Genomic DNA, 72,089 nt, shown 5'->3' with positions numbered 1-72,089 from the left:
CACATTTTTCAGTAACTGGACTTTTATATGTATTAGCGCACACCTGGAAAGTGAACATTGCCTTGTAACCTTTGACCATAAATATGGAAAACTGTTTTTCTCAAAACTGAAATAAAGAGGATTACTTATAGTGTTGGGTTTAAGTAGACTTCTTGTAATGTGGTTGCGGATTACTTATCCGCGCAAATGGTGTAACATTATATTATCATAATAAATTTAGTTTTCTATCAAAAAAAAAATAAATAAAGAGGAATACTTCAAGTCATACCAAATACATGGAAGCAACTAAAAAGATCTCAAACTATTTCAAAAAGCAAAAGAATTAGAAATCAAATTTTGATTCATTAAAATCACACTTAATATTTACTTATGTTCTCTCAGTTTATTTACTTATGTTCTCTAAGTTGTCCTTTCCTCTCATTATGTTTTAAAAATTTTGCATCATATCACAGCTGAAAAGCCTTCAACAGTTTTATACCGTATTTATTTCTGCTCAAAATGATATAAATGGAATTCTACATATTGAAGTCCAAAATTCTATTAAGCCCTTTTAGTTCATTTAAAAGCTTAAATTCATGTTAATTGTTGAATCAAAAAGGGGTCAGAACTCAATTTTTCATTTGATAGAATCTCACTTTGAATCTTCAATATTGAAATCAATTTGTAATTTGATTGAAGTGGTTTACTCCACCATTAATATCCCAAGTCCTCTTACGAGCATGAAGTGGTGACAATTATATAAAATCAAGAAGAAAAAATCATTTATGGCGACAACACTTATGACCAGACTTTTCACTTTTTTCTGTTGTTTTTCCCATCTTCCTATTATTCAAAATTTAATAGAGTAAGCTGCTACAATTTTAGCAACAATGGAACATAAAATAAGGTTGAAAATAACCACCAGAAGATAAAACCAAGCCCATAACCCAATGAAATACAAAAGAGCCATATCATGTCTGGTAAGCACACAACCACAAATATGCAATGGAGTATCAACTTTAAAAGGCACAACAATAAAGTTGCTGCAATAAGTACCCGGCAAAACACAAGGGCAACAAGCTCCGCCACCTTGAACTGTGAGCTTGTCATAATCCCACATTTTTCACCCCTAATTGAGTCACTCAAAATAATAATAATAAATAAAATACAAACAAGAACAGAGAAGTAGCATTTCATAAACCCACCAAAAATTAAGCACGTTGTAATTCTAACTCGGGTGAATTGGTGCTGGAAGTACTCATTTGATCAAGCTCCTTGCTCATCACATCCACAAGTTCTAGTAAAATAGAACCGTCATCCACACCTCTAGCAAATAAGAGAATCCTACTAATGAAGGACAAATTAGAAGTACTACAGACATTTAACTTTAAATTAAAACCATCAACTTAGTACCACTCAAGACACCTTTAGACTTCGATCATGAGTAGCAAACCAGTACCGAAACACGAAATGATTTACTGCTTGATGAATTTCCAGGGATTTGCCACCTAAATTTGGTCCATCCTTTAACAAATATGTATTGATGCACTCCACAAGCTTGCGAGGAATTTTTCCCTCATCCCTAACATGCAAAAAGAACAAAATTATAAAGTTGACGATTATTGCAATAGAATAACTATAAGAAATCTGTGTAAGGTGGAACCAAAATACAAAAATATCGATGCGTTACCTTACATGAGAAAAAATATCTCAGAATATTAATCACAATGAAGAGGCGGATATGAAATTCCCTAAAATTAATTAGGGAAAAGCCAATTATAAGTATTTCCAATAATTCTCGCAAAGATTCGAAGTTCACAACACATGTAGAGAATGAGACTCCCTGCTTGAATAATTCAAAATCAAATAAAAGAAAGTAAATTATCTTTATGTTTATCGACTGGCCCATTTCAGGGGGAAAATAAATTAATAAAACAAGGTAATGACAAACATAAAAAACTATCATCATGTACCCGTCAAACTTTACAAAATAATACAAAGAAAAGGAAAAAAAGTTTCCTTCATTTTTAAATAGATACACAAAAGGAATGGCAATGAGCTCTACATATTGTTCAATGCCTATTAAACAATAGGACTCAATGCCATCCTAAGATAAGAAATATGAATCGGAAATGTTTCAGCAAAACAAACGAACTGTGTGAAACTATACAAGTATGAATTCTACTTATTGCTGGATCCTATTAAACAAAATCATTGAAAATTATGTAAAAAGATGATTTCATATACAAGAAACTCAAACTCGTTACCCTCCAAGAAACTGAACAGACACGCCAGTAAAAGTCTATCTTCTTGATTACTTCTCGAGCTTTGTCCTTGTCGGATGATAGCTTGGAGACGATCTCTTGAATGTCTCTGGAAGTGAGTTTCAAGGCCATTTTTAGCGTATCCAATAGGGTTTCTTTAGAGAGAAAAGGCGGGAGAATCAGGAGATGGATCGGGGAGGAAGAACTCTGTTACGGGGTATTTGATAACTCAACAATGGGAGCGGAGGGGAGCGGGGCCAATTCAGATATGGAAACCGACAAAACGCGTTTTTTTATTTTTCAGCCGTTAACATTGCAATCTCACATTTGGTAACTTTCAGACGCTCCTCTCGGGATATATTTAAAATATAAATTTTAGGTAATAATTTATAAACATAGTTTGCACCGTTTTTAATTTATTTTACTAAAATAATTTTGTACAATGTTTTATATTTGAAATAACTTGATAAACTTATTAATTACATATATAGACACATACAATGTAATATCTCAAAATGCAAAAAAATTTATTACTATTTTTAATAAAAACTATTTAGTAAAATATTGTAAAAATGAGATGTTTGTAAAAATAGTGCAATCCGTAAAAATTTATAGCGGATTCTAAATCCATGACAGCCTGTCACGGATTCTCAATTTGACTTGTGTTTAGTCTTGAGTTCGAGTTTTGAGGTTTTTTAAAAAGTAATATTAATTAAAAAAACTATTTAGTAAAATATTGTAAAAATTAGATATTTGCAAAAATATTGCAATCCATAGAAATTTATAGTGGATTTTAAATTTTTTTAAAAAATGAAGAAAAAGAGTCTGTCACGGATTCTAGGGAATCCGTCACTCTTCCTCTTTAAATTGCGCGCATTTTCTCCGTTTCATCTGCCCAAAATGCTTCCTTTCTCCGGTTCATTCTCGCAAAATGTTTCTTTCCTCCGATTCATTTGCGTAAAATCCTTCTTTTCTCCTTCAGCCTTGTATTAATATTATTTGTTGATTTTGTCATTCATTTCATTCGAAGAGGTGTGAAGAGGTAATGTTTAATTTCGTCGATAATATTATAATTATATATTAAGAAATAATATTTTGTTTTGTGTAAATTTCTATTAATGTTTTTCATTTATTTCAGATATTAATATCGTCCGTTGATTTTATTACAAATTCCATATAACCGTGTTTGAGAAGTTAATTTAATCGATTTATTAATATTTTATTTGTATTATTTATATTGTATTTATAATTTTATTCAATAGCATTATACGAATAAGTATAATTTTGTTAAACAGTATATTTTTAATATTAATCACATATAGATATAATAATGGGGATATAAAAAAATAATGAATATAATTATGTGCTTTTTGAAAATATTTCAAGGTTATTATTTTTGCGTAGTCGGAACACAACCGGAAACAAGAATTTCTTAACAGCCTTCAAGTATTTTCCGCAAAGAAGTCGAGGAAATGCAAAGAAGTCGGAGGAATTGCATAAAGAAGTCGGAAGAATTGCTCACAATTTAAATGATGGTAGTCACGGATTCCTAGAACCCATGAATGCGTGTCACGGATTCAGAATCAATGACAGTCTGTCACGGATTCTACGCCTTTGTTTCCTTTATTTTTTAAAAAAAAAATTAAGAATCCTGTAAATTTTCTACGGATTGCATTATTTTTACAAGACTCACACCTTTGCAATATTTTGCTAAATAGTTTTAAAATTAATATTATTTTTTTAAAAAAAGCCCTTGAGTTTTGTAAGATACGAGGATGGATCATGTGCTTTTTACTTTTTTTCTTTAAAATAACTTTTTGTTGTTTATTTCGACAATATATATTAATTCACAAAAACTTACGTGAAATGGTCTTATAGGTCAATTGTGTGAGCTTGATCTACAACTCGATCCATTTCATTTAAAAAATTTAATTTTTATAATGAAAGTATTGTATTCCACTTTAGTATGAATCGGGTTAATACGTCTCATGGAAAATTATATGTGATATCTTCTCAAGTGATACATACTGTTAATTTTTCTCCTTAACTCGTAAATCACGTGCAATGGAGGATAGCTTGGCTTGTTGTTTAATTGTCTTGAGAATGGGAAAGCCAAAGTAAATTTCATAAAAGTTGGGTTTTTAAAAAATGGTAGAAAATGGATGGTTGTTATCCAAGTAAGTGCTTAATTATCTAAAATAAATTGATGTACATTATGTTATATATGTTACTTGTGGAATTTTATTATGAATACCCGTTACAATTCCATCCAAAGAAAAAAGTGTATTCAAATTGAGGATAATATAAGAATGTCTCCAATCAACTATGTCACGTGAAAGATTGAACGGATTTGCTATGTTATCGATTGAGAAAAAATATTTGAACATGTAGAGCATGAAAATTTTATCAATATTTGTGCGGCCAAAAACTGTAGTTCATATAATATTTAAGTGATTATTTAAACAAAATTGTAAAATTTATTTCATTATATTACACAAGTTTTGAATGTGTTCTATATTATTTGATTGTTTGATCTTTTAATTATATTCTCTTTTACACATGTATTGTTGTACAAAAAAGCGTATTAATAAAAAAAATCACATTTTATCGTCTTATGAGTCCATTTTTTCAATTTGTATCAAACCTATAAAATATCATATATGACCAACTCAAAATTAGTTCCTTGCTCAAGGGTGGCAGTCACCAGGAGATGTCAGCAACATGATTTGGCTTCATGGTTACAATGACGAACTTTTGACTTGGAGTTTGTTACATAACATTTTGAATTTCAGTGTCATATAAACAATGATTTGCAGAATAGTCTAATTTTATAAATAGTTGTGAGAATCAACATAACATGCTTTATAAACAATGATTTGCAGAATAGTCTAATTTTATAAATAGTTGTGATAATCAACATAACATGCCTACATAACTATGGATAAGGTAGAATGAAAAGCATCAAATGTCCATCCCCGACTTGCCACCATCGTTTAAAAATATGACGGTTGAAATGACTCGTGCTACTAAAATACTGCTAGGGAAAAAAATTCAAGCTAATTTTGAAAATGCTCATACACATGTATGCGAATGAAAACAGTCCACCATGCGTATTAAAAAATTATTCGATTATTGAATAAAAATAATTGCAGTTAAATAAATATTAAATATCATCATATTCCTATACTACTGTTTGAGAAGAACTCAAACGCAGCAATCAAAGCCTATCGTATCATCAACGTATAAAAAGATATAAAAGGCATAAAAAAAACAATGTTCATCCCATAAACATATAGTGCGGAAATATGCAAAGTCCTCGGGCCATCGTGCGCACTCCCAGCTCCGCCTACTCTGTGTTCAGCACCTCTAGTCTCAAACTCATCGTGCTCACCTGCATCATTCACACCTAGTGAGTCTAAAGACTCAACACACATGAATCGTTATAACAAGTACATATACATAACATGCAACAGTGAAAAGTACTGTAATTAAATACATTTTATCTATATACATATAAAAGTGTGGATAAATGACATTGTTTTCCAATTGTGCAATGACAAAATTAACCTTTTATACACACTTCAATAATAGAATGTAACTCTTATATTAATTTTTATCAAATAACACATCTTTATACTACATTTAAATATTTTATCTTTTTACTTTTCTCTCTACATTTTTTCCAATGATTTTATTATAATTTTGTAATCTATATCTATATCTATATCTATATATCTATAAAAGTGTGTATAATTGAAAATGATACGAATCTGACCGGGTGTTACGTGCTAATGGTTAAAAGGAGATTTAATATGCATTGTTGCCTCGGACTTTCAAGCTTGATTGTGATTAAAGATGATGAATCAAGCATATTCAAGCAAGTGGTGGAGTTCAACAAAGAATATAACGAAGGACCTATAACGAGGGGACGTAGCAAGAAGTTTAAAGAAGCACTTCAAGGATTCATGGTGAGCTACCAAGGAAGTTCAACAAATGGGGTGTCTAAATTAGAGGAGCTTGGGGAACATGGACTGAATAATGGAAGTGTTTGGAATGTCATTCAAGTTATAAAAGACCATGAGGACAGCAGCACGCGCGCCAGAAGCGGCGCAGCCGCGCGCGCGCATGTGCGCATGAACCGGCGCGGCCGCGAGCCCCACGCGCGCCACCGTGCGTGATTCGGCGCTGCCGCGCGCACCAGGCTAGGGAATGCAGTATATAGCACGCCACCGCGCGAGATCATGCGCAGCCGCGCGCCCTGCCGTGTAGAAATTGTTCACAACTTTTTTTATGACTTTTTACACTACTTTTTATGGTTTTTGTTGATTATTTAAGCCTTGTAATAGACCATGAACGAGATAATTCAGACAAATATCAAATATCTTGAGGATTTCTCTCAAATTTGCAAGGCATTTTGCTTTGTTCTTCACAAAATCAAACTTATCAAAGATTGCATCTTTATGGCGTTTGTCAATTGTTTTCGAACGGATTGTCAAAACGAGTTCTTTGAAGGTTCGTATGAAATTCGATTGTTATTATCGTTGATATTTGTTGCTAAGTGTTAATCGCTTAGAGGTGAATATCACAAATCGTTGCTTGTTTCAAAAGATCGGGACAACCTAATCGATCCTTGTTCGTTATTGAATTGAGGGCGCGATTCTAATTAATCGTGTTTGCTTCTTATTCGTACGAGGATTCGTATCATTTGGTATCAGAGCTTTTGGTTCTCTTTGATTCAAATAAGTTATCGTTGCTATTTTCAGATCTATTTAAAATTTCGTTCTGTTCTCAGATCTGTTATCCTTTCGTTGCTATTTTCAGATCTGTCTAAAATTTTGTTTTGTTCTCAGATCTGTGTTATCCTTTCGATTTTATTTTCAGATCTTTCTAAAATTTTATTCTTTTTTCAGATCTGTGTTATACTTTCGTTTCTGTTTTCAAATCTGTGTTATCCTTTGTATTGTTGTAAGATCTGCGTTATTCTAGCGTTCTTTGTTTTGCGCAGTCCAAGTGAGACAGTTGCGAGTGTCCACGAGTTGAATCTTGTTGGTTTGATATACGTGTACAAAGCTTGAGCACATCTTAGAGAGAACTATCAAATTCGAGTGAAAACACCTGAGTGCGAGCGTTATTTCTTTGGATTGACCGGTGAGTATTTTGTAGTGACGAAAAAAAGAGAGAAAAAAAAGGGAGAGTCGAGTGAATTTTCATTGGAGTGACCAGTGAGGATTCGTGGTGTGAAGAGGTAATGTTTAATTTCGTTGATAATATTATAATTATATATTAAGAAATAATATTTTGTTTTGTGTAAATTTCTATTAATGTTTTTCATTTATTTCAGATATTAATATCGTGCGTTGATTTTATTACAAATTCCATATAACCGTGTTTGAGAAGTTAATTTAATCGATTTATTAATATTTTATTTGTATTATTTATATTGTATTTATAATTTTATTCAATAGCATTATACGAATAAGTATAATTTTGTTAAACAGTATATTTTTAATATTAATCACATATAGATATAATAATGGGGATATAAAAAAATAATGAATATAATTATGTGCTATTTGAAAATATTTCAAGGTTATTATTTTTGCGTAGTCGGAACACAACCGGAAACAAGAATTTCTTAACAGCCTTCAAGTATTTTCCGCAAAGAAGTCGAGGAAATGCAAAGAAGTCGGAGGAATTGCATAAAGAAGTCGGAAGAATTGCTCACAATTTAAATGATGGTAGTCACGGATTCCTAGAACCCGTGAATGCGTGTCACGGATTCAGAATCAATGACAGTCTGTCACGGATTCTACGCCTTTGTTTCCTTTATTTTTTTAAAAAAAATTAAGAATCCTGTAAATTTTCTACGGATTGCATTATTTTTACAAGACTCACACATTTGCAATATTTTAAATTATTTTAATAAAATACTCTCGGGATAAATTTAAAATATAAGTTTTAGGTAATAATTTATAACATGGTTTGCACAGTTTTTAATTTATTTTAATAAAATAATTTTGTATAATGTTTTATATTTGAAATAACTTGATAAACTTATTAATTATATAGACACATACAATTTAATATCTCAAAATGCAAATTTTTATTTTTGAATTTTACATATTTTTAAAAGTGACAATTATATAAATTTATTAAATTAACAAAACAAGAAAAAAAAACATGTCTCATTTAATTTGAGTTAGGCTTGCGTTTGTTTTAAAGTTTTATTACTATTTTATTTAAAAAACTCGATCTTCTTTCTTTCACTTTTTACTAAGTCGACGTGGGAATTGGAGAGCAAGATGCGAGATTCATATCCGCATTTGTTTGGTTCTCTTCCATCTGTCCCATTGTATTCAATGTATACTGATCTGTTTACTGATTTTAGTTTTGATATGTACTATAACTGGTGACATATATATGTTTGCCAATGTTATGTATATAGAGATGTTTGAGATTTCGAGGACGAAATCTTTTAAGTGGGGGAGAAATGTAAGGACCGTGTATCGTATTATCGTAAATCCCATGTTGATTATCGATAATTATGAAATTGTCATGTGATTATGTATATGATGTATATCATGACAATGAAAGTGAGAAAATAAGTATTGAATATGAATGGACGTTGTAAGAGCTCGAGTGGAGAAGCCGGACGCCAAAACAATACAAAATTAATATTTTGGACAGAACATGTGGCGCCCGAGCAGTAGAAAATGACCGCCCGAGCGCCAGTGTAGAATATGTTATTACTCGGGCAGAACTTTCCGCGCCCGAGCAGTAGTTTTTGACCGCCCGAGCGCGGTGCAATTGAGGCTCGGACAGAACATTCCGCGCCCAGCGGTAGTTTGTGACTGCCCGAGCGCGGTGTAAGTAAACTCGGGGACAAAATGTCTCGCGCTCGGGCGCAAGAATTCTACCGCCCGAGCGCGAGAGCGGTGAGGATAAGATTAAGATTTCTGTTCATTTCCTTCTTCCTTTTCATCCGTAGCTTCGAGAGGAAAGTTAGAGAATTCGATTTCTTTCGTCCGAATCGACTTCGAAATGTTACCCAAACGCAAAACAAATTATATATTCGGAATCTTCGCGTCGAGAGCTTTCTTTTGAGGTAAATTTATTCTAGTTTCAGCAGCTCTAAATATCAAAGTGCTGGAATAGCATGTATTTGAAGTCGAGATTCTTATATGTAGTAGAATAACCGACAATAAACTCATATTCGAAGTCGGAATTGAATTATGTTATGAATTGGATTTGATATGAATTTTTAAAGTTTCAAAATATATTTGAGACTTATATTGTCGATTTTGAATGATGTTATTGACTGAAATGAGTATATTATTTATGTAGATAAATTATTATACTGATATCTTCAAGCTACATCGACTGGAACGAAGAATTGAGGTATGTTGCGACCAAGTAACATACGACATGTATCTGTATAATATGATATATGTTTGATTGATTTGATTGAGAATATGTGTCTATATGCCTTATTTGATGACTTGATGTGGCATACATGACATTGTGATTGGAATATCGATGTATAAAATAAATATTTTGTTAACACACATCGTTTGATGCTACATCGATACATGACATGCACGTTGAGCTATGATCCTTGGATACCCTGATATGATTTGATTTGATTCTGGGGTTTGTGAACACAATGCTATGTTTGGTATTATATGACCCTTAAAGCATAGTCATTTGTGGCCCCGATGATTGATTGAGATTTGGGATTTGATGGCGCTTTGTCGACGCTATCATACGAGTATCCCTGATTGAGGCCGGTGTGCCAGCTCGAGCATTTATTTGATAGCGATTCGATTGATTCTGACATGTGCTCAGTGGATGGGCATTTGACTTGATACCTCCACGACATACATGCATTGCATATCATATATCATTGTTTAGATACTTGTGGTATATGTGATGGTTGTTCCATACGGAGCTTTGCTCGCCCCCAAGGGGGGCTGTTGTTGTCTTTGTGTGTGGACAATGGCAGGTACTCGAGGATACCAGGAGGCCGGAGAGGGTACTTCTGGAGGGAGTCACAGTTTGGGCTGAGGTTTTATGTTTTGTTCCCAGTATATATATATGTATCTATATACCGGGGCATGTCCCGAGGATATGAGTTGTTTGTATATGATTAGATTTGATTATGTGTGGGCTAGTTTTATGATGTGAGATGAAATACTATTTTTAGTATTCAAATTATAGAAGAAATATTTTGGGCTCATTGTAAAGAAAATTTAAACTCGTTTTCCGCTGTAATTAATTAACCCTAATCAGATTGTGTTGTAATAACGATTAGGAGCTTAGGGCCGCACACAGAGTGGTATCAGAGCATAGCTGGGAATGCTCGATTGAGTCCTGTGTACACGTGAATAGGCACAAATGAATTGTGCATATGTGTTTGATTTATTTGTATTACTTGCTCCTACTTGATTTAGTTTGAGTAAGTTATTGATTAGATTGATTATATGAGATGATGAGATTATGAAATTGATATTGATTTGTGATATTTATCCTCTGATTTGTAGATGGATCACACAAATGAAACTGCGAGTTGCAGTACTGAGAGGATAGTTGGGCAATTTGAAGGATTGTCCATGGATATAGTGATGGCTCGATTCCAGGATCTGAAACCACCGAGGATCTTTGGCACTGAGAGTGCAGAAAGAGCAGAGGCTTGGTTAAAGGATATCGAGAATTTGTTTAATATTGTTGAATATTCCAAGGCTCGGAGACTGAAACTTGCTCTTTATCAGTTGAAAGACCGAGCAAAATCTTGGTGGGAAGCCGCTGAGATTGGATTGAAAGAAGCCGGGATTGAAGTCACATGGGATGTCTTCAAGGCCCAATTTTTGGAGTAGTATTCCCCTCCTTCCTATTATACTGCCCAAGAGAATGAATTCAATAGTCTGCAGCAGGGAACGATGACTGTTGCAGAGTATGCTTCGAAGTTTTCTACTCTGTTGAAGTATGCACCTCACGTAGCTGGGAATGCAAAAGCAAAATATAACAGGTTTGTAAATGGATTGCATCCTGCTTTATATACTTTTGTTGTTTTTGGATTGCCTACCAGCTACGCAGAGGCGGTTGAACGAGCCAAGGCAGCCGAGGCTAGACTCAGGCAAGGAGGTCCACAGTATATTCCTCCTCCACCAGTGTCAGCTCAGCAGCCTACATTGCGCCCGAGAGGTAAAAAGTTCAAAAAGACTGGTACTGTTTCTTCGTCTTCTTCGAGTTCGAGTGGATCCCAGAGAGGGAGTCCTGTGATTGCTCCTTATTGTAGTCATTGTGGGGGTAAACATACTATCGAGCAATGTCGAGGTATGTTTGGCACTTGTTATCAGTGTGGGCAGGAAAGCCATTTCTCTCGAGTATGTCCGAACAGGGGTACGACTTCTTCCCAAACCCAGCCAGGATTTAGAGGTGGCCCTAGTATGATGAGACCTGCTGTTCATGTTCTCTCTTTTCAGCAGTCGAGTGTCCCACGATATCGAGGACCAGGTGGTCGGACTGCTCAAGTTCCTCCTCAAGTAAGAGTGTATGCTATGACGGAGGATCAGGCGAAGGAAGCTCCTGGTGGTGTGATTGCAGGTATTTGCATGCTTTGCGATTATCCTGCACGTGTTTTATTTGATACAGGAGCATCTCATTCATTCATATCTCATGCATTTGTTGCATCTCACGGTATTGAGTGTACCCCATTGTATGATACATTATCGATAGCCACGCCAGCAGGAAAGATTATTTTGTCTGAGCAAATTGTGCATAATTGTGTATTGATATATGAGGATAATGTGATATTCTTGAATTTGATTGTCCTCCCAATGCACGACTTTGATTGTATTGTTGGCATGGATATCTTGACGACAAATCGAGCTACTGTTGATTGTTTTCATGGAGTGGTTCGATTTCGACCGATTGATGGACCCAAGTGGAATTTTTATGGCAAGGGTTCTCAAGCCAAAATTCCATTGGTATCCTCTTTGGAAATGTCTCGACTTTTGACTAGCGGAGATGAAGGTTATCTTATCTACGCTATTGATGTCTCTAAAAAGGAGTCTTCTTTATCTGAAATTTCTGTTGTGAAAGAGTTTCCAGATGTATTTCCCGATGAGATTCCTGATTTTCCTTCTCATCGAGAAATTGAGTTTAGTATTGATCTTGTGCCGGGGACTGCTCCCATATCTAAAGCTCCCTATCGCATGGCACCATTGGAATTGAAAGAATTGAAAGAACAATTACATGATCTTCTCGATAAGGGATATATTCGACCGAGTGTATCACCTTGGGGAGCTCCAGTTTTATTTGTTCGAAAGAAAGATGGTACTATGCGAATGTGTATCGACTATAGACAACTGAATCGGGCTACTGTGAAAAACAAGTACCCACTTCCTCGTATTGATGACTTATTTGATCAGCTTCAGGGTACTTCTGTATACTCTAAGATTGATCTTCGTTCTGGATATCATCAAGTACGAGTTCGAGATGAAGATGTGCTCAAAACTGCTTGTCGTACGAGGTATGGCCACTATGAGTTTTTGGTTATGCTTTTTGGTCTCACGAATGCTCCTGCTGTCTTTATGGATTTAATGAATCGCGTCTTTCGAGATTATCTTGACCGATTCGTTATTGTATTTATTGATGATATTCTTGTATATTCGAAATCAAAAAAGGAGCATACTGAACATCTGAGACTGGTGCTTCAAACTCTTCGTACTAGTCATTTATATGCTAAATTGTCCAAATGTGAATTCTGGATGGACAAAGTGATATTTTTGGGCCACGTCATTTCGAGACATGGCATATCTGTTGATCCTGCGAAGGTCGAAGCTGTATTGAATTGGCCAAGACCTACGAATGTTCCTGAGATCCGTAGCTTCATTGGTTTAGCTGGATATTATCGTCGTTTTATTGAAGGATTTTCGAAAATAGCTAAACATATTACTCAACTGACACAGAAGAATCAACGATTCATTTGGTCATATGAATGTGAAGCTAGTTTTCTTGAATTGAAGACGAGATTGACCACAGCACCTGTGCTTACTATTCCCTCAGGTACCGGAGGATTTATAGTGTGTACAGATGCGTCTGGTAAAGATTTGGGCTGTGTTATGATGCAACACGGCAAAGTGGTTGCTTATGCGTCTCGTCAATTGAAATCTCATGAAACACGTTATCATGTTCATGATCTTGAATTGGCCGCCATTGTGTTTGTTTTGAAGATCTGGCGCCATTATTTGCATGGAGAAAAGTTTGTTATTTATTCAGATCATAAGAGACTGAAATATCTCTTTTCTCAATCTGATTTGAATATGAGGCAACGCAGGTGGATGGATCTCCTGAAGGATTTTGATTGTGAGATTCAATATCACCCTGGATCGGAGAATGTTACGGCGGATGCCCTTAGTCGGAAAGTTCATGATTCTGTTTTAGCTTCTGTTTGTGTCGCCAAAGTACATGAGGATATATGTACTTCTGGTTGGACTTTTCACTCAAATTGGAATTCTGTCACTGTCTCAGCATTGCAAATTGAGCCGAACTTGATATCGAAAATACGAAAGGCCCAACAAAGCGATGCTCAGATCCAAAAGTCGAAAGAACTTGTATCTGCAGGACATCAGTCTGGATTCCAGATTTTTTCTGATGGTTCTTTACGACTTAATGGTCGGCTGGTAGTCCCTAATGATTCTGATTTGAAATCTGCCCTTCTTCGAGAAGCACATTGTAGCAAATACAGTATTCACCCTGGAGGTCGAAAGATGTATTTGACATTGAGACCTCAATTCTGGTGGAAACGTATGAAGAAGGACATTGCTGAGTTTATTTCGAAATGTCTTGTCTGCCAGCAAGTGAAAGCCGAGAGAATGAAACCTGGAGGATTGCTCCATAGTCTCGAAATCCCGAAATGGAATTGGGAACATATTGCTATGGATTTTGTGACTCATTTACCTCGTTCGCCCAAGGGCTGTGATGCTATTTGGGTTATTATTGATCGGCTTTCGAAATCTGCACATTTCATTCCGTATCAGCGGATTTATCCTTATAAAAGAATGACCCGTTTATACATCGAGAATATTGTGAGACTGGACGGTGTGCCAGTCTTGATTGTATCTGATCGTGATCCCATATGTGCTTCTAAATTCTGGGGTAGTTTCCAATAAGCGATGGGTACGCGTTTGGCTATGAGCACTGCTTATCATCCTCAAACCGATGGCTAGACTGAGCGTACAATTCAAACATTGGAAGATATGTTGCGTGCGATTGTGATGGATTTCAGAATGGGATGGCAAGATGCCTTACCACTGGTTGAATTTTCTTATAATAATAGCTTTCAAACGAGTATTGGTATGGCACCGTTTGAAGCTCTATACGGGAGACGATGTAGATCATCGTTATTCTGGGATGAAATTGGTGAGAGACAAATGACTGGACCTGAAATGATACAGGAAATGAATGATAAGGTTCAGTTAATTCAACAGCGGATGAAAGCTGCTCAGGATCGTCAAACGAGTTATGCGAACAAACGAAGACGAAACTTGGAATTCCAGACAGGTGACAAAGTGTTTTTGAAAATATCTCCCTCTAGAGGCACTGTTCGATTCGGCATGCGAGGGAAATTATCTCCTCGATATGTTGGTCCATATGAGATCCTTGATCGTGTTGGTGATCTTGCTTATCGATTGGCATTGCCACCAGCTCTATTTTTCATTCACGATGTATTTCATGTTTCTATGCTGAGGAAATATGAACCAGATCCATCACATGTACTTGCACCTGATGAGGTTGAACTTGATCCTTCTCTTTCCTATGTTGAACAGCATGTTCGCATTATGGATCGAAAGGAAAAGATATTGCGAAATAAATCGATTCCGCTAGTTCGAGTGCAATGGACACGGCATGGTGTGGAAGAGTCGACGTGGGAATTGGAGAGCAAGATGCGAGATTCATATCCGCATTTGTTTGGTTCTCTTCCATCTGTTCCATTGTATTCAATGTATACTGATCTGTTTACTGATTTTAGTTTTGATATGTACTATAACTGGTGACATATATATGTTTGCCAATGTTATGTATATAGAGATGTTTGAGATTTCGAGGACGAAATCTTTTAAGTGGGGGAGAAATATAAGGACCGTGTATCGTATTATCGTAAATCACATGTTGATTATCGATAATTATGAAATTGTCCTGTGATTATGTATATGATGTATATCATGACAATGAAAGTGAGAAAATAAGTATTGAATATGAATGGACGTTGTAAGAGCTCGAGTGGAGAAGCCGGACGCCAAAACAATACAAAATTAATATTTTGGACAGAACATGTGGCGCCTGAGCGGTAGAAAATGACCGCTCGGGCGCCAGTGTAGAATATGTTATTACTCGGGCAGAACTTTCCGCGCCCGAGCGGTAGTTTTTGACCGCCCGAGCGCGGTGCAATTGAGGCTCGAACAGAACATTCTGCGCCCGAGCGGTAGTTTGTGACCGCCCGAGCGCGGTGTAAGTAAACTCGGGGACAGAATGTCTCGCGCTCGGGCGCGAGAATTCTACCGCCCGAGCGCGAGAGCGGTGAGGATAAGATTAAGATTTCTGTTCATTTCCTTCTTCCTTTTCATCCGTAGCTTCGAGAGGAAAGTTAGAGAATTCGATTTCTTTCGTCCTAATCGACTTCGAAACGTTACCCAAACGCGAAACAAATTATATATTCGGAATCTTCGCGTCGAGAGCTTTCTTTTGAGGTAAATTTCTTCTAGTTTCAGCAGTTCTAAATATCAAAGTGCTGGAATAGCATGTATTTGAAGTCGAGATTCTTATATGTAGTAGAATAACCGACAATAAACTCATATTCGAAGTCGAAATTGAATTATGTTATGAATTGGATTTGATATGAATTTTTAAAGTTTCAAAATATATTTGAGACTTATATTGTCGATTTTGAATGATGTTATTGACTGAAATGAGTATATTATTGATGTAGATAAATTATTATACTGATATCTTCAAGCTACATCGACTGGAACGAAGAATTGAGGTATGTTGCGACCAAGTAACATACGACATGTATCTGTATAATATGATATATGTTTGATTGATTTGATTGAGAATATGTGTCTATATGCCTTATTTGATGACTTGATGTGGCATACATGACATTGTGATTGGAATATCGATGTATAAAATAAATATTTTGTTAACACACATCGTTTGATGCTACATCGATACATGACATGCACGTTGAGCTATGATCCTTGGATACCCTGATATGATTTGATTTGATTCTGGGGTTTGTGAACACAATGCTATGTTTGGTATTATATGACCCTTAAAGCATAGTCATTTGTGGCCCCGATGATTGATTGAGATTTGGGATTTGATGGCGCTTTGTCGACGCTATCATACGAGTATCCCTGATTGAGGCCGGTGTGCCAGCTCGAGCATTTATTTGATAGCGATTCGATTGATTCTGACATGTGCTCAGTGGATGGGCATTTGACTTGATACCTCCACGACATACATGCATTGCATATCATATATCATTGTTTAGATACTTGTGGTATATGTGATGGTTGTTCCATACGGAGCTTTGCTCACCCCCAAGGGGGGGCTGTTGTTGTCTTTGTGTGTGGACAATGGCAGGTACTCGAGGATACCAGGAGGCCGGAGAGGGTACTTCTGGAGGGAGTCACAGTTTGGGCTGAGGTTTTATGTTTTGTTCCCAGTATATATATATGTATCTATATACCGGGGCATGTCCCGAGGATATGAGTTGTTTGTATATGATTAGATTTGATTATGTGTGGGCTAGTTTTATGATGTGAGATGAAATACTATTTTTAGTATTCAAATTATAGAAGAAATATTTTGGGCTCATTGTAAAGAAAATTTAAACTCGTTTTCCGCTGTAATTAATTAACCCTAATCAGATTGTGTTGTAATAACGATTAGGAGCTAAGGGCTCCACACTGAAACTGTGGCGCTGCAGCGCCTGATTAGCGCCTAGGCGCCCGGCATCAGCGCTGCAGCGCTCCCAGCCCCGAAGATCAGGTGTTGCGGTGCTAGCCCTGCGGATAAAAAATCCTAAACAACATTTGAAGCCAACCTCTACCCCATGTTCAACTAGCCCAAACCAGGCTCGAACCAACCCTTCCTAGCCCACCTTAAGACCCTCCTGGATCGACCTAGATGTGGTCCCTAGACCCCTTGCACGTTGCCCTCAACCCTTCGCACAACCAAGGCGTCCCAAGGCCTAAATCGAGGAAACCCGATCGCACCATCACCAAACCGACTCACGGTCTGATCCTAACATATAAACACCATAATTCAGATGTATTTGAGTCTCCTACCTCCCCATCCAGGCAGCCCCTTCAACCAAGAGACAAAAACGTGAGAATCAATTCATACAAATCAGTTTCCTCTACAAACATGCATTCAAAACTCACATAAAACAATAGAAGGATAATAAAACATGCACAATCAATCAAAAACTCGTGTTATGGTGTGAAAGACGAGAAAATGGAGGTATCGGGCGTGCCTTTGCGATTAAACGCTCGAAAAACAATGAAAGCGAGGTGAGAGACGGACACCGGAGAGACGTGGCAACGTTTCTTAAGAAAATTCTTGAGGAATCCGATCACTCCTACTGCTGAAACTCGTGGAGGATACTGGGAAAATGGGGAGGGGTGGTCGAGAGAGGTGAGGGTGGGATAGGGTTTTTGGGGTAGGTTTAATTAAAATATTAGTTGCTAATGAGCCTGTAATTAAAATAATTAGGAGGAGTAGAAGTTTATGCTCAAAATATTTTAAAATAGGCCTATTAAACCCATTAACACACTCGTAAAATATTATGTTCTAAAAAACAATGTTTATGTAATACAAGATTAAATTAAAAAAATAATATAGTAGTTAAAAATATTTATACAATTATTAATATTATATTTAAATGATCAATCAAACCTGATACCCCACGTAGCCGACCCGATCATAATCTGACCCGAGCACTTATATCCCATATCATTTTCTTAAATGATATAAATAATGGGCGTATTATTGATACAATTAGGGCCTGGGCTCGGGCCAGAATTTTGCATGAACTCCAAACTGTCATCTACTTGGTCGTAAGGCTTATCGAGATGATCAGGGCAGACCACTCGAGCAACATGATAAATTTTATAGAGTAAAGTCCTAAATAATTATGGTGGTGAATACATAGTACTGATTTAAATATCAGATAAGTTGTAACAAAAATACTTATGATGCCCTCTAGTTTATGTTAGTTTGTGCAAATCTGAAGCTGACCGTTGTCCGACTGGTGCTGAACCAGTTTGAAGTACCGGGTTCACCAGACATAACCTGGTGCATATTTTTATATATATCTAAACATTTTGAATAATTTACATAGAAATTTTGAATCCCATCAATACAAATTGTATGTTAAAGAGAAAAAAATACAAATGTAATGTACACGGTAAAAATATATTTCAAGACAATTTAGTTTTATGTTAGAAAAAATCGTTCTTTGTATATAAACAACATGCTCGAGTTAAATATAATACAATACTTGAAGTGTGACAATATACAAATATAAGTGAATGTGCTTAATTCGATCTCAAAACAACTGCAAATAATAGCTTCAAAGTGTAATGTAACATGAAATTACACATTATCTATCATATTATAATATGATAATTCGATTTTTATTATAATTACAATGTTGTGATTTGTTTCGATTTAACTTAGTATCAAATTTACGCTGATATCTTATTAAGAGATGTGTATGTCAGTTGTCACTATAATGCTAGTGTAACATCTACTGCTTAAAATAAATGCTTAAATTTTAATATTTTTAAAAAGCTCTTTTTCGGAAATACTCAAACACATACATGCAATAAAAGCAGTCAATAAGGCATTTTAAAAAGTCTCACAACCACTGAATAAAAATAAATGCAGTTAATTAAATCTTAAAATGAAATCAATCTTCTAGTCTACTGTTTTAAAATAACTCAACTTTTGTCAAAATCATCAACGTAAAAAGAGTTGCAAAAACATTTGAAATATTGTTTACACCCACGACTCATGATCATAATATGCGGAAAATGCAAGGGCCTCGGGTTAACGTGCTCACACCCAGCTCCTCCTATTCAGTCTTCAGTGCCTCCAATCTTCACATCATCATGCTCACCTGAATCAATCACACGTAATGAGTCTAAAGACTCAACACACCTGAACCGCAATAGCAAGTACATATACATAACATACAACCGTGAAAAATACTGTAATTAAAATACATTTCATGATCTCAAAAGAGAAAGCATAAACATGACATGACAAAGCATAAACGTGTCCATATCGCATCATATCAACATATACGTGTTAAATTTTCTTTATTTGAATTCCGTTCATTAGTTGTACTTTCATATCAGCTATAATCGATAGATCCATCTACGTATAACAACGGTACCCGGCGGCGGGGACATCATCGACAATATTATCTATCCACTGAGTCTTGGCTTTACATGTTCGTGTTCGTTCCGTCACAACCAACTCCCTTCTTTCAAACATATGTCACCGTATTCATCACTTATCAAAATCATGCATATACGTACATTTTCTTAAAATCAAGCATACAACATATTTTTCGTGTTTCCATAAAAAGTCATGTTCGTGATAACATATACATTTAAAACATGTCAATATGTGATCACGGTGCTGCCATGACTGCTAACTCGACCCAAGTGCAAAATGACCATTTTGCCCCTAGAAACCCTAATTGACCATTTTATCCCTGGACGTCAAAATCTCGACCCGAAGCCAATCAAACTCCTTAAAACACCTCAAAACATATTTATAATCATTTCCTAGACATAACCTCGAGCTTGTCCTGTAACTTTTGCGATTTGTGTTAAAACCAGGACCGGTCCCAGTTTTAACCCGAATCAGCCCGAAAGTTAACCAAAATTTCCCTGATTTAAACCATGACTTGAACCCACATGACAAGACCTTAAACCAATCTCGATTTTAACCCGAATCAACCCGAAAGTTAACCAAACTTTCCCAAATTTAAACCATGACTTGAACCCACATGACAAGCCCTTAAACCACTTATTTCAGACAACCTAAGACCCACGAAAGCCCTCGACCAGCTGCTGGAATTTTCTCCACGCAATAACAATCAAACCCTAGTGCAGCTAGCTCCTGATTTCTTGACCCTAGACCAAACTTGCTTGGACCAGCCCCTAGCCGACTATTCTAAGACCAAGACCGAGCCAAGATCCCACTCCTGGACTGACCAAACGCATGTCTACAGTCTTTGCACGATGGATCGCTCGAACACCTCCAAACCATAATCTAGCTTGCTACATAACACACGATCCCACCCAAGCCACCGGGGTTTGAACCACGGCCCGAACTGAGTCCATGCACGCTGCCTTCCCCTTCTTCGCAAAACCTAACCATCCCAAGCCTTAGAATGACGAGATGCGATCGGCCACCTGCAGGACGGGTTCTAGCTCGACAGTTCCCATCTGAATTCATGGTGAACCTACTGTAGATCGCCCCTATCTCTCAAGCCATGACAGTCCCTTACAAATCAAGATCAAGGCGTGAGAAATATGTAAGAATGTCCAACGTTTTCGCATAAAAGCTAAGCAAAACCGATGCATAACAATATATCCTTAATATATCATGCAAATACAGTTCAACATACATAATATAGTGTGATCGATGAGAGAATAAGGGAATCGAGCGTTCCTTTGCGTCTAAATGCTCCAAGATTCACACAAACGACACGAGGGACGAACACAGGAGGGACGGGATCACAACTCTCACGAATTTTCCTTGAAGGTGGCGTGACAAAGCTGCTGGAGTGGGGAGCTGCTGGATGAGGTGAGGAGCGGCCGAATGTAATGGGGTGAGAGGATTAGGGTTTTGGGGTAGGGTTTGATATAAAAAGGTTGTATGATGGGCCGTTAATAAAATAATTAAGAGATGAATGAGTTTGGACCAATACCACTTAAAGTAGGACCAATAAGCCCAAAAACGCCCTCGCAAAGTATTTCGTTTAGGTATATTTTTGAAAATATTGTCTGAACCCTCAAAAAGTCCTCCGTTTTGTTAAAAATTGAATACCGATTTAAAATACGACTCGTCGAGTAAAAATACATTAACAAGAACCATCTTCGAAAATCACCCTTATGAACACCATATATTAAATAATTAAAAATAATTGTTTAATACAAACATTTTTCCTTAATTGTCCCCGGTCTTTGTTCTTCGTTCGAGCATGAAATACTGCTAAAAGCCTTATATCATGCAATCTTAATTAACCAAGAATTAAACATATATATTCATGTTAAAATCACGCATTAAAATAAATAAAAAATTTGATAACTTGCATGCACGTGGTTGATGTGACATTCAAATTTTTGGTTTAAACCCTAATTTGTTTAGAACCTTATGCCTTCAACCTGTAGGCTAGAGCCACCGACGTCCTCATTCCGCACTCGCCTCCGTGATCTCCTCCGCTCATACGACGGAGTTTGTCATATTTTTGAACCTAACTGGGTCCTCACGCCGAGGACCTCCTACCGGAGCTCCGACGCCAAATTGACTGTTAAGTTTTACTACGTAACAAAGTAGAGCTTTGGCATTCGGCTTATTTGAATTATCTTATAACATGATTTGGATTTCACTGTCTTTATTGCTTTTTATATTTTGATCGTAGCAAATTATGGGTGTTTTGTCACGTTTGTCTCACATTCTCAGGCGGAAAATTTAGAAAAATAGACCTCCTCACAATCCCATTTAAGAAAATAGCCATTGTTTGTCAAATTCTCAATTTACCCTTTTCTTAACTAATTTAAAACCATTAATTAAGTAATAAAAAATACTTAAACGCTTAAACAGAAGATCTCTTCCCCTTCCTTCAACAGCTCACGTTCCCTCCAACAGACGTGCCAGTTTTCTCAATTTTTCTTAGACTCTCCTTTCTTCTCAAAAGCATAGAAGACGATGGATTGGGCAGATTGATTTCTCTATTGCGTGTGAATTTCTCAGTCATAAACCATATATTTGAATGGTAAACACTAGGTCAAACTCTCATTTTTATTGCATAGTTGTGATCTTTTTGTGTTAGAAATCTGTTCAAAATTTATTATTCTAATATCTTCCTCATTTATCCAAAAAAATATCATCACTTGAAAAAGATAAAAATAGTTGAGCTATTGCTTGTCATTTTTGAAATGAATGTTTGCGTAAAATAATTTTAAACATCTATTGGGCTAGTGAGTTAAAGTTGGAATTGTTTGAGAATTGAAAATTCAAGTTTTATGGATTTGTTTTCCTACTTCTTTAGATAGTTGAGAATTTACAATGCTAAATTTACATATATGTTTTCCTACCTCGCTATCATAATGCTTCAGAAAATGTTAGGAGTTAAATGCATCCATTAATGGTGATAGATAGAAGCTTGAACTTCGAAACACTTGATATGTAATAGATGGTTATTCCGTTTTTTATTTTATTTGTTTAGGGATGAATTGGAATCTTGCAGGAGATGAATTTCCTAACCTTTCAACTTCTTTTATATCAAATATTTCATTTCCTCCATCAATTTTGAAGTTGATTTTAAAATTTTTTTTTATCAAGATCTCTTCTCTTTGAAACTTGTTATTGATAGAAGAAAGAATATCAGAGATGGTTGCACAAAATATTTGGGGGAAAATTTAGGAAAATAGACTACATCAAAAAGTCATTTACGAAAATAGTCCTCTCAATACATAATAAGAATGTATTTAACACCAAAGTTTCAACAGTTTCAAATTTGGGACGAGGTTAGAAATTCAATTTTAACAATATTTTCTAGATATATAAAGTAAATGAAACGAGACTTCTTGGTTTAGTTATTTTATATATTTCAAATGGAGCAAGTAAAGAGCTCAACACATCTCATGGTGTACGAGTAAAACGTAACTGCTACGATCGATCAATGGTTCATTTGATATATTTGATCAATGAGTCAAAATGCTAGTATACAGAAATATAGATTAATGGAGTAGAGAACCCCCATGGGCATCACAGCATCCGAATGGGAGGACCTATTAATTCGAAGCAACTCAGGACGAAGACACAATTTTAATATTACAAAATTCATGGCGATGTTTCCATAGCAGTGTAAGACAAGATCCTTGTCTATCCATGGTGGTCTTACGAAAACCTTACTACCGAAAAGTACAACTCCATGTTTAGACCAAATGAAATTAAATTAGGTTTCTTTTTTTTTGGTCTCATAAAAATAAATAGAAGTGACAATTTTCTCAAATGCAGTGAGTTGCCCCCATCCATCCACCACTCAATCAAATGGTTATTTCTGGTCCAATTATTCTTACATGGACCAGCAGCCATAGAGTGTGATCCGCGGACCATCATGGCCCAGATTTCGTGTATGAATTTCACTTTCGTTTGAGTTCATTAACTATGTCCAAATCGTTTTTTTTTTTTTTCAAATTATCTAATGTATATCCACTGTTCTTGTCTTATGAAGGTTAGAATATGATCTCTCTCCTTTACTTTAAAATGATTTGTCTTACGAAAGTACAATACTTCCTTATACAGGGACTCATTACCGGCACAAATTATATGAAAATCATAACAATGAGTGTTCGATCTCCGCCAATGTGGATCGGGAGCTAAGTAGCAACATAACCAAAATTTTATACCAAGAATTCGAAGCTCGAAAAAATAAATACAAAAATTTATGATTATATAACAGGCTCTAGTTTGAAGCCTTGTAGACAAGAAGTGTGTGTCTGTCAAGATTAGGATAGAAGTACATTAAAAAAAACATGAGAAATAATGAGTTACATCTGTTTACTGTTTTCAAAATTGCATTGCCGGAAGAAGCTTCCAATTCAAAAATCAAGGGACCCGTGACTTGTGGTCCAAAGTTGACGCAGATAGGAATGTTCGATCTGTCAACCCCTTCATATTTATTTTGATAATGCAGATTTGTAGTAATGTATTGATACCTTATTCACCCGCTTCCACCCTTCTGCCACTGAGTAGGTTTTGTGTATTTTCAAGCAGGAGTATTGAATTCAACAATTTTTATAGTTTTAGAAGTTCAAGTTACCGATACTACTCTGATCTTAAATTTAAATACATATGTTTTCTCACATCAAATTATCAATATTAATATTACTCGTGTGTTGAGATATTGACTCTTGGATACAAGAAAGAGTAATATATAGATTCTTTCACACATTCCGTCCATTGATATAAAGCATGAATCCTAAACTGTATAGGTCACCATGTTAGCCCAAGAAACGAGAAACAGAAGCCATTCTGGAAAGAAGGGAAAAATTCAAGATACTAGAATACCAGAATAACAAGATAAAATGATAAAGATTTATGCTAAGATAAACATCATGGGAATTGAACCATTCAGGCATCTCCGATGAAAAGTAAAAAACATCCAACTGCGTAAAAATACATCAAGAGGACCGAGAAGCGGATATTTTGAGACACTCGCTCTGACACCTTCGGAGGCAAACATCATTCCAATTAGGCACTTGGTGTTGGTTGATGCAGACAGTTCGAGCACAAGCATCGGAGCAAGCATCCAGCTCAGAAACACCACATACCATGACACAAGTATCGGTGATTGGAACCTTGGAGAATGCTCCAACTTTATTCAACATTCTCTTTGAAGTGAAAACTCTCTCACACACAAAAATGTCATCCGCGGTCTTCTCCCTGCCTCGAGCACTTTTGATTCTTTGCTCCTCAGCATGTTTTGCCTTCATTCTAAATGCTTGACCTGCAATCAAGAACGGAACACATGCTCCGACCAGGGAGCACCATACCTCAACCATTGCTGCTAAGCTCTGTCGGCCCTTTCTTTGCTCCTTAATTCCAAATGAGGTTCTTGAATCAAAAGAAACGGATTATTTCCAGCTCTACAAGTTCTTGTCGAGGTCAAAGAGCATAGTATTTCGAAAATGAATCATGACAGAAGCATTCCAAAGAGAGAGGGAGGGGGTGTGTGTGGAGGTGAGACAATATTTACATCCTAGAAGCCACGAAATACCAGCAAGAAATATAAAATCAAATTAAGCTTGCTGAAATATCATAACATCTCGTATTCTGGTAAATTGCTCAAAGAACAATCCAAAATGTATATTAACTGGGTAATGTAAAAACAAAACACATTGTAGACACTTTAGAATCATGCTCGAGCTAATTTATGTACTACCACTACCAATCCTAAACATCTACTTCATCCACATGTATTATACATAAAAAATCTCCTGGAATATGTGAATCATTAGAATCTTATCTGGGTTGGGCATGAGGCATTCATAGTTTGAATTTGATCAATGGGAAGGTGTGGTTTAGCATCTTGATACCAAAACCTTACACGACTTCCAAATATTATTGGCATAAAAAAGAACAAAGAACCAATATGAATAAAAGACAGAATCCACAAATAAAATAGCACACCGTAAAAAAGCTTGGGAATTTTTTTCACGGCATTCTCACAGAATCATGCATTTGGATTACGGAACCAGGTTCCTTCGATTTCGTCAAACATCTAGAAGCATTGAAAATATCTAGGATTACTCGTTGTATAAGAAAAAAACGTTTGATAAAATGCGACAAATTGTTCATCATTGTCATAACTCGAATTTTCTCATTTAAATGGAGGTATACCTGCATAACTTTTCAAATTTGCTCTTAAAATACACAGTTTCGGGCATTCCATGGACTCCATACATCAAAAAAAAAATCTTCCAGTTCACTGTTCAGTTAGGCACCCATTCTGTAGCAGAAAAGAGAACCCAAATATAGTTGTATCCATATATACTGCAAAGTCAATATCACAATTTTCGCAAAACCCTACCTTACAAAATCTTCTGAGTTTAACAAAATAATAATTTTCAAGTTTCTTAGTTCATCGAGCTCTTCTTCAATAATATTATCAGAAACTCAGAAAAAATTGAAACAAAAACCCAACTAGATTAAAGTAGAAAATGAACACACAAAAAAAAGCTTCTGAGCATCTCCGAATGCACAAGAAATCGCCAAAAATGTAGAAAGAAAGCATAAAGAAGTTAATGGCAGAAGCATATACAAGGCCGATCCTAACAATATTTGGGCCTGAGTCTAACTTTTAAAAACAGGCATCTGAATCATAATGTGTATTCATATTTTTTTTAGTTCCATAGAAATTTTTCAAATTAAATCAATACGTTAAAGACAATATAAAAAACTAAATGAATAAAAATATCAAACATGTCCAAAATGATCACTAAAAAATAACTCGCCTAACAGTTTTAGAGCTAAAAATACTAATCAAGTCTGTATAAAACAGAAAATACACTACACATTGAAAGTCATATAAGCATTACATCCACCAAAATTTCAGTCAAAAGCATAGATTATAGATACCACATAAAGCCCCGAAGAAAGTAAAAAACTACAATAAAAAATTAGAAGCCCGAACAAAGCAAATACGAGAAAATAGACTTACAGCTCCTCACGAGTCTTTCAATCAAACCTAGAGACGACGCAACGATTGAAGTCGATTAGGGCTTATCTGCAGATGAATATTGGGGAAGATTGAGGAATAAATTGATAACAGGCTAAGTAAGTTCCATTTAATAAATACTTGGTTTTGGGCTATCTAGTAACTAGTATTATATATAATAATTTTTTAAAAAATTTTTGGGCCCCAAAAACGAGATGGGCCTGAGTCATTGGACTCATTCGCCTCTTAATAAGCACGGCCCTGAGCATATACCAAGGCCGGAGGAAAAGAGAGGAAAAAATGCGTACTTTTCGTAGCACGTACCATTGCAACTGCGGAGGAGACGAGGGGGGACGATGTTTGCTTCTATTTCCGTTTCTTCCCCCTGGTTACCGGGATCATCCCAAAAATCAATCTCATCATTCAAACCCAATGCTATAATCGTAACAGAAAAACACAACAAATTTCACATATAATCGAAGAACTCCACCAAAAAATTCATGCGCTCACAAACACAAATTTAATCCGAACATATACCTACGAATTAAGATCCAATTCGCGTGCACGGCACGCAACCCAGAAAACCTCGGAAATTTTTTATGATTTTCACATACGGATCCGTGCGTACGATCTAGTAGAATTGCAAGAGAGGAATGAAATCATATGAATTAGGTTTGGGACAGTTCCGAGAGTTCCACATATACTTTCACTCCATTCACGAGATTCGAGGTGTTCCACACGCGATTGAACACGCGTGTGAGAATCTATTCATCCCCGAGTTAAAATTTTAATACAATTCATTTTAGGTTTTAAAGTCATCTTAATTTATATTTAATGTCACGCGTTGCGTGCTTAAAAGCAAAAAGAAATATAATAAAAAGAATAAAGTAAGAATTGAACCAACAACTTGAAGTTTAAGACGCAAAGACTTTGTCCACTAAACTACATATAACTTCCATTAAAATTTTAACACTTTATTAATATATATAATTATTAAAACAGACCATACCACCAAAAGTTAATTATTCTAAGGGTATCACACTTAATAATATAATATAGATAATATAGATTACATCTTAGTGGACTGTATTCAATTCAAAGTTTTTATATTTTTAATGAGTTTTTCAAAATAAGAAGGGTTTCCATTTTTTCAAATGAACAATTTGAAGACCTATTGATTCTAACAAGACTTTTATGAATTTGATAGATTTTTATCAACTTTTACAGAATCTCACAGATTTATGTGGATTCATGTAAACTTTTTTGTAAGATTTTTATAGACTTTTGTGAAATTTTTTTCGCGAATTTTATAAGTTTTGTACTTAATTATAACATATTATTTTTTACTAATTCCTTTGAATCAATAATTAATTGACATATATAATATATTCAGTTTGAAATAGTTTTTCAATACTTATATTAATAAATAAATTTACTTATTTAAAACTTAAATAATTTAATCCTTACATGTGTATATATGTGAGTTTGTATGCATGTTTGTAAATTTTTTAAAATACATCAATTGATTAATCTGTAACCTTGTTTTTTACATGTGAAAAGAATATTATTTATCATTGTGTAGATATAATTTTGTACAAAAATATCATAGCTCACATATTAATTGAAAATGCTAAAAAGAATTTTAAAAATCATGGTTGTTGCAAGGCTATTCAATTATTAAGAATTAAACGACATTTTTTGGATCATCTTTTATTATTATTGAATATTACATTAATTTTTATAAATCATAAATTAAAAATCACAAAATCAAATATAGAATTCAAAATTTCCTATGATATTAAAATAAACAATTATTAAATGAACAATAAACCAAAAATTGAAAATTTTGAAAAAGAAAGATGAAAATATATATAAATATATATTTCAAAAATTTGATAGAGTGATAGAGATAGATGAGAGGAGAGAAGATAAGAAGAGTGGTGATGTGAAGCGACATAGAGAAATAAATAGTTTGTGTATGAGTTAAAAGTTTTAAAATTCCATCCAAATCTTTGGGTTGAACAAAATACAATTTTTGACAATTTATAATTGTATCTTATGTTTTATGTTTGTATGTTAATGAATTCCATGAAATTATTAAAAATCTATCGAAAATTTGAATACCTCTAAACTTTCATAGAGTTTTAAAAAGTCAATGTTGAATATCACTTGACTTTTTAAAACTCTATGAAAGTCTATTTTGAATATCAGCAGACTTCTATAGAGTATGCAAAAATCTTAATTGAATTTCTAGACTTTTAAAATCTACAAAAAAAAATCATTAAAAATAATAAATCTCTTAAAGTGGTGGATACAATCTTTTTTTAATATCAAATCACTAAAATGTCCATTATACATACGACTTAGTTATGCCATTCTTTCTCCCATTTTTTATAGTCGTAAAAACTCATTTGATAACTTTAAAAAAAAAACTCATATTGAAGAGGAAACTAACTGGTTTGGTGATGCAGGTGAACATAATCATATTTTACATAATTATAATCTTCTAAGCATTAATGGGTCAGTTGAGGATACTCCAATTTATGCTGTTTACAATGGACATGATATGAAAATTTTCAATCTAGTTGTGGAAATGAAATTCAAGAATGCTTCTGAGTTTAGAGGAGTCTTGAGAGATTATAGTGTGCGAAAGGAGTATGAATTAACAATGAAAAAAATGAGAGGATTAGGATGACAGATGCAAAGAAGGGTATAATTTGAGAGTTCATGGTTCTTTAGTACAAGGTGGTCCAACATTGCGATAGAAAACTATAAAAGGGGCACTATTATGCGAGAAGGCACACAAACAGTATAGCAAATTACAAGTACTAGTCCACGAGAGTTGAAAGCATAACGAGGGATAATTCTGATATAAAAATTGATCGGTTACGAAATATTATCATGAGAAATTGTGGTGTGGATGTCAGTAAATGGAAAGTGTTACGAGCGAAAAAGACGGTTGTTCAAAGCATCATAGGAGTTGACAATGCACAATATGAATTACTATGGGATTATTGTGGGACTATTTTAAAGTTTAATCCATGTATTAAGTTGTTGGTAAGGAGATATGAGTGCACCGACCCTCCTACATTTGAGAAATTATATTTCAGCTTACATCGTATGAAATAAGTTTTTTATCCGGTTGTAGACCAATAATTGAACTCGATGAATTGTTTTTTTAAAACTGTATATTGTGGACAAATAGGGATGAAAAAAACCAAGCCGAACTGAACACTATGATGCTGGAACTTGGCTCGTTTAAAATTTATACAGACTCGAGCTCGATTCGAGCTCTTAACATTAGCTTTGAGCTCCGCTCGCTTTGAAATAACTAAGTTCGGGAATAGCTCGAGCTCGGTTCATTAATAGCTTGTATTAATGTTTAACGAGTTTGGCTCGAGCTCGACTCGTTAAACGGATTTGTTTTCAAGCTAGTTGAGCATACAACAAAGCTCGAGTTCGAGCTTGATTTGAGCTCGCCAAAGATAGAATTGAGCTCAAACATATAATAGAATGAATCTCTATAAACTAAGGCTAAAATAATACAAAAAAGTGTAAATTCATTCATAAATAACTAAAACTTGCAAATTTTGTGTAATACATTGCCACAATTGAGAAGAAAGAAATTTAACGTTTATAAAGTATCACTCTTGAGAATCATAAGGTGTCACTGAAATATGTGGACTTGTACCAACCGATGATGTTTGTTGGCCACTTGAAGAAGTACGGCTCGCAAAGCAGTCTTTCACAACTTCTGAATGAAGATTGACACGAGAGGATAAACAACATCAAAGAACACGAGAGAAAAGTTATAATAGATGGGGATGCTTCCCTAGTTTTAGGTATAACAGAGTAATAGACAAATAACCTAAAAGCTGACGGAAACTCATGTAAACCTATGAAAATATATGTATAATGAAATTTGAAACCAGTATTCATTATGAATAAATGCTTTGTAAGCATTATTCTTCAAGTGGCCGAGAAACATCATCTTTAATAACCCATAATTATTTTTATGCAATATTTATATAGTGCTAATAATTAATATACATATATAATAATAATAAAATTTAAATAACTAAGTCAAATATTTAATCATTCATATATATATATATATATATATAGTAAGTTATTATCATCATCATGCTTGCTTAACCAACACACCACTTCTTTTCTTGCCCAACCGGTGATCGGAAAATATCTAACATGGATTGGAGGAAAGGCTTGCTTCTTTCTTATAAAAGGAAGCCATTCACTTGAAGAATTTCAAGAGTTTCTTAGCATAATTTTCGAGTTTTAGGTGTTGGTCTAGAGTAGGATTTAAGTGGTGTGAGAATGAGGCTTTATAATAGTTGAGAAACGAGGAAAAAAATCATTTATATACCTCAAACCCCTCCGAAAATTCTAGAAACATTCCACAACACTCTTTTCTTACCCAAAAAGCTATCAGAGAAGGAGGTGTCGAAAAATCAGCAGCCAATTTTTTGTTAAAATTCAGAAACCTCAGGGAAGGAAATAGTGCCAGAAATATTTTTCAGGTACTATTTTCACTCCCATTTTTCGTACTTTTTCTGACCATATTTCACCTTAATTCAAGCATGAAAGTCGTTCATTATATGTCATACCTCTCATCCATGTCTTTGGTTTCCCGGAATCGGCCCCATAAATAGTTTTATTCGACAGTCGAAGTAGGGGTGTGAGTTTTACTAGTTATTTCGTTTCTGGCATGTTTCGGCTGTGAATGTAAGAAAACTTATAACACAAGAATTGTAGGAAATCGTATTTTAAGTATGCTGGAAAAAATTGGGCTGCGCGTAGTGGCTGGAAGACTGGCCACGCGCCGACAGAACCGGCAAGGCGAAAAACAGGAATTATATTTTTCGAAACATGTTGTAGATTATTATAGGCTTTTGTGCAAGTTTCGTGAATTTTGGATGATTATTTCATTTTCTGTAAATTTTTAAATGTTAATACTATTATTTTCGGATATAATATGATACATGTATGATCATCTGAATCTTTTTATGCATGTTTCTAGTGTTCAATACTTTAAAAATATATCACTAGAAGTAACTATGAAGTTTTATAATTTTTGGACTTGTACGTTTAGGGATAGACTATATTAAAGGAATTAGGAAGTTTAGGCTATATTAAAGGAATTAGGAAGTTTATACTATATTGATCATAATCACCTTGGTCAATATGATTGGCTTGAACTTTAGATTCTCACACTCATATATAGTAAGTCACTAAGGTGAGGAATTTATTTTTACCGATTTTCCTATAATATTGGCATTGGCCTGGAAATTATGATGTGATATTTCCTTAAATAATATTCGTCATGTTTTATTGATTTTTTGTGTCTATGCATAATTATCGTATCTCTTAATCTCGTTGATGCATCAGTTCGATGGCCACTCCTTCTATCATAATAAATCCTCAATCACGTCGAAATTTTTTTTACTGATCAAATCTATCGTCTTGATCGCATCCTATTTAAAAATTTATTCTACTTAATTTACTCAGCACTGTTATTACATAATAATGGAATGCTTCAGTGAAAAGTTCTTGTAATATCATCACACTAAGTGTGATTCTTATCAAACTTTCACCAAATAATGTTTTGGTTAATCATGAAATGAATGAACGAATGATTGAATGATAAAATGATTAACCAAGACAGAGCCCTGGAAAACGGACTTTGATCTGGAGATTGAGTCCATTGAACAATGTGACCTTGGTCCGGGTATATTAGTTCACTTGGCTCGTTATTCTTTGCTAACCATATTTTTTTTCCTCGCGTATTCATATAACCGGATGCTAATCATATTGTCTATTATATTATTCTGTTAAATTTAACATCATATTTATTATTATTTAATTATCACTAAGTCCTTAAAGACTTAAACTCTCTATTTTCTTTATCTATTGTAATTTTCATACGCACGTATACAGGAATTGGATAAAGAAGGAAATGTCGGTGAATGATCTAGTAGTGGTTGTCTAAAATATTTATAATAAATCGTTGTTTTTTATTTTATCTTATGATTTAGTTTGATCTTGTAAAAACTCTATCGTAATTTACTAGTAATTAGTTTGATTCACTTCCCCCTAATAAAGTTTAGTAGTTTTTTTTACTGCCTACAATACTTCAAATGAGCATTTCCGCACGAGATGCTATTAGGGATGATGGCATTTCTCGGGGGCTAAGTCCGAGTTGGGTGCCACATCATCAGTTGATGCAAAATGGAGATGTATACGAATCAAGCAAGACAATACGGTATCAGGCTCGGGCTCAAATCGTTTAAAGTATATATAGTTTCGAGTTCAAGCATAAGGATATTAGGCTCATAAGCTCACGAGCATGTTCGCGAGCTCGATATCAACCGTTTATGTGACTCTCGGGCTTGAGTTCGACTCATTTTTTGATTTGACAAATAAAAATATCAGTACAAATGTATTTGAAATGATTTGAACACAAGACATTGGTGAAAAAATTTAATTTATACCACTTTACCACAATTTCCTTTAATTTGCATATCATTATGCTAAAATGCTATTTGCACAAGAATAAATAAAAGAACATAACATAAATCAATTTCTTGAAGCATTAATAACATATGCACATGGAGTACATATAAAAATTATTCTACTAAAATATTATTTAAAAAAATAGCATAATCAATAAACAAAACTCAACAATTTATAATGTAACATATGTCGAAAGATTCTTTTAAAAAATTCCATAATAAGTAAATAATATATGATTCAAATGAGCATTTCCGCACGAGATGCTATTAGGGATGGTGGCATTTCTCGGGGGCTAAGTCCGAGTTGGGTGCCACATCATCGGTTGATGCAAAATGGAGATGTAAACGAATCAAGCAAGACAATACGGTATCAGACTCGGGCTCAAATCGTTTAAAGTATATATAGTTTCGAGCTCAAGCATAAGGATATTAGGCTCATAAGCTCACGAGCATGTTCGCGAGCTCGATATCAACCGTTTATTTGACTCTCGGGCTTGAGTTCGACTCATTTTTTGATTTGACAAATAAAAATATCAGTACAAATGTATTTGAAATGATTTGAACACAAGACATTGGTGAAAAAATTTAATTTATACCACTTTACCACAATTTCCTTTAATTTGCATATCATTATGCTAAAATGCTATTTGCACAAGAATAAATAAAATAACATACATAAATCAATTTCTTGAAGCATTAATAACACATGCACGTGGAGTACATATAAAAATTATTATACTAAAATATTATTTAAAAAAATAGCATAATCAATAAACAAAACTCAACAATTTATAATGTAACATATGTCGAAAGATTCTTTTAAAAATTTCCATAATAAGTAAATAATATATGATTCAAATTTTATGATGATATTGTCACGTTGACATATCTAGAAAAAATAATTAAATAATTATATATAATCAAAAAAATTCATGGAACAATAATACAACTTTCATGCAATTTACACCATCAATTGAATATATATTAACAGCCCAAAGTAAAGTCTACACTGGGTTGGCCCAATTAAAAATTTACTAAATCCGAGCCCAAAGCCCGAACACTTGACGTACAGGTTTTAAACCTCTTCTTCTGCAGCCGAACTCCATACGGTTCTTCTCGTTCGGTCTCCAATTACAGGTTCTATCTTTCTGAATTTCTTGTATTTCGGTAAGGATTTGTAAAGTTTAATATCTTCTGGACTCTATATTAGTTTTATTTTGTGTTTAAATTAAATTGCGCCTCTTAATTCTGGACAACCGTGCGCTGTCCATTTTCTCTGTGGTTCGTTTTATTTGTTAGCTGCTATTTTGTTGGGACTTGAATCAGCCTTTTGAATTGTATCTGCTTCGTTAGGGTTATAAATAAGGGCCTAAAAATGCATAGAAGTTTTAGATTATAAAGTTTTAGGGGTGGGAATGGGGCAAAACTTGTTTCTTTTTTTAAAATTTTTTACCATGGAAGTTGAGAGGGTAGGCAACTGCGTTGGCTGCTGCAATTTTGCCTTTTTCAGTTTCTTGGTTCTCGGTGTTTCTTTAAGTATTGACTTGCATTGCTTGCAAAAGTGTGTGTATCGAGATAACAATGGTTATTTCTCTTTGGGGGTGGGAGAGTGTTTGGATCTAGGTAAACTTCATGAAGTTTCGTAATTATTCTTCTTAACGTGAATCATAATGTATTGCTTTCAGGGGTGTACAACAAATAAGTAAACTTAGCTAGGGTATAACAATAAATTTATTAATATTTACAAGCTAATCACATATTCAAAATGCTGCCAAACAATCTTAAAATTATCACATAATATTTGACTAATAATATATCAACCTTATTATCTATAACATAATCAATCATTTTATTTATCTCATTACTTGTACCAAACACACCCTTGGTGTAATGGCACTTCTCTTTTAATTGGACGAAATTATCCCTAATCATAATTCTATATAATTTTTATTAAAAAAACACTATATTTTGATAAATTAATCGAAATACAAAACCATCTCAAATTATTTATAAATTTAATAATAAATAATAATATACAAAATAATTAATAATGTTGAAAGTGAGAATTATTGCGATATAAAAATGTCAAATAGTAATATAAGTAGGGTTATTCTCGGTAATTCACAAGTAGCTAGTCTGGCCAACCGAACTTTGACCTCCAAAGGCGCTTGAATTAAAACAGAAAATAATAAATGCAGCTGGATTCAATTTAGGTATTTATTCCAGAAACCCCCAATTCAATCAGCAACTCCAAGCTTCAATTGACTGGTAAAAAACCTATCTTTTAGTTAACCTTAGATTAACCACAGTGTTTTGTAATATTATTTGCAGAAATTAATTGTTTTATGTCTCGTTTAGGGATTTTTTTATTGCTGAAAAAGGTCGGGATTTGGTTTTGATTTTTGTCTGAAACTATGGTTGTTTCTGTATGTGTATTTTGGGTTTTTTGTTTCGATTTTTATTTACTCTGATTCTGTTTCGTTTTTGTGCAACTGTTGTACGCTTTTTTTTCTATGGTAGTACCTATACATGCTCGCAAATTACAGTTAGTTTTACTTTTGCTATGATTCTTTATATGCTAGAAGAGGAATGAAGACTGGAGATAAGTTCTAATTTCTGCGAGATGGTAAGTCGTCCATCCTGATTCCTTGCACCTGGGAGGAAATTATTAGTGTTTGTAGGAGGTATGTGGCGTTATTCCTTAACTTGATACTTGAAACATAGATGCACAAATGTGATTCTGTTTTAACTAGTTTCTAAAATCAGAAAGCTTCACATTTGTATTTGTCTCATGACGATATCTTTTAGTGGTGACAAATTTTGCTCTAGTAAAAATAATTAATTCGAAAGCGATTCTTTTTCTTGGGGATTTGTAAGTTAATGTGTGATACTTTGTGCATTTGCATCATGCAAATGAGTAAATCTGGTGAAATTGATTGAGTTGCATAAAAATAAAAGAAACTGAGTTTGTTGGTTATCTTGTGGTGGATTCATGCATGTGTATGTTTTTGGTCATGTTACATTAAAGATATTTTCACTTATGTTCATCTTGTTATGTTATTTGAACCTTTATTTGGTTAATTTTTGTTCTTGATGGTAATGAACTAGGTATTTTCAAAATATTTATCATTGATGAATGTGATTTATCATTGTGGGAACAAAAATTCTTATGTTTTGATGCTAACTAATAATTAAGGCAAAACTGATTTTAGCTAAACTGGTTTACACTCGAACCCTAAACTGAAATATCTCTTATCTGTCTATCACTTTTCCCCGTTCGGTTTCAAGGAAATCAGTTTTCCCCGTTCAGTTTCAAGGAAATTAGTTTACCCCAGAATCAGTTTGCACCAAAAGACAAAACTGATGATTGAATAAACTGTTCGTACAAAACTGTGTCTTAATAAATTACTATTAATAAGTTTCTAAATATTAATGAATTTACTATTAGGATCTAAGTTTCTAAATATTGATAAATTGATGGACCAAATAAGCTACAAGATTCAACATCTACGTTTCTAAATATTAATAAATTTACTATTATATCATTGCTAAGTTTACTTATTAGTTAAATAAGATATTATAACTAATTTTTAATATTACACATGTGTGTGTGTGTGTGTATTTCAAATGTACAGGTATCACAAAAAGGGAGGAAGAACACAGAGAACCAAGAGACAGGAGAGGAGCCAAGGGAAAGAAACAAACTAATAATTCTTATTTCTATTCATTCCAAATATAACAAACATTACATGCATATATCGCTAGTAAGGACTCCTAACAAACTAATAATCTATATATACAAAAGACGAATGTAACATATGAATATTTGGTTATTATAGTATGACAATGATAATGCAATTTGATGAAATTAGTATGATTATTATATATTCCTAATATTAATACCATAAGAAATTCAGTATCAAGATAAAACTTCATGAAATTTACCTAGATCCAAACACTCTCCCACTCCCAAAGAGAAATAACCATTGTTATGCTTGAGCTAACTTATGTACTACTATTACCAATCCTAAACATCTACTTCATCCACTTGTATTATACATAAAAAATCTCCTGGAATATGTGAATCATTAGAATCTTGTCAGGGTTGGGCATGAGGCATTCATACTTTGAATTTGATCAACGGGAAGGAGTGGTTTAGCATCCTGATAACAAAATCTTACACGACTTACAAATATTATTGGCACAAAAAAGAACAAAGAACTAATATGAATAAAAGACAGAATCCACAAATAAAATAGCACACCGTAAAAAAGCTTGGGAACTTTTTTCACGGCATTCTCACAGAATCATGCATTTGGATTACGGAACCAGGTTCCTTCGATTTCGTCAAACATCTAGAAGCATTGAAAAAATTTAGGATTACTCATTGTATAAGCAAAAAATTGAACACGTTTATTAAAATGCGACAAATTGTTCATCATTGTCATGATTCATATTTTCTCATTTAAATGGAGGTATACATGAAAAGGCCAATTAGAGAGGAAAAAAACCTTCAGCAATCAAATGCATAACTTTTCAATTTTGCTCTTAAATTACACATTTTTGGGCATTCCATGGACTCCATACATCAAGATAAAAAATCTTCCAGTTCACTGTTCAGTTAGGCAACTGCAGAAACACACATTCCGTAGCAGAAAAGAGAACCCAAATATAGTTGTATCCATATATACTGCAAAGTCAAGATCACAATTTTCGCTAAAACCCTACCTTACAAAATCTGCTGAGTTTAACAAAATAATAATTTTCAGATTTCTTAATTCATCGACCTCTTCTTCAACAATATTATCAGAAACTCAGAAAAGATTGAAACAAAAACCCAACTAGATTAAAGTAGAAAATGAACACAAAAAAAAAAGCTTCTGAGTATCTCCGAACGCACAAGAAATCGCCAAAAATGTAGAAAGAAAGCATAAAGAAGTTAATGGCGGAAGCATATACCAAGGCCGGAGGAAAAAATGCGTACTTTCCGTAGCACGTACCGCTGCAACTGCGGCGGACTGCGGAGGAGACGAGGGGGGACGCTGTTTGCTTCTATTTCCGTTTCCTCTCCCTGGTTACCGAGATCATCCCAAAAATCAATCTCATCATTCAAACCCAATGCTATAATTTTAACAGAAAAACACAACAAATTTCACATATAATCGAAAGAACTCCACCAGCAAATTCATGCGCTCGCAAACACAATTTAACTCGGGTATGAATAGACTCTCACGCGCGTGTTCAATCGCGTGTGGAACACCTCGAATCTCGTGAATGGAGTGGAAGTTGGATATGTGGAACCCTTTTGAAACTCGACTGTCGCAAACCGAATTCATATCATTTCATTCCTCTCTCGCAATTCTCCTCGATCGTACGCATGGATCCGTATGTGAAAATCGTAAAAAAGTTCCGAGGTTTTCTGGGTCGCGCAACGCGCGAATCGGATCTGAATTCGTAGGTACATGTTCGGATTAAATTTGTGTTTGTGAGCGCATGAATTTGTTGGTGGAGTTCTTTCGATAAATGTGAAATTTGTTGTGTTTTTCTGTTTCGATTATAGCATTGGGTAGCGTCCCCCCTCGTCTCCTCCACAGTTGCAACTGTACGTGCTACGAAAAGTACGCATTTTTTCCTTTCTTTTCCTCCGGCCTTGGTATGTGCTTCCGCCATTAACTTCTTTAAGCTTTCTTTCTACATTTTTGGCGATTTCTTATGCGTTCGGAGATGCTCAGAAGCTAATTATTTTTTTTGTGTTCATTTTCTACTTTAATCTAGTTGGGTTTTTGTTTCAATCTTTTCTGAGTTTCTGATAATATTGTTGAAGAAGAGGTCGATGAATTAAGAAATTTGAAAATTATTATTTTGTTAAACTCAGAAGATTTTGCAAGGTAGGGTTTTGCGAAAATTGTGATCTTGACTTTGCAGTATATAGGGATACAACTATATTTGGGTTCTCTTTTCTGCTACGGAATGGGTGTTTCTGCAGTTGCCTAACTGAACAGTGAACTGGAAGATTTTTTTCCTTGATGTATGGAGTCCATGGAATGCCCGAAACTGTGTAATTTAAGAGCAAAATTGAAAAGTTACGCAGGTATACCTCCATTTAAATGAGAAAATTCGAATCATGACAATGATGAACAATTTCTCGCATTTTAACAAACGTGTTCACTTTTTTCCTTCTATAATGAGTAATCTTAGATATTTTCAATGCTTCTAGATGTTTGACGAAATCTAAGAAACCTGGATCCGTAATCCAAATGCATGATTCTGTGAGAACGCCGTGAGAAAAGTTCCCATATTTTATTTGTGGATTCTATCTTTTATTCATATTGGTTCTTTGTTCTTTTTTGTGCCAATAATATTTGGAAGTCGTGTAAGGTTTTGGTATCAGGATGCTAAACCACTCCTTCCCGTTGATCAAATTCAAAATATGAATGCCTCATGCCCAACCCTGACAAGATTCTAATGATTCACATATTCCAGGAGTTTTTTTATGTATAATACATATTCTAAAGTGTCTACAGTGTGTTTTGTTTTTACGTTACCCAGTTAGGCAGTTACTATACATTTTGGATGGTTCTTTGAGCAATTTATCAGAATACCAGATGTTATGATATTTCAGCAAGCTTAATTTGATTTTATATTTCTTGCTGGTGTTGCGCGGCTTCTAGGATGTAAATCTTGTCTCACCTCTACCCCCCCCCCCCCCCCCCCCCCCCTCCTTCCTCTCTCTCTCTCTCTCTCTCTCTCTCTCTCTCTCTCTCTCTCTGGAATACTTCTGTCATGATTCATTTTCGAAATACTATGCTCTTTGACCTCGACAGGAACTTGTAGAGCTGGAAATAATCCATTTCTTTTTATTCAAGAACCTCATTGGGAATTAAGGAGCAAAGAAGGGGCCAACAGAGCTTAGCAGCAATGGTTGAGGTATGGTGGTCCCTGGTCGGAGCAGCTGTTCCGGTCTTGATTGCAGGTCAAGCATTTAGAATGAAGGCAAAACATGCTGAGGAGCAAAGAATCAAAAGTGCTCGAGTTAGGGAGAAGACCGCGGATGACATTTTTGTGTGTGAGAGAGTTTGCACTTCAAAGAGAATGTTGAATAAAGTTGGAGCATTCTCCAAGGATCCAATCCCCGATACTTGTGTCACGGTATGTGGTGTTTCTGAGCTGGATGCTTGCTCCGATGCTTGTGCTCGAACTGTGTGCATCAACCAACACCAAGTGCCTAATTGGAATGATGTTTGCCTCCGAAGGTGTCAGAGCGAATGTCTCAAAATATCCGCATCTCGGTCCTCTTGATGTATCTTTATGCAGTTGAATGTTTTTTACTTTTCATCGGAGATGCCTAAATGGTTCAATTCCCTTGATGTTTATCTTAGCATAAATCTTTATCTTGTTATTATGGTATTCTTGTATCTTGAATTTTTCCCTTCTTTCCAGAATGGCTTTCGCTTCTCGTTTCTTGGGCTAACATGGTGACCTATACAGTTTAGGATTCATGCTTTATATCAATGGATGAAATGTGTGAAATAATCCATATATTACTCTTTTATGTATCCAAGAGTCGATATCTTAACACACGAGTAATATTAATATTAATAGTGTTGATGTGAGAAAACATACATATTTAAATTTAAGTCAGAGTAGTATCGGTAACTTGAACTTCTAAAACTATAAAAATTGTTGAATTCAATACTCGTGCTTGAAAATACACAAAACCTACTCAGTGGCAGAAGGGGGGAAGGGGTGAATAAGGTATCAATACATTACCACAAAATATGAAAGGGGGGAAAAACTTGTGTGAGATGGTCTCACGGGTCGTATTGTGAGACGGATATCTTATTTGGGTCATTCATGAAAAAGTATTAATATTTATGCTAAGAGTCTTACTTTTTATTGTGAATATCGGTAGGGTTGATCCGTCTCACAGATAATGATTCGTAAGATCTACTCACTAGAGACCTACTCATGAGGGGTTGAGAGATCGAACATTCCTATCTGCATCAACTTTGGACCACAAGTCACGGGTCCCTTGATTTTTGAACTGGAAATCTCTTCAGGCAATGCAACTGGTTCTTTTCAAGACAGTAAACAGATGTAACCCATTATTTCTCATGTTTTTTTAATGTACATCTATCCTAATCTTGACAGACACACACTTCTTGTCTACAAGGCTTCAAACTAGAGCCTGTTACATAATCATAAATTTTTGTATTAAATTTTCCGAGCTTCGAATTCTTGGTATAAAATTTTGGTTATGTTGCTAGTTAGCTCCCGATCCGCATTGGCGGAGATCGAACACTCATTGTTACGATTTTCATATAATTTGTGCCGGTAATGAGTCCCTGTATAAGGAAGTATTGTACTTTCGTAAGACAAATCATTTTAAAGTAAAGGAGAGCGATCATATTCTAACCTTCTTAAGACAAGAACAGTGGATATACATTAGATAATTTGAAAAAAAAAAAAAAAAACGATTTGGACATAGTTAATGAACTCAAACGAAAGTGAAATTCATACACGAAATCTGGGCCATGATGGTCCGCGGATCACACTCTATGGCTGCTGGTCCATGTAAGAATAATTGGACCAGAAATAACCATTTGATTGAGTGGTGGATGGATGGGGGCAACTCACTGCATTTGAGAAAATTGTCACTTCTATTTATTTTTATGAGACCAAAAAAAAAGAAACCTAATTTAATTTCATTTGGTCTAAACATGGAGTTGTACTTTTCGGTAGTAAGGTTTTCGTAAGACCACCATGGATAGACAAGGATCTTGTCTTACACTGCTATGGAAACATCGCCATGAATTTTGTAATATTAAAATTGTGTCTTCGTCCTGAGTTGCTTCGAATTAATAGGTCCTCCCATTCGGATGCTGTGATGCCCATGGGGGTTCTCTACTCCATTAATCTATATTTCTGTATACTAGCATTTTGACTCATTGATCAAATATATCAAATGAACAATTGATCGATCGTAGCAGTTACATTTTACTCATACACCATGAGATGTGTTGAGCTCTTTACTTGCTCCATTTGCAATATATAAAATAACTAAACCAAGAAGTCTCGTTTCATTTACTTTATATATCGAGAAAATATTGTTAAAATTGAATTTCTAACCTCATCCCAAATTTGAAACTGTTGAAACTTTGGTGTTAAATACATTCTAAGCCACCGACAAAAGTTAAATTTCATATGAAGATAGTGAATGTATAAAATTTAACCATGCTCGAGTAATTCAGAGCTCGAGTTATTTGGAGTTTTTTCCGGTTAGAAAGATATGTACACATTTAATTAAAACTTCGTAACTTTACAAAGGCTTGTAAGATAAAACGAGTTCATATCCTTACCGAAACATTATCATACAAATAAACAAGAGTAAGAACCAAAGGTATTGTATACATTCAATACTCGTACATGAAATGGTAGTACCCTTCATGTGTTTTGATTTATTCTTGAAGATCACTCATCAAGTCAGTCAAGTGTATAATCACTTCTGATCTCTTTTTCTTGCTAATTCTCGAGCCATCTCTCTCATTTCCTCCGGTGATGGAGGCCGCGGCGCTTCAGGAGGGTACACGACATATTGACGCTTCACAATAAATCAACAACATGATTTAGAAAGCTTAACAAAGAATAATGTGTGTTGAACTTTATATAGCTAGATGAGAAAATAAAATCATAGCAAGACAAATGCTAAAGAATTATGTGACTTGCATTACATGCTTGACAAAATTAGGCCTGCAAACACATTGAACCACTGGCTAAGACAGTCTAAACTGAGCTCAGTTGAAGTCAAGCTTGAGTACTTGCCGAGAACTTGAACTCAAGAATCAAGATACTCTTTTAAAATAATCATTTTACCCAAAATTGACATGATTCAGGGTATTGGTAACTAAGTTGATAAAAATCGATGGATATTTCAACAATATGCTGCCAAAACTCAAACTAGATTGATTCTCGAACAAGCTTGAGTTATTTGAAAATACTGGACTTGAGCTCGAAGACTGAATTACTTTTCATTGACTTAATTGACTCCCTTACATCACTATCTTAAAAAGGCTTTATCCAAAATAGAACCAGGTTCAAGCAATTTTTGTGTCACGTAAAATAACAATGCACGACAAACATATACAAGTATTAGCCAACAATGTCTCAATCCGCACCAAATCAATATAGCTTTAGCTGCTATATATGGCTGAGTGTAGCCAATTTAAAGTAGAATAAAAAATTTCGCTGCAAACAATTATTTGCCTTCCCCTACTAACTTCTCATTTGATTTTGCATATGAATCCAGAAATCACCATAAATGTGGAGTGTTTTACATTCTTACATCATTTTATTGATAAAAACACTTCTCCAAGGTGGTTCTGTGGCCTATTGACACTCATAGCAAAAATGCAAAACACCTTTCTCCCACTTTTGCTTATATATATACAACAATATAACCTTCACCAAAACTACATGGTAAAGAATAATAATAACTCAAAAAAAGTGGCGCGAAGATTATTTCCTCAAATTGAAAACTATATTTGATTAGCTTCAGATCGTTATAGTGGGCAACACCATCATGTTTTCCAGATACAGAAAGCTATTTTTGGTTTGCTAAAAAGCACCAATCTATTTCTATCCAGTACTCTTCCCAATCGAATGTAAAATGTTCCTGGTATTCAATCTATTTGTACTCTTTATACAGAGCAAGCTAAATCATTTATGCTAGAAACCATAAAAATCTTCCTACCACATTTGTTGCAAACTTTTCAGAAGCCAAGTAAAACATCAGTCATATTTTATCTGAAAATCAACCACCATGAACTATCTGGCAGTTTTGCTCTTTAAATAAGCTACAATTTTTGTTCATTTTTTATACAATTTGAATATGCTGCTTCAAGTAGTGTTTGACTCCAAGAATTCAAGTAAGAAGAAAAATAGCAGAGAAGGGGGGAAAGGAAGGAAGAACACAGAGAACCAAGAGACAGGAGAGGAGCCAAGAGAAAGAAACAAACTAATAATTCTTATTTCTATTCATTCCAAATATAACAAACATTACATGCATATATCGCTATTAAGGACTCCTAACAAACTACTAATCATACTCATTTCATCAAATTGCATTATCATTGTCAATACTATAATAACCAAATATTCATATGTTACATTTGTCATTTCTATATATATATATATATATATATATATATTCCTCATATTAATACCATAAGAAATTCGGTATCGAGTTAAAACTTCATGAAATTTACCTGAATCCAAACACACTCCCACCCCCAAAGAGAAATAACTATTGTTATCTCGATACACACACTTTTGCAAGCAATGCAAGTCAATACCCAAAGAAACACGGAGAACCTAGAAACTGAAAAGGTTAACTTGCAGCAGGCAACGCAGTTGCCTACCCTCTCAACTTCCATGGTAATAATTTTTAAAAAAAGAAACAAATTTTGCCCCATTCCCACCCCTAAAACTTTATAATCTAAAACTTCTATGCATTTTTAGGCCCTTATTTAGAACCCTCACGAACCTGATACAATTTTCAAAAGGCTGATTCAAGTCCCAACAAATAACAGCTGAAAAAAAAATTTACCTTCTCTCGGAGTTCTATTTCAGAACATGAAATGGAATTTTTATCAAATCAACTTACATGAAAATTTCAACCTACACAGCAGGTATGACTTTGTTCATGATCTCATACACTACGAGTAGAAACTGAAGTAATTTAAATACCAATCACAAACTGAAGCTAAAAAACCATAACATAACACATGGGTCACCTTAAAGTATTAACGTGAATAACCAGAACGAATACCCTCACAACCCGTTTCAGAAACAAAACTTCCCACTTACCCCCAAACAATTTATTGAACTCTCCAATTAAGCCAGAAAAAAGATCTTTAAAAAGCAATAAAACAAAAAATCTTACCTTTCCCATGAATTTCTGGAGATTCTTTGCGTTGTTGGCGTAGAAATACATTAGCCCAATCGGAACAGTGACATATACTGCGAATTTCGCTATTTCTAAAATTCCCTTTGAAGTCCCTAAAGACGACATTGTAGTGAACTTCTTTTTTTATCAAAATTTGAAGTGATCGGAGAGATTTCTCAGTATAGGGGACTAGGGATGAGTACGGTTCTTCCAGACTCCAGAGCACATAACCCGTGTAATATGAAAATTTAAGCGTATAAAGATCAACAACATCATATTTACAAAACTAACACTCAATTTTGAAATATTCATTCTACCCTTGTTTTAAATATTTTCAAATCTTTTTTTTCTTTTAACCCTAAACTAACGTTTTCTTCCTTTAGGCTGTTCATTTGTTCTTCTTCTTCTTTTGCCTACAGTTGCTGCTCTAAGCAGAGCCGTACCTGTGGTTCACAGGGCCTAAGGCGATATGTCGAAAAAAAATCTTGTTGTGATAAATAACCGTAAAATTTAGTTTGAAAATTAAAAATAATCAAACACTAAGGAAAATATAATTTACGAATTATATATTTATCTCTTTGCGATTTTTTTTTCGTGCGCCACAACATCAACATGGTTCTAACGTAATGCAGTGTCATATGAACAATTATATTAGAAAAAGATTGAAATTGGCAAACATTGTACTGTATGTTACTAAAATTGAAATTTGTCAACATAAACTATCAAAATAACAAAATGATAAATATAATGAACCAATATTGTAAAAATATATAATTTGTTTTAAATAATGAATATAAGAATTTATTCAAGAAAACGGAAAATAAAGATATGTAAAATAGATAAGTATTACAATTTTTTGTGTTTTATTTTTTGAAATGAGTCCAATTACATAAATTCAAGAAAAGAGGCCAAATAATCGATAAGTAAAGTATAAAATTTTAACACATGAGTTGACACAAGATAAAATAATAAATATATTGGACAAATATTATCATTTTATGCATACAAAATTTTTGAAAATTTAATTAATGAGCCATGTAGCTTTATTGTTTGGGCTCTACATAATTTGATTAAATCCCCAATGAGCACAATCATCATATTTAATCATGTTTTCAATGAATCAATATCCAATTTTTTTTAAAAAATGTCCAATGCACATACTATTTAGGTGCATGCCTCAACAACATGAGACCAACAATTTTTTTTTGGGCCCCTGTGAGAGCCGGGCCCTGAGGCGATGGCCTCTCTCGCCTCACAAGAGGTACGGCCCTGGCTCTAAGCTTTGCCAGCAGAGACCGAGGGAACAGGCTCAGGAGTTCTTCCCCAGTTGAAAGCTGATGGATTGCGGTGGAAGGGCTGGTCACCAGAATTAACTAAGTATTTTGGAGCTCGAGATAATGTGAATCACAAGGTAAGAATCGATCAAAATAGCTATTAAAATCTATTATGATTTTTAGTCTTCTTCATCCGAAAACATCCACATTTTCTTTCATTTCACATGTTTATGCAGAATCGATCAAAATAGCTATCTCTATTCTCTGCTCTCTGTAAAATCCTTCACAAAGAGCAAATAGTTGGTTAAGTTCGGTGGAGTAAATGAATTTTTCAGGTAAAATAATAAATACAATCTTGAAATCCATTTCATACGATTTATTTTTCTTTTCTGTTTATGTATATGTACCCTTCATTCAGCTGCCCTCATTGTCATAAAAAATCCATAATTTAGTTAAAAATTATTTTCAACTAAACGATTTATTATTAATAAATTATTTGTGTTTGAGGTTAATTTATCTCTTTTTAGTAAATCATTTATAAAATTGTTTTTGCAGGAGTTCAATTCTTAGTTTTGAATATTCTCTTTGATATAAGTATTTTATGAGTGACGTTAAATTAACAATATCATTCATTCTTATCCTTAGGTGACCGACCGTTCTTCTCTTAGCTCCATTGAAATTTTCCATCAATCAATGGTCTAATTCACTAATCGAGGACCATTTAAACAACCATATATTTAACCTTTATAATTAAAATGGCAGAAGAAGAAGTTTGGGTAAGTTTATCGTTATATATGATTTTTATAGAGTTTTTACTTGTAGTTAGATTTGTGGAATTGAGTATTTGCCTAAACTTTCTTACATATTTATAACTGATAAATGAATAAACTATTTGTGTTTTTTTTTTTTTTAGAAATTGTGTTCAACATTGTATTTGTTGTTTATGTTTGAAAATATTTACATTTTTTATATCATTTTTGTTTTTTTGAGTGTAATTAAAATTGAAACATTGGTTATTGAGAAAGAATCATTTTGAATGCAAGTTAAGTTTAAACTCTCATTTCAAAAGTGTATCAGAGACTATCAAGGAATGCCTCAATGATGCAGAGATGCAGAAAATGATTGATGGAACTCAATTTGGTAATTTAATTAAGTTGTAAAAGATTACAATTTATCAAGTCAGTTTATATGGTTCTTGATGGCTAGACCAGTCATGTAAGACTACTAGTGATGAGTTGTGGATGGTTGTAAATCAACGACCGTTGAGATTTTCAAAAATGGAGTATGCACTTATGACTGGGCTTGATTGTTCAGAAGATTTTCCTGAAGTTGGAGAGACGATGCAATTTCGGGATAGACATTTTTGTGGAAATGAAAATGTATACATTGAGAAGGTGGCGACAAAGCTAATGGAAATGAGAAAAACACTTGAACGCACTATAAATTTGGAAAAATTGAAATTAGAATGTTTGTACTTTTGTGCTGCTGTTCTTTGGCCAATTCGAAAAAAGACGGTTCCTCAAGTTGACAACATGCTTTTGAGTTTAGTGGAAGATTTGGATTTGTTTAACAAATATCCTTGGGGTACGATAGCTTATAACGAAGTTCTTAAAAATATAAAGCGAGATTTAACTTCAATCAAATTGAAGAAAAAGAAGAAGAACGAAAAAGATTGTCGAATATGGAGCGTTTACTTTGAACGGATTTGTTCATCCATTGCAAGTAAGATATTTATTTGTTTTGTATTTATTTAGTTAATTTATTTAATATTAAGTTGGCTATAATTTCTTTTAATGCAAATTCTTGCATATGAATGTATTCCTGACATTGCAAAGAAGTTTGCTAAGCGAAGAGATATATATAACATGATAATTCCGCGTATGTGTGGATGGATTTCAAATGATTGGCATGTGAAATCATCTCCAAAGTACAATGAAGTTGTTCAAGCATCGCATGAGTGTTTAAATAGGGTGAGTATTTTGCCAATAATTTATTTAATATTTCAAAGATATTTAATTGTAATTGAGTGTTGGAATTTTATAATTTGAAATATACAGATGGTTATTGGCGTGTTGACACCTACAGAGTTGGAACTACAAGCCTCATACATCGCAAATGGTCAATTTTCTGATTCAGATCCTAATTTATCGCATGTTTTGCCACTGTTGTCGGATAGACAAAATGTATACTGCTATGCAGATAACAGCCCCGAAAACGTTGATCAACCCTTAGAAGAGCAAAAATCTTTTGAAGATATGCAAAGCCAGAGAGCAGATGCACATGACAAACAATCACCTCCACTTCGTCAAGAAGAAGATCGACCACACACCTCCACACATATTGATCCCAGTGCTTTTTTTGGATAGGTTTTACCAAATTCAATTTTATTTTATTTTACATTTATTCCATGATTAATTTTAATAATATTAATTTTGCAGAGGTGATTGTGGTGCATGGGTGATCAAGACCATCGAGGTGTAATTAGCTCGTCTCAATCCATATGAAATAAATGACAAGATAGTCGACTCATATAGACCCTATTTAACAGCATGTACTTGGAATAAAGATTGGATTTTGTAGCGATACCATGGTGGTTGTTGGGATGTTTTGTAGCTTTTTTGATCTTGTACAACTGTAAACAAAAACTAATGATTTGTAGTGTTTCGACTAGATATTATGCAATTGTTTTTTTTTTTTTTTTGGATTCCATGGTTTAATTATTTGTTTTACATTTTTATAGTGGGTCTTTAATTATTTGTTTTACATTCCATGGTTTAGTTATTTGTTCCATGGATAAGAAATTACGAAATTAAACAAAGTTTGAAATAAACCAAAAATGATTTAGGGCGACCGAATAGCTACTGAGAGCGACCACCGAATGTCGATTGAGTTATATATTAAAAAATAGTGAGCAAGTTCATGTTTTATATGCTACTTAATATATCATGATATATTTTTATGGATAAGAGATTATAAAATGAAAAATAGTGTGAAATAAACTAAAAAGCGATTGAGGGCGACCGAATGACGATTGAGTGATATGGTAAAAACAAAGTGAGAAAATTCGTGTTTTATATCATATTTACTATATTATGGTATGTTTTCATGCATAAGAAATTACGAAATTAAACATAATATAAAATAAGACAAAAATGACTGAGGGCGACCGAATGGCGACTGTGTTATATAGTAAAAAATAGTGAGCAAGTTCATGTTTTATATGCTACGTAATATATTATGATATATTTTTATGGATAAGAGATTATAAAATGAAAAATAGTGTGAAATAAGCTAAAAACAATATTTTCTAGTACATCAAGTGGTTCTATTAGATCACTCATATATCTCTCAGTCGCTCTTTATATTATGACATTAGTTTTTATATTTTACACTATCAGTTCATTATACTATACTAAAATAGAGTAAATAGACCCCAAACGTGAAGTTAGGAGGTAGCATTTCCAAATTAGGAGGTAGCATTTCCAAATTAGGAATATAATCGGGAATCTGGATGATCGTCATTAGAATTAATCAAAATCTGGATGATTTTCATTCTTATACAAAATAAGCAATAAAGATGTCATAAAAATTAAATGATTTAACATATAATCGGATGACATAACATATCAAAGTGGGTGACTGAAAACAGAATTGAGCGACTGAAAACAGAATTAGGCGACTGAACCCATAATGTTTGGGCGACCGAACAATTAAGAATGAAATATATGAAAAATTATATTTACAATATATACATTGTAATAAAAACTTGTAAATCGATAAAAAAAATTGAGATGACATTAGAACTTACACCTGATTTAAAATCTTTGACAATGTTGAGAAAAATTGAAACTTTTTTTAGGAAAACAAATGACTACAATATTCTCTTGCTTAATGTAGAGAAGAAAAAAAATTGAAGAGAAGACCAATGAGTGAAGGATGAAGAAAAGAAGAATCGTTCTGAGAAGGATGAGAAGAATGGAGGGAACAAGAACCCATTTCTTTTCTCCCATTTCCGTTTTGTATTGTACGCTTCTTTTGTTTTTTAATTAATTATTTATTTTTTAAGTGGATGTTATTTATCAAATTTTGAATTCTAAAAGGCTAATATTTAAAATTAAAATTTGTTTAGGGTTAGATTTCAAAGTTCCCCGTGTAATATTTATTGTGTTAGATAGTGTGATTTTCAACTGTGTTCATGTGTGCCCCACTTTTAATCCAGACTAGATTAAAGTAGAAAATGAACACAATATAAGTAGCTTCTGAGCATCTTCGAATGCACAAGAAATCGCCAAAAAATGTAGAAAGAAAGCATAAAGAAGTTAATGGCGGAAGCATATACCAAGGCCGGAGGAAAAGAGAGGAAAAAATGCGTACTTTTCGTACCACGTACCGCTGCAACTGTGGAGGAGACGAGGGGGGACGCTGTTTGCTTCTATTTCCATTTCTTCTCCCTGGTTACCGACATCATCCCAAAAATCAATCTCATCATCCAAACCCAATGCTATAATTGTAATAGAAAAACACAACAAATTTCACATATAATCGAAAGAACTCCACCAGCAAATTCATGCGCTCACAAACACAAATTTAATCTGAACATGTACCTACGAATTCAGATCCGATTCACGCGCACGGCACGCAACCCAGAAAACCTCGAAACTTTTTTACGATTTTCACATACGGATCCGTGCGTACGATCGAGGAGAATTGCGAGAGAGGAATGAAATGATATGAATTAGGTTTGCAACAGTTTCGAGTTTCAAAAGGGTTCCACGTATCCAACTTCCACTCCATTCACGAGATTCGAGGTGTTCCACACGCAATTGAACACGCGTATGAGAATCTATTCATCCCGAGTTAAAATTTATTTCCATTAACAATTCATTTTAGGTTTTAAAATCATCTTAATTTATACTTAATGCATGGACACACACGTTGCCTACTTATACAATATTTTTTTATAATTTATTTGGTTTACGTTTAAATGAGGATCAAAATATAATTATATAAAAAGTGAGGGACTATACTGTAATTTTGATATATGAATTAAAAGCAAAAAAAAAAAAGATAATAAAAAGAATAAAGTAAGAATTGAACCTACAATTTGAAGATTAAGAGGCAAAGACACTTTCCACTAATCCACTAAGCTACATGTGAAATTTTAACACTTTATTAATATATATAATTATTAAAACAGACCATAACGCCAAAAGTTAGTTATTCTAAAGGTATCACACTTAATAATATAGTATAGATTATATCTTAATGGAGTGTATTCAATTCAGATTTTTGATATTTTTAACGACTTTTTTAAATGATAGACTTTTATGAATTTGATATATTTTTATCGACTTTTACATAATCTCACATATTTATGTGGATTCATGTAAATTTTTTTGCAAGATTTTTATAGACTTTTGTGAATTTTTTCTGTAGAATTTTATAACTTTTATACCTGATTATAACATATTATTTTTTACTAATTTCTTTGAATCAATAATTAATTGACATATATAACATATTCAATTTGAAATAGTTTTTCAATATTTATATTAATAAATAAATTTACTTATTTAAAATTTAAATCATTTAATCCTTACATGTGTATATATGTGAGTTTATATGCATGTTTGTAAATTTTTTAAAATATATCAATTGATTAATATGTAACCTTGTTTTTGAATTGATAATATACATGTGAAAAGAATATTTTTTTATGATTGTGTGAATATAATTTTGTACAAAAATATCATAACTTACATGTTAATTGAAAATGCTAAAAAAAATTTTAAAAATCATGGTTGTTGCAAGGCTATTCAATTATTAAGAATTAAACGACATTTTTTGGATCATCTTTTATTATTATTGAATATTACATTAATTTGTATAAATCATAAATTAAAAATCACAAAATCAAATCTAGAATTCAAAATTTCCTATGATATTAAAATAAACAATTATTAAATAAACAATAAACCAAAAAACGAAAAATTTGAAAAAGAAAAATGAAAATATATATAAATATATATTTCGAAAATTTGATAGAGTGATAGAGATAGATGAGAGTAGAGAAGATAAAAAGAGTAGTGATATGAAGTGACATAGAGAAATAAATAGTTTGTGTATGAGTTAGAAGTTTTAAAATTCCATCCAAATCTTTGGGTTGAACAAAATACAATTTTTGACAATTTATAGTTGTACCTTATGTTTTAATGTTTGTATGTTAATGAATTCCATGAAATTATTAAAAATCTATCGAAAATTTGAATTACTTTAAACTTTCATAGAGTTTTAAAAAGTCAATGTTGAATATCAATTAACTTTTTAAAACTCTATAAAAGTCTATTTTGAATATCAGCAGACTTCTGTAGAGTATGCAAAAATCTTAATTGAATTTTTAGACTTTTAAAATCTACAAAAAAATCATTAAAAATAATAAATCTCTTACAGTGGATACAATTTTTTTTTAATATCAAATCACTAAAATGTCCATTATACATGCGACTTAGTTATGCCATTCTTTCTCCCATTTCTTATAATCGTAAAAACTCATTTGATAACTCAAAAAAAAAAAAAAAAAAACCATCTGGGGCAAAATCGAAGACGATCAAACTCTACCATCAATCAATTAGTTACAAAAGCAACGGTAAATCGGTGGGCTTTGGTAAGTTGTTTCTCGAAGGTGAAATTTTCTACTATTTAAATCTCGCATTTGTGCAGTGATGTTGGGCAAATTTTGCTTTTGAGTGGTGAATATATTTGTTCCAAAGTGAATATTTTGATAGATTTTGATGAATGATATGGTGTGATGATGAACCAAAATATGGTGTGCAGTACGCTGGTGTTATGAAGCATGAGTTTTCGAGAAATAAACTTTGACAGATTTAATTTTGATTCATTGTGTAGCTAATGATGGGGAAACAAGGTAAATGTTAGGAGATGCTCAGAAGCTAATTTTTTTGGCGATTTCTTGTGTATTCGGAGATGCTCAGAAGCTATTTTTTTTTTTTGGTTCATTTTCTACTTTAATCTAGTTGGGTTTTTGTTTCAATTTTTTCTGAGTTTCTGATAATATTATTGAAGAAGAGCTCATTATTGTCTAGATATTATCAGAAATAATCTCAGAAATATTATCATATTCTGAAATATTTAATACGAAAATTGTGATCTTGACTTTGCAGCATATAGGGATACAACTATATTTGGGTTCTCTTTTCTGCTACGGAATGGGTGCCTAACCGAAAAGTGAACTGGAAGATTTTTTTTCTTGATGTATGGAGTCCATGGAATGCCCGAAACTGTGTAATTTAAGAGCAAAATTGAAAAGTTATGCAGGTATACCTCCATTTAAATGAGAAAATTCGAATCATGACAATGATGAACAATTTGTCGCATTTTAAACTCAGAAATATTATCAGAAATAATGAGCTCTTCTTCAATAATAATACCAGAATACCTGCATAACATTTCTGATAATATTTTACGTTACCCAGTTAGGCAATTACTATACATTTTGGATTGTTCTTTGAGCAATTTACCAGAATACGAGATGTTATGATATTTCAGCAAGCTTAATTTGATTTTATATTTCTTGCTGGTGTTGCGCGGCTTCTAGGATGTAAATATTGTCTCACCTCCACACCCCCCCCCCCCCCTCCCTCTCTCTTTGGAATGCTTCTGTCATGATTCATTTTCGAAATACTATGCTCTTTGACCTCGACAGGAACTTGTAGAGCTGGAAATAATCCGAACCTCATTGGGAATTAAGGAGCAAAGAAAGGGCCGACAGAGCTTAGCAGCAATGGTTGAGGTATGGTGGTCCCTGGTCGGAGCAGCTGTTCCAGTCTTGATTGCAGGTCAAGCATTTAGAATGAAGGCAAAATATGCTGAGGAGCAAAGAATCAAAAGTGCTCGAGGCAGGGAGAAGACCGCGGATGACATTTTTGTGTGTGAGAGAGTTTGCACTTCAAAGAGAATATTGAATAAAGTTGGAGCATTCTCCAAGGATCCAATCCCCGATACTTGTGTCACGGTATGTGGTGTTTCTGAGCTGGATGCTTGCTCCGATGCTTGTGCTCGAACTGTGTGCATCAACCAACACCAAGTGCCTAATTGGAATGATGTTTGCCTCCGAAGGTGTCAGAGCGAATGTCTCAAAATATCCGCATCTCGGTCCTCTTGATGTATCTTTATGCAGTTGAATGTTTTTCACTTTTCATCGGAGATGCCTAAATGGTTCAATTCCCATGATGTTTTAGCATAAATCTTTATAATTTTATCTTGTTATTCTGGTATTCTTGTATCTTGAATTTTTCCCTTCTTTCCAGAATGGCTTCTGCTTCTCGTTTCTTGGGCTAACATGGTGACCTACACAGTTTAGGTTTCATGCTTTATATCAATGGACGAAATGTGTGAAATAATCTATATATTACTCTTTTGAGTTTTTCTCACATACACACTGATTTTTAGTCAGTCCAATATACAAATGCGAACTAGTTTAGGCTGGAGTCCGGTTCATCTTAATTAATATTCTTATTCAAATTTGATTCGTTTAGTTCGAACTCAGTTATCCATATTTGTTAAACAGATATTTTGAAATATAGCTTTTGTTTGTTATTTTATTTAATTTTAAATAAATTAAAATTTTTTAGCGACTAACAAATTATTGAACAATATAATTAATTATTGAACAATATAATTCAATTTTTAATTATAGTTTTGGTGATATTTGAAGTTTAGCTTGTGTTTGACCTCTATTCAACTTCCATTTTCCTATTTTCTGGACATACCCCACCTTACCACAAACGAGGGAGGTGATGGGGGCAGCACCATTGGTTTATATATAATATCTGTGAAGCGTTTGAAATTTGGCTCTAAATGATATTAGTTTCTTTACATTAGCATAACAGCATTTACTCGGCAAACTGCAAAATCTATGGAATCTCAAACCTTCTGCAATGTGAGCGCTGCGTTATCGCAACATTGATTGGATGTTGTTTCGTTTCTTGTAATGTGTCAAATATATAGTCAACAAAACGATAAATATAGCAGATGATGTAGCAAGAACCATGTGACGAGAATTGCTCTGTGTGATAGCTCTGTGTTTAAATACATTATACAACTACGCAGAACTCGAGAGCAAAGTCTTCGTGTTCTCTTTGAAACAAGGAGCAAAACTAGATGCTATAAATACAAACATCACCATGATCATTTCAGCCGATGACAGAACGAAGAGTTGAAGTCCATGCTTGCAAACCCTTCTGAGCATCCTTCTTCCTAATCAGTTCAAGATTGTCGACTGCACTAGTTGGAACTCCACATTTCAAGAGAACTATTTTGAGCGTTTTGAACGTAGAATTGTCCGGTTGAATATCAGATTGCAGCATCTCATCGAAAGTGGCTGCTGCCTCCTTAAAACGCCCGTCAGATGCATACAATCCTAGCACGTTATTGAAACTCAACAAGTCGGTCATGAGTCCCTGTTCCCTCATTTTTCGTGCAATACCAAATGCTTCCACAAACCTCCCATTTTTCTTGTACATACGCAGCATCATAGCATAGGAAAATTCGTTTGCATTCCCGGATTGGTTCAGATTCTTGAATATTCTTTCCGCCTCGGATATCATAGACCTCTCACTAAAGAGATCAATCATACAATTCGAGGAGTATACGTCTACACCTGCCTCAAATGATTGAAGCGCCTTATATGCTTCTCGAGCTTCTCCTAATAATCCCACTTTCGTATATAGCTTGATTAAAGACTTGCATATAACATCATTTACAGGCAAGTCCAAGTCTCTCATGGCTTTTACATAATTTTTAGCTTCTTTTACGCTTCCTGTGTCTGCAAAAGCATTTATCAGGACACCGAAAACAATGGCATCTGGTTTTATGTCATATCCAACCATCTCTTCGTACAAACTTACAGCCATGTCCACCTGGCCTAACTTTGAATAACTCGATATCACAGCACAATATGGGACACAATCGAGCACCAATCCAGCCTGTTGCATTCTTGTAAGATAGAAAGTCGCCTTTTGTGGCAGGTCAGCACTAGAAAGCATTTGTACGAGGGAATTATAGCTACATCTATCAGGAATTACACCATATCTGTCCATGCTATCAAATAAGCAGCAGGCTTGTTCGAATTTCTTGCTGATGCCGTATGCTTTAATCATCACATTAAACTCAAGGACACTCGATTTTTTCTTCTCTAGGCAACAGTTGAAAACTTTCTCAGATTCCAAGACATGCCCCCTTTCGCCAAAAGCATCAATGTTGGCCGAGTAACATTCAGAACTCATGTTCCCTGCAACGTGGAATCTCTCGAACCATGCCCACGATGATTCCAACATCCCGGATTCTATGTACATTCGAGTCAAAGAAGATTGTGTGAATTCGTCAATCTCCAATCCTCTTTCATCCATCTCCGAGACAAGATCCTCAGCTTCAGAAACCATTTGCCTTATTGAGAATGCATAAAGGATAGTTCGATAAGTGACAGCATCTGGTTCAAGAGAAGCATCTTTCATCTTCTTCAAATAGATCGATGCCATATCGATGTCATCATGCTTAGCATAAAGGGAGATGAGAATGTTGAATGTTCGAGTATCGGGAGAGCAGTTAACCTCCTCCATTTTCTTTATCAGCGAGGCAACTTCCCCTAGCTGACCATTATTACCATACATGTGTATCACAGTATTGAAAGTCACCGTGGTGGGCACAATCTCTTCTTTGAGCATTCTTTCAAAAGTCTCACTTGCTTCTTGGAGTTTCCCACCTTTTCCATAAGTGTCGATCAAGGTATTATATGTATACACGCTCAAACAAGCATTTGCCCCCGAATCACCATTAGCACCTCGTTTGCTCCTCGATGTAACACTTCTACGCTCATCCACCACCCGCTCACTGACCGACCATTTCTTGAAAAACTCCTCAGCTGTCTCAAACTCCCCTGCCTTTTTATACATTTGAACCACAGTCCCCATGGTCACTTCATCTGGCTCCATTCTACGTTCCTTCATCAATTCCAAATACTTGATTGCTTCCTCCCTGAGCCCACCTTTGCTATACACATCAATCAAAGTTCCATAAGTTGAATTTATTGGCTGGATCCCCCTCTCCACCATTTCGCCCCACAACCTCTCAACCTCACACCACTGCCGCGCTTTCCCAAGAATCCTAAGCATTATGTTGTAATGAATGACGTTCACTTCATAACATCCTTTCCCTTTAAACCACTCGAAAATATCCATAGCCCTTTCCCACTGCAACTGCTCTTTCAAAAGTATGCTCCTTTCTTTGTTAGTCAAGTTCATTGCCCAAGGCTTTAATGCCTCGTCCAAGTCCTCAACAACCTCCAGAGCTTCCAACATCCCAGGAATACACCCCCCATATCTCCTCCATTTCGTCGAACATTTGGCACGCACTTTGTCCTCCACTCCCCTTAATCCCCCTACGCCCCTAACCTTTCCATTAAATTCTCTCACCCCACCATTTTTGCTCACCTTTCCTTTCACAAACACACCATTTCTCCCACCATTAATCAACGAACAATCTTCATACACTTTCTCCACACCATCTCCAGACCTCAAATCCACCCGAAAATTTCCGTTCATCTTAACCCCACCATCAAGATTTCCCACTAAATCTTCCCGCGACACCGCCGCTTCAACTAACCCTCCATTCTTGTCATTAAAGACATCACCTTGAGTTCGTAAACTAGCCCCAAAGCCACCATTTTTCTCAGCTCTACCGCGTGGGTTTCCCGCAGAACCATTCTTGGAAATTTTCCCAACACTTGGACACTTCAAAACTTGTTTGCGCTGCTCCTTATTGGTCTGATCATTGGATTTCTTGAAGGGTGGAGTGACTGAAGCTCCCACGCTTGGTGTTGTGGCCTTTATGGAATTAAATATGTGTAAACAGTTAGCGTCTGAATGCTGAAACTTAGCTAACATGGTGGATTTTCGGAACACGGAGATAAATTCACGGAGCTGAAAGCCGAACGAATTCAACGGAGAATGAAGGAATTTATTTATTTTACCTTGAAATCCATCAAAAAAATTCATATAAAACAACCCATCGAATTATAATTTCTTATTACCGGATATTGGCCTTCAGTCTCCGACCGTCGATTTTTTTTGTGTTCAGTTCCTGGGTACTTTTTTAGTACCATATTTTCACATGAAGTGTACCACATTTTCACATGAAGTGTACCACATTTTGTATGACATAGTACCACAATTTTGTGGGTAGGAAGTTAACCCAAAGAAATGTTTTGATTGAGAATTTTTCACTAACTTCCCCTTGTTATTATACAAATCATTTACAAATTTTAAAACAAAATAAGATATTTTTATTCCCAAAAAATATGCCAACTTTATATTTTAAGGAGTCGTTAAATTTTTTATGAGTAACAATTAATTCAAAAATTTGTGTGAAACAGTTTCACGGGTTGTATTTTGTGAGACGGATATCTTATTTAGGTCATCAATGAAAAAATGTTATTTTTTATGCTAAAAGTATTACTTTTATTGTAAATATCGGTAGGGTTGACGCGTCTCACAGATAAAGATTTGTGAGATCGTCTCACAAGAAACCAACCTATTCAACAATTAATCTGTTCTAAAATTTTCAAATAAATAAATTTGTAAATAATCTATTGACTGTCATTTAATTATACCATCTTTCGCATATCGAACCACTCAATATGTTGAGACTGGAATGAGGAAGCCGTGCGTTCTCATTTTCCTAAATTTGAAGCTTAGTTCGTTCTTGATATCTCGTTAAGATGATATAAGATATTGGAAATTGGAGCTAAATGTCTATATTCGGTTAAATCTGGATATCTTCTTGAAACCGATTGTTACAATACTTTGGATTCACAAACTTCTTACTCATTGGAATTGTGGTGGAAGTATATTTGGAAACTTCGCATTTCCCAAAAGGTTCGAATATTATTTTAGCGTGCATTTCAATGATTTTATTCCTAATGAATTGAATTTGTAGAAACATCATCTCATGTGAGCGGATGTTGTATGCTTTGTGTGCTAGGTGAGATTTTTAATAAGGTGAGGCTCACGCTGAATTAAAAATTCAGAAAATCATATCCCACATCGGAAAACTTATAAAACTGAATGAAAGAATTAGTTATAAATAGAGCTCACTTCCTTCAGTTATTGTATCCCAAAATCAAAAGCTTTTCAGCTTTGATAAAAAGAGAGTGCATAGAAAAAAAAAGAGTGTATTTTTTTCTTGAGTGCGGGAATTCTCTTGTGTGAGTTAGAGAAATTATTTTCTCGGTATACTCGGGTTTGGGAGTGTGAGATATTTAGTGTATTGGTGTATACACTTGTTGTAATATTTCTTCCGGTTATAAAAGTTGAAGTGCTCCGTGGACGTTGCCTATATTGGGTGAACCACGTAAATCTTTGTGTTCTTGTTGATTATTTTATTCCGCATTTTTGGGTGCTATTATCATCGTGATCGGCATCACTTCGGTGTAATTTCCCAACAACTGATATCAGAGCCTTGTTGTGAAAATTCTTAAAAATTATGAGTATGCTCTGTGGTTGCAGCTCTGTCTGATCTTCCACATCAGAAAAGATTTTTTAGATTTTTTGCTAAGGCTAGAGAAGTGATGGCCGGAGATGATGGATCGGGACCGGGAATCAACAAGTTCGACGGAACATATTTTTCGTTCTGGCGGTTATAGATAAGAGATTTTCTGTACAGTAAGAAGCTGCATCAACCTCTATCAGGAAAGAAACCGGAAAAGATGGAGGATGATGACTGGGAGCTCCTTGACCGACAGGTGTTAGGTGTGATACGACTTACCCTAACGAAGAATGTGGCACATAACGTGGCGGAGACAAAAACCACAGAAGAGATGATGACCAATCTGTCAGACATGTACGAGAAGCCATCAGCAAACAACAAAGTACATCTCATGAAGAAGTTATTCAACTTGAAGATGGGAGAAGGTGCTTCGATGGCAAAACACATAAATGAATTCAACACGATTGTCTCTCAGCTGACATCGGTGGACATCAAATTTGATGATGAGATTCAGGCACTTATTCTTCTGGCATCTTTACCAGACAATTGGGAACCGATGCGGGCAGCGGTTAGCAACCCTGTTGGAAAAGGGAAACTACAACTCAATGATGTTAGAGATCAAATCCTTGCTGAAGAAGTTCGCAGGAAAGACTCGGGTGAAGCAACATCATCGAGATCTGCTCTAAATTTTGATAACAGAGGAAGAGGCAGGAGTGGTGAAAGGAGTTCCAACCGATGGCGCGGTAAATCCAAATCAAGAAATAGAAAAGACAAAACATCCTTGAAAAGAATATGAAGTGCTGGAGCTGTGGTGAGACTGGTCACCTGAAAAAGAACTGCAGATCAACGAAGAATAATGCCAATGCTGTCACTGAGGAAGTACATGATGCTCTGCTATTATCCATGGAAAGCCATGTTGATTCTTGGGTTATGGATTCGGGAGCATCATTTCATACCACTGGTGATCGCGATGTATTTGATAATTACATCGCTGGCGATTACGGAAAAGTTTTCCTGGCTGATGGAAAACCCTTGGAAATTGTTGATATGGGTGATTTACAGATGAAGATGTCAAATGGATTTGTCTGGAAAATCAACAAAGTAAGACATGTACCAAAGTTGACCCACAAACTCCGGTGATTGAACTAAGGAGATCTTTGAGAACCATTAGACCACCTGAAAGATACTGTCCCGCACTTCACTATATTTTGCTGACAGACAAAGGTGAACCGGAGACCTATGAAGAGGCAATGCAAAATGATGATTCAACCAAGTGGGAGTTGGCCATGGAAGATGAGATGGATTCACTGTCATCCAATCAGACGTGGGAGTTGACAGAACTTCCGCAAGGCAAAAAAGCGTTACATAACAAGTGGGTGTACCGGTTAAAAGAAGAGCATGATGGTAGCAAGCGGTACAAGGCAAGACTTGTTGTAAAAGGCTCCCAACAGCGGGAAGGAATTGATTACACCGAGATTTTCTCTCCGGTGGTTAAATTAAGCACTATCAAGACTGTACTTGGACTAGTGGCGAAGGAAGACTTACAGTTGGAGCAGTTGGATGTAAAGACTGCGTTTCTTCATGGTGATCTAGATGAATAAATTTATATGAAGCAGCCACAGGGCTTTGAAGTACGGGGAAAAGAAAAAATGATGTGCAAACTTCAGAAGAGCTTGTATGGTCTCAAACAAGCTCCAAGACAGTGGTACAAGAAGTTTGATGGATTCATGAGTAATAATGGTTTCCTAAGGTGTCAAGCTGATCACTGTTGTTATGTGAAAAAGTTTGACGGTTCTTATATCATACTACTGCTATATGTAGATGATATGCTGATAGCTTGAGCTTGTCTGGAAGAAATTGATAAACTGAAGAAAGATTTATCAAAGGAATTTGCCATGAAGGATTTGGGTGCTGCAAAGCAAATCCTTGGAATGAGGATCTTAAGAGACCGGGTGAATGGATTCTTGAAGTTATCTCAAGAAGAGTACGTGAAAAAGGTGGTTAGTAGATTTAATATGGATGAAATTCCTTTGGCTAGTCATTTCAAACTAACCAAAGCACAATCACCATCGACGGAGAAGGAGCAGGCTTATATGAATAAGGTTCCTTATGCTTCTGCTGTCAGAAGCCTCATGTATGCAATGGTGTGTAAAAGACCAGACATAGCACATGCAGTGGGAGTTGTGAGCAGGTTTATGACTAATCCAGGAAAGCAACACTGGGAAGCAGATAAGTGGATTCTCAGGTATTTGAAAGGTACCGCTAGTTAACACTTTATACTTCAGGAGGTCAAAATTGGGCTTACAGGGTTTGTCGATGCCAATATGGGTGGTGACCTGGATGGCAGGAAAAATACTACTGGATATGTGTTCACATTAGGTGGTACAGTTGTAAGCTGGATATCTAAATTGCAAAAGATAGTTGCGCTTTCTACTACTGAAGCTGAATACGTAGCAGTTACAGAAGCTAGCAAGGAGATGATATGGTTGAGATCCTTTCTAGAAGAATTGGGTCAGAAGCTTGAAGATAGCAAGTTACACTGTGACAGTCAGAGTGCTATTCATTTAGCAAAAAAATCATGTTTATCATGCTAGGACAAAGCATATACAGGTTAGGTACCATTTCATCAGATCAGTGCTGGAAGATGGAATCTTGATGCTGGAGAAGATTCCTGGAAGTAAGAATCCAGCCGATATGCTCACAAAGACAGTAACCATTGACAAACTGAAGTTGTGTTCAACTTCAGTCGGACTGCAAGTATAAATGGAGATATATGAGCTGCTGCAATGATGGTGTGAAGGTATGAAGACGTGATTAAAATCAAGTCTTCAAGTGGAAGAATTGTTAGGTGAGATTTTTAATGAGGTGGGGTCCACGCTGAATTAAAAATTCAGAAAATCATATCCCACATCGGAAAACTTATAAAACTGAATGAAAGAATTAGTTATAAATAGAGCTCAATTCCTTCAGTTATTGTATCCCAAAATCAAAAGCTTTTCAGCTTTGATAAAAAGAGAGTGCATAGAAAAAAAAGAGTGTATTTTTTTCTTGAGTGCGGGAATTCTCTTGTGTAAGTTAGAGAAATTATTTTCTCGGTATACTCGGGTTTGGGAGTGTGAGATATTTAGTGTATTGGTGTATACACTTGTTGTAGTATTTCTTCCAGTTATAAAAGTTGCAGTGCTCCGTGGGCGTAGCCTATATTGGGTGAACCACGTAAATCTTTGTGTTCTTGTTGATTATTTTATTCCGCATTTTTTGGGTGCTATTATCATCGTGATCGCATCGCTTCGGTGTAATTTCCCAACATTGTGGAGCCCAAGAAACATGTACGAGTCATTGTTTAATTTTCTGCCCATTGGTGCATAAGATACGGAATAATACTGATATCTAGTCATGTTTAAATAAGTGTAGTAAACCGTCTTTTATTGATTGTGCTATATCGTTGAGGGATATCATGTCAAAGACTGAGTTTAAGTTTTGTGAGTTTTGAGTTTTATGTGATATATGCTTGGGCTGTATGGAAAGAGCTATGCCGATTCAAACATGAGCATCATAAGCAACAATTTTCGATCAAGGTTGATTGGGTGCGGTCTTACTTGGATGAATTCCGGAAAGCCGCAAATCTAAGTGTGATTGTGGATCTGGATAATCATCCACTCATAGAGAAAATGTAGATAAACCTCCAGTGAGATGTTTTAGACTTGATGTGGATGCGTGGTATAATGAACTAAGTCACTGCTTTAGTGTGAGTGTTGTGATTCGAGATCATCTTGGCTCGGTTTTTGTTGCTTCGGCTAGAGGTATTCGTCATTCATGATCGTTTTTGCTGCAGAATTGAGTGATATATATCATGGTATGTTGCTTGTTCTTCAATGTGAGTTTAATCTAGTTCGAGTTTGTTTTAATTCTTCCTTAGCTGTCCAAGATGTCGGCCAAGTGGGCAAAGAAGTCAAAGAAAGGGGGCTAGTTCAATAAAAACGTGGGTTGGCATCAAATTTTCAGACGGAAATATGAATACGCGTTTTTAACGCGTATTCACACGGTCAATAGGCTCTATAAATAGAGCTCCCCCCTTCATTCTGAAATTATCTCTTCTTCGAGTTTTCTCTCATCCTATTAGTTCTATAACATTTGTGAGGTGTTTGTTCTCCTGTATTAAGAGAGTGTGTGTTCTCTTTGGAAACATAGTGAGTGAGTTGTACACCACAAAATATTATAGTTGAATTCTTTTCATCTTGCCCGTGGTTTTTACCCTAATAATTTTTAGGGGTTTTCCACGTAAATCTCGGTGTCCAATTTATTCTTTATTTTCGGATTTATTATCTCAAATTCCGCACGTGGGACCAACAAGTGGTATCAGAGCCTTGGTTTAAAATTTCTTAAAATTCTGAGTATGCTCTGTCGTTGCAGCCTAGACTAATCTTCCACATCAGAAAAGATTTTTTGAGATTTTTTTATCAAGGCTGGATTATTTTGTTCAGTCTACTAAATTGTTGTAGACATAATGACGGGAAGGTATGAGATAGCAAAGTTCAACGGAAGCAATTTTATGTTGTGAAAAATAAAGATACAAGCAGTTTTAAGAAAAGAGAATTGCTTGGCAGCTATTGGAGATAGACCGGTGGAGATTGCGGATGATGGAAAGTGGAATGAGATGAATGATAATGTTGTTGCCAATTTACATTTGGCTATAGCAGACGAAGTTTTGTCAAGTATCTCTGAGATAAAAACAGCCAAAAGTTATCTGGGATAATCTGACAAAGATGTACGAGGTCAAGTCGCTACACAACATGATTTTCCTAAAGAGAAGGCTTTATACTCTTCAGATGGCGGAATCCTCATCGATGACCGACCATATCAACACACTAAATACTCTATTTGCCCAACTCACTTCCATGGAGCATAAAATATGGGAAAATAAACGTGCGGAGCTTCTACTTCAAAGTCTACCAGGTTCATACGATCAACTTATCATCAACATTACCAACAATATTCTTATGGGCTTTCTAAAATTCGACGATGTCTTAACTGCGGTTCTCGGAGAAGAAAGCCAGCGCAAGAATAAGGAAGACAGGTTGGTAACTTCGAAGCAGGCAGAGGCTTTACCAATGATAAGAGGAAGATTTGTGGACCGTGACTCCAGTGGGAGCCAAAGACGAGGTTGATCAAAGTCGAGAAGTAAGAAGAAAAATATTTACTGCTTTAAATGTGGTGGTAAAGGGCGCTTCAAGAAAGAGTATACAAGTATCGAGAAGAATTCTCAAGGAAATGTGGTCAGTACTTCAGGCAGCGGTGAAATATTATTCAGCAAAGCGGCAACAGTTGCAGAAGGCAGACACAAATTTTGTGATACATGGATTCAGGAGCGACGTGGCACATGACGTCTCGGAAAGAATGGTTTGATTAGTATGAACCAGTCTCAGGAGGATCTGTATTCATGGGAAATGATCATGCCTTGAAAATCGCCGGGGTCGGTACTATCGAAATTAAAATTTTTGATGGCATCATTCGCACCATACAGGAGGTACGACATGTGAAATGACTAACGAAAAATCTTTTGTCCTTGGGGCAATTGGATGACATCGGGTGCAAAACACGTATCGAGAAAGGGATCATGAAAATTGTGAAGGGTGCGCTTGTGGTTATGAAGGCGGAAAAGGTTGCTGCAAATCTGTATGTACTTTTGGGAGAAACACACAAAGAGGCAGAACTAGCTGTTGCATCAATTGGTTCAGGAGAAGAATTAACACTGTTATGGCATAGAAAGCTCGAGCATATGTCAGAACGAGGGTTGAAAATTCTCTCAGAACGGAAGCTGCTGTCGGGACTTACAAAAGTGTCACTACCCTTTTGTGAAGCATTGTGTTACCAGTAAACAGCACAGATTAAAGTTTGACACTTCTACTGCCAGGAGCAAAATCATATTGGAGCTGATTCATTCGGATGTTTGGCAAGCACCGGTTGTATCCCTAGGAGGAGCGAGATACTTTGTGTCGTTCATTGATGATTTCTCTAGGAGATGTTGGGTATATCCAATCAAGAAGAAATCAGATGTTTTCCAAGTCTTCAAAGATTTCAAAACGCGGTTTGAACTTGGTTCAGAAAAGAAAATCAAGTGTCTGAGGACTGACAATAGAGGAGAATATACTAGTGACGATTTTAATGCATATTGTCAACACGAAGGCATCAAAAGACATTTTACGACGGCTTACACACCTCAATAGAATGGAGTGGCATAGCGGATGAATAGGACCTTGTTGGACAGAACAAGAGCTATGTTGAGGACTCCGGGTCTAGACAAGTCATTTTGGGCAGAAGCAGTCTAAACCGCTTGTTATATTATCAATCGTTCTCCTTCAGTGGTGATTGATTTGAAGACTCCGATAGAGATGTGGACTGGGAAGCCGACAGATTATTCTCATTTGCATACATTTGGAAGTTCGGTGTACGTTCTGTACAATGAGCAAGAAAGATCAAAGTTGGATTCGAAATCCAGAAAATGTATCTTCTTGGGTTATGATGATGGAGTAAAGGGGTTTCGCTTGTGGGATCTTACTGTTCACAAGCTTGTCATCAGTAGAGATGTTATCTTCGAGGAAGATAAAGTAAAGGGAGACAAAGGCACACCGAATTCAGAAACTACTATTTTTCAGGTGGAAAATAAGACGGATGAAAGTCAAGTTTCTTGTGAAGCAGTATCAGAACACGAAGAACAAGAACATGTTGAGTCTGAGGTTTCCAATGTGAGGCAGTCAACTCGAGACAGAAGACCACCAGGTTGGCTTTCAGATTATGTCACTGAAAGCAACATTGCATATTGATTATCAGATGATGGTGAGCCATCGAGTTTCCACGAGGCTACTCAAAGCTCAGATGTATCCTTGTGGATGATAGCAATGCAAGAAGAATTGGAGGCATTGGACATGAATAAAACTTGGGATCTTGTTACACTACCACGAGGGAGGAAAGCCATTGAAAACAGATGGGTCTATAAGATCAAGCGTGATGGCAATAACCAAGTAGAGCGGTATCGTGCTAGAGTGGTGGTAAAAGTATATGCTCAGAAAGAAGGCATCGACTTCAATGAGATATTTTCTCCTGTGGTTCGGCTTACAACAGTCAGAGTAGTGTTGGCATTATGTGCGGTGTTTGACCTACATCTAGAACAGCTAGATGTGAAAACGACATTTCTTCATGGAGATCTTGAAGAAGAAATCTATATGCTCCAGCCAGAAGGTTTTGCGGAAAAAGGCAAAGAGAACTTGGTTTGCAGGTTGAACAAATCTCTGTTCGATCTCAAACAGGCGTCGAGGTGTTGTTACAAGAGATTTGATTCCTATATCATGAGCCTTGGATACAACAGATTGAGTGCATACCCTTGTACGTATTTCAAGAGTTCTGATGATGATTATATCATTTTGCTGTTGTATGTGGACGACATGTTGTAGCAGGCCCCAACAAAGATCAGGTCCAAGGATTGAATGCACAGTTGGCTAGGGAATTTGATATGAAGGACTTGAGACCAGCAAACAAGATTCTAGGGATGCAAGTTCATCGAGACAGAAGTAACAGAAAGATTTGGCTTTCCCAAAAAAATTATTTGAAGAAAGTCTTGCAACGCTTCAACATGCAAGATAGTAAGCCAATTTCGACCCCTCTTCCTGTTAACTTCAAGTTATCCTTCGAGATGTGTCCTAGCAGTGAAGCAGAGAGGATGGAGATGTCTCGAGTACCGTACGCATCAGCAGTAGGAAGTTTGATGTTCGCTATGATCTGTACAAGACCGGATATTGCTCAAGCAGTGGGAGCAGTTAGTCGGTATATGGCGAATCATGGACGAGAGCATTGGAGCACTGTTAAAAGGATCCTTCGATACATTAAGGGTACCTCGAATGCTGCATTATGTTATGGAGGATCGGATTTTACACTCAGGGGCTATGTCGATTCAGATTATGCAGGTGATCCTGATAAGAGGAAATCTACTACTGGTTATGTGTTTACACTTGCGAGAGGAGCAGTAAGCTGGGTTTCATAACTGCATACAGTTGTGGCGTTATCTACAACAGAGGCAGAATACATGATAGCTACTCAAGTTTGCAAGGAGGCAATATAGATTAAAAGGTTATTGGAGGAGATCAGACACAAACAAGTTAATGTTCCTTTGTTTTGTGACAGTCAGAGTGCCTTGCACATCGCAAGGAATCCAGCCAATCATTCCAGGACTAAACACATTGGAGTACAATTTCACTTTGTGCGGGAAGTAGTAGAAGAAAGAAGCGTGGATATGCAGAAGATCCATACGAAGGACAACATAACTGATTTTCTGACCAAGCCAGTGAACACTGATATGTTTGAGTTGTGTAGATTCTCAAGTGGCCTAGCAGAAACGTAAGCAGCAGAGAATGACAAGATTGAAAGGATGTGTGAGACGTGTTTGATTCTCAATCAAATCTCCAAGTGGGAGAAATGTCGGCCAAGTGGGCAAAGAAGTCAAAGAAAGGGGGCTGTTCAATAAAAACGTGGGTTGGCATCAATTTTCAGATGGAAATATGAATACGCGTTTTTAACGCGTATTCACACGGTCAATGAGCTCTATAAATAGAGCTCCCCCCCTTCATTCTGAAATTATCTCTTCTTCGAGTTTTCTCTCATCCTATTAGTTCTAAAATATTTGTGAGGTGTTTGTTTCCCTATATTAAGAGAGCGTTTGTTCTCTTTGGAAACACAGTGAGTGAGTTGTACACCACAAAATATTATAGTGGAATTCTTTTCATCTTGCACGTGGTTTTTACCCTAATAATTTTTAGGGGTTTTCCACGTAAATCTCGGTGTCCAATTTATTCTTTATTTTCGGATTTATTATCTCAAATTCCGCACGTGGGACCAACACAAGCGATTATCTCAGTTTTGCAAAATCTAAGCTTTGAAAGCAATTCTGTTTTGAATATTTTAGCTCTCTTAGCACATGATATGTTTGATAGTTTTTGTCATGTCGGTAGAAATGTGAACAAATTCGTGCACCGTCTTACGCAATTTGCCATATCTAATCTCCCACATATAGATTTATGAGATTCTAAAAAAAACATTGTTTATAAACTATTATTTAAATTTTACAAAGAAATCAAGTTGATTTACAAATTATAATTTATTGTTTTAAAATATACTCTAACAAATTTTAAATTGAAAAATTAACCTTCACATTTTTATAAGATGTATCCAATACACTGCACTAAAGTTTTTTCCGTGTTATACTAGGAATAACACTTAACAAAAAAATTTTAAGAAGTAAAATGATAGAAAGTGTTTTATTGACTATTGTGATACGGATTCACGGGTCGTATTTTATGAGACAAATATCTTATTTGGGTAATTTATAAAAAAATATTACTTTTTATGCTAACAATATTACTTTTTATTGTGAATATCGGTAGTATTGACTCATCTCATAGATAAAGATTCATAAGACCGTCTCACAAGAGACCTACTCTGTACACTATTGATACATGTGCAGTTAGCTAAAGTTTTTTTTTTTTTTTTTTTTTTTCCATTTTCTGCTCAAATTGCTTAAAATAAGATGATAATTAAAACAAATATTTTACGTAAATGGGATCATGAATAATATTATAATAAACTGAGATAATAATAACATATCTATTTTTAACTTGGATTATAAAATTTAAGTCAATATTGTGTCCACGGTAAACGTTAGGTAGCCAAGTACGGAGCAGATAACTACAATATGAGAAGTTATGTGACGGCGATAATCAATAATATCATAAAATAAAAATCATAAAACACTTAAAATATTCAAATAAAAGCAAAATAAAAAAGCAACTATATAAATACAATTTATTGGATAACAAATGAAAGTTCTCCATCTCTCATTCACAAATCACAATCCCTCCCACATCTAAACTCACCGGCTGAACAGATATTCCACAGTAACAACCCAATAAAAAAGTGTTATCACACGTGTCGGTATCTGATTAGACCTTCATGTAGATGATATCAGGTAACCTCGTCATCCGGAAATACACACAAATTTAAAAACCATAGAAAATTGAGACGAATTCATAGAACAGCTGAAAATGGCGGTTTCAGTGACACTCTCAGCTCTTTCGAGTAGTTCAATCCCCAAGATTTGTCCCAAAAGAGAATCAGAATCAAATGAAATTAAAAAATTGGACTTCATTCCGAGTACCCCATCTTCAAATCTCACGGAATCGGAGTTAATGATGGCAAAAATAGCTCGACAAGATTGTTTGCGGGGCTGTCTGAAGTTGAGCCAGATCTTAATGAAGATCCGAAGGACCCTTGGGAGACTAATGGGATTGACTCGGTATTTTAGTTGTGGATTTAAATAAACAGTTGGTGAATTTTTCTGGGCTTGTGTTTAATTGGGCAGTTTACAGATTTTTGGTCTGTTTTCATGGTTGGCGATTGCAGGAAGATTTGTTTATGGGGAGTATGATCAACACCACACCTACTTCGAAGGTGGAGTAAACGGTAATTTTCTTCCTTTTGCTGTGTTTATTTTACTTATGCATGCCTAAGCTTTTTTGTTTGAGAATTTAAATTTGGATAATTGTATTGGAAAATTGGATTTTTGGTTGCTCGCAAGAAAAATGATTGAAATTACAAACAAAAATTCGAAAAAGAAGAAAAGAAAGAAAGGAGAGGAAGACGGAAATTGACTGCTGATAGAACAAAAATCACGGTATGACAAAGATCAACTTAGAGATCAATTTTACAATTTCTCGTGAATTGTTTTGGAATCTTGCACTGTTGCATTTGAAATAATGATGATGCGTGTACATATTTAAGATTTTTTTAGCTCTTTTATTCACTGGCCACTCAAATGCTCCTCTCTATAATTCGAGTAGAAGTCAAGTTTCTTGTCATAAATTATACAGATGATCTTATATCTCGCAGTGGCTACTTTCCAAACCTCTTTTCTTTTCCAATATGTTGATTATTACATGGAAGAAGAAAGAAACCTTTGATTTTAATAGGATATAGGGGTGTATTCATGTCATTTTGGATGAGTGAAGGAGTCAAAAAATACAGAGAGATGTGTAAGATACCCATGTAGGGATTGATTGTCAGGTATCCTGGTAAAAATATTCAAAATCTTTGGGGTTTCTCATGTAGTTCTTGTTATAAAAAGAACGACGTTTTGATTAATAATTGGCAATGTTCAAGCTCAAGCTCGATTCATCGAATAAGCTAGAGTGGCTCGAAAAATAATTATGTCCAATTTCTTACATTTTCAAACTTGCAAGTACAGGACCATTTTGGGAAACCCTTTCAGCAGAATATGCATCAATCGGACCTCCGACTGGATTCCAAGGTGCAAAAATAAATGCCGTCTAACGATTTTCACTGTTATCCTCATTACTCCGTGGACGTGGAATCAACTGATCATTCATTGTATTGTATTTACATTAGGTCTCATTTCATGGCTATTCCTTCCATCGGTTGCAGCTGGAATGTACTTCGATGTTCCGGTATCCGCTATATATATATATATTTCCATCTTAAATACTCTTTTTAGTTGGACCTATCTAAGTACATCGTGTCTGCAAAACTTGTAGGGAGAGTACTTGTTCATCGGAGCAGCCATTTTTACGGTAGTATTTGCGTCATTGAAATGAACAAGGCCGAGCGAGCCGCACAATTTTGAGCCTCAAATATATAACATGGAAAGAGGAGCCCGTGACAAGTTGATATCTGATTACAACACGATGAACATGTGGGATTTCAATGAGAATATTGGGAAGTGTTGGATTTCACTTTGAAGAAAAATGATATCACAAAGAGATCAGGATGATGGGGATTGATAAATAACTGAAGTTAAAATCCATCCATTTAGACAGCAAAGGTACATCACAACACCTCTTATCTCTACCATTCCTACCTCATGTATTTACCTTTCATCATATTTTATGCAACATTCCCAGTCGCATCGACACGTTTCAGGAATTTCAAGTCTTTATTTTT

General features: G+C 35.0%; 6 protein-coding genes and 1 pseudogene across 49 annotated transcripts in view; 3 read left to right on the top strand and 4 right to left on the bottom strand.

The window, feature by feature from the left end:
- Positions 1-2,558, bottom strand: part of LOC142534396 (serine/threonine-protein kinase ATM-like) — a 4,971-nt gene extending 2,413 nt beyond the window's left edge. For 4 of the 16 annotated variants that reach the window (XR_012817035.1, XM_075641260.1, XM_075641268.1 and 1 more), the window contains exons 1-6: positions 2,247-2,558; positions 1,670-1,730; positions 1,405-1,561; positions 1,213-1,323; positions 1,036-1,108; positions 1-43 (exon numbers count right to left, since the gene is read on the bottom strand). The exon at positions 1-43 is cut by the window's left edge and continues 59 nt beyond it. Coding sequence is in view for 8 of the 16 variants with exons in the window: in XM_075641260.1 (XP_075497375.1) it covers positions 1-43; positions 1,036-1,108; positions 1,213-1,262 (166 nt within the window). In the remaining 8 variants the exon portion in view is untranslated. Of the gene's footprint in view, positions 44-1,035; positions 1,109-1,184; positions 1,327-1,392; positions 1,562-1,669; positions 1,823-2,246 lie in introns of all 16 variants that reach the window. The other 12 variants (XR_012817037.1, XR_012817038.1, XR_012817039.1 and 9 more) reach the window with 12 other exon arrangements.
- A 21,925-nt stretch (positions 2,559-24,483) lies between these two features.
- LOC142534388 (uncharacterized protein At5g64816-like) lies at positions 24,484-51,350 on the bottom strand. Of its 20 annotated transcripts, none has more exons than XM_075641233.1 (4): positions 51,131-51,348; positions 38,293-38,379; positions 37,573-37,663; positions 24,484-25,175 (listed from the first exon to the last, which is right to left on the bottom strand). In XM_075641233.1, exon 4 carries the CDS (start codon positions 25,121-25,123, stop codon positions 24,743-24,745), a length of 381 nt encoding a protein of 126 aa, XP_075497348.1. In that variant the 5' UTR covers positions 25,124-25,175; positions 37,573-37,663; positions 38,293-38,379; positions 51,131-51,348; the 3' UTR covers positions 24,484-24,742. The 20 variants fall into 20 exon arrangements, with proteins under 20 accessions (XP_075497348.1, XP_075497359.1, XP_075497358.1 ...); XM_075641244.1 differs by lacking the exons at positions 37,573-37,663; positions 38,293-38,379 and adding exons at positions 25,752-26,114; positions 27,087-27,163; XM_075641243.1 differs by lacking the exons at positions 37,573-37,663; positions 38,293-38,379 and adding exons at positions 25,752-26,114; positions 27,103-27,163.
- On the top strand, positions 34,380-40,779 carry LOC142534391 (uncharacterized protein At5g64816). 9 transcript variants are annotated; one of them, XM_075641248.1, is made up of 2 exons: positions 34,380-34,475; positions 40,133-40,779. In XM_075641248.1, exon 2 carries the CDS (start codon positions 40,227-40,229, stop codon positions 40,605-40,607), a length of 381 nt encoding a protein of 126 aa, XP_075497363.1. In that variant the 5' UTR covers positions 34,380-34,475; positions 40,133-40,226; the 3' UTR covers positions 40,608-40,779. The 9 variants fall into 9 exon arrangements, with proteins under 9 accessions (XP_075497363.1, XP_075497371.1, XP_075497369.1 ...); XM_075641256.1 differs by having other exon boundaries at positions 34,408-34,485; positions 40,205-40,779; XM_075641254.1 differs by having other exon boundaries at positions 34,412-34,467; positions 40,175-40,779.
- Positions 42,554-45,484, bottom strand: LOC142534393 (uncharacterized). The gene is made up of 2 exons (XM_075641258.1): positions 45,250-45,484; positions 42,554-42,909 (listed from the first exon to the last, which is right to left on the bottom strand). The coding sequence occupies exons 1-2, from the start codon at positions 45,376-45,378 to the stop codon at positions 42,808-42,810; spliced, it is 231 nt and encodes a 76-aa protein (XP_075497373.1). The 5' UTR covers positions 45,379-45,484; the 3' UTR covers positions 42,554-42,807.
- Positions 51,351-53,022: 1,672 nt separating the features above from the next.
- LOC142534387 (uncharacterized protein At5g64816-like) lies at positions 53,023-54,976 on the top strand. Of its 2 annotated transcripts, XM_075641225.1 has the most exons (3): positions 53,091-53,190; positions 53,708-53,861; positions 54,250-54,976. In XM_075641225.1, the coding sequence occupies exons 2-3, from the start codon at positions 53,856-53,858 to the stop codon at positions 54,706-54,708; spliced, it is 465 nt and encodes a 154-aa protein (XP_075497340.1). In that variant the 5' UTR covers positions 53,091-53,190; positions 53,708-53,855; the 3' UTR covers positions 54,709-54,976. The 2 variants fall into 2 exon arrangements, with proteins under 2 accessions (XP_075497339.1, XP_075497340.1); XM_075641224.1 differs by lacking the exon at positions 53,708-53,861 and having other exon boundaries at positions 53,023-53,190.
- A 623-nt stretch (positions 54,977-55,599) lies between these two features.
- LOC142534394 (pentatricopeptide repeat-containing protein At3g23020-like) lies at positions 55,600-58,588 on the bottom strand. Its single transcript, XM_075641259.1, has one exon. It carries the CDS (start codon positions 58,484-58,486, stop codon positions 55,739-55,741), a length of 2,748 nt encoding a protein of 915 aa, XP_075497374.1. The 5' UTR covers positions 58,487-58,588; the 3' UTR covers positions 55,600-55,738.
- An 11,589-nt stretch (positions 58,589-70,177) lies between these two features.
- On the top strand, positions 70,178-72,082 carry LOC142534395 (photosynthetic NDH subunit of subcomplex B 5, chloroplastic-like; annotated as a pseudogene).
- Positions 72,083-72,089: the final 7 nt, after the last annotated feature.

This window comes from Primulina tabacum, unplaced genomic scaffold (assembly GCF_025594145.1).
Source record: "Primulina tabacum isolate GXHZ01 unplaced genomic scaffold, ASM2559414v2 Contig486, whole genome shotgun sequence".
Lineage (NCBI taxonomy): Eukaryota > Viridiplantae > Streptophyta > Magnoliopsida > Lamiales > Gesneriaceae > Primulina > Primulina tabacum.
This window is presented reverse-complemented; position numbering and strand designations above follow the sequence as displayed.

Coding starts and splice junctions, on each gene's coding strand:
- LOC142534391 (XM_075641248.1), top strand. CDS start 40,227: ATGGTTGAGGTATGGTGGTCCCTGGTCGGAGCAGCTGTTCCGGTCTTG.
- LOC142534387 (XM_075641224.1), top strand. CDS start 53,038: ATGCCATTCTTTCTCCCATTTCTTATAATCGTAAAAACTCATTTGATA. Junction 53,191..54,249: donor CGGTAAATCGGTGGGCTTTG/GTAAGTTGTTTC, acceptor TGACCTCGACAG/GAACTTGTAGAGCTGGAAAT.
- LOC142534393 (XM_075641258.1), bottom strand. CDS start 45,378: ATGTCGTCTTTAGGGACTTCAAAGGGAATTTTAGAAATAGCGAAATTC. Junction 42,910..45,249: donor TCCAGAAATTCATGGGAAAG/GTAAGATTTTTT, acceptor TTTATTGTGAAG/CGTCAATATGTCGTGTACCC.
- LOC142534394 (XM_075641259.1), bottom strand. CDS start 58,486: ATGTTAGCTAAGTTTCAGCATTCAGACGCTAACTGTTTACACATATTT.
- LOC142534388 (XM_075641227.1), bottom strand. CDS start 50,968: ATGGAAATAGAAGCAAACAGCGTCCCCCCTCGTCTCCTCCACAGTTGC. Junction 25,176..50,900: donor AGCGGTACGTGGTACGAAAA/GTACGCATTTTT, acceptor TTTTGATTCAAG/AACCTCATTTGGAATTAAGG.